Raw genomic sequence first — 72,089 nt, forward strand, 5'->3', positions numbered from 1 at the left:
AGATGTGGAAAGAACCTGAGCCTTCGCTGACATCATTGAGTTGCTGGTTGTAGTGGGCTCTAGAATCCCCCATACCTTGAATTCTGGATATGTGAGATGAACTTTCTCCAGTATTTTAAGCCATTTTGTTGAATTTTCTATCACTTGCAGCAGAGATCATCTTGACTAATGTAAGAGGGACAGTGGTAGTTTAGTGGGCACTGGAGTGCCTTTGGCTTGTAGGAGGCTCTCCAGTCACAGAGACCACGGGCAGGCAGCATCATGTTTCTCAGTGACCGTGTAGGGCACTGGGGCTCCCAGGTTCCCTTCTGACCTGCTTGGGATGGAGCTGAGGCAGCAGGTGGGGGCCTCAGTTGGGAAAAGGCAGAAAGTGACACAAACATTAAATAGTGAATCCTTCTTTTAAGCTTTCAATCTGCATTAAAATGGGAAGGTAATTACTACTGATTTTTTAAAAAATCAGCTTAAATTTTACTCTTGCTCTTCTTAGATAATATATTTTGAGGAATTTTTTCCTCCCACACAAATACTGTACTGCATGCAGTAACAGTAATAGAAATCAACATATAGGAAAGGGGGGAAAAATCTCCTGTTACCTTACAACTAACACAATCATATTATTTTCTTTGCCCATGCTTCCTTTAAATTCTTGTTCATATTCATTCAAAAGTGTACAGAATGATAATCATAGCCCAGGAATCATTATTATTATTATTATTTTTACTAGTGTATGACATTCCATGCTGGGAAATACCCAAATCTATACAGCTTGATGATTTTTCACTTGCTCACTCTTGTAACCACCCTGTAGTTCAAGATATAAAACATTTGCCTGGGTATCATTTTGGTAGTTTGCTTTTTAAATGTAATGTCGTCTTAGCAGCATGTTACCCTGCTGTGTATCCTAAGAATTTTTTAGTGTGCTACATGATATTCATACTGCTCACTATTAAAGCCTTTAAAAATTTAATCAGATGGCTGCAGCACAGATATCAGTGCCAACCCACATCACTGGACATTAAGGTTGGTTAAAATTCTTCCAAATCATAAATAATGCTTCAATGATCTGTACAGTAGAGGTCAACAGTTGGCAGCCTGTAGGCTGGATTCTGCCCACACACCCCTTTAGCTAAGCTTGCATGGTGTTGGCACTCAGTATTTTAAAGAATATTTGAGTTTTGTTGCAGATTTTAAAACTTACATGAAAATCTGTCTGGATTTCTTGCTTCCTTGATAAAACAGAAGATCTGGCCACATGGGCCACATTCCCAGCAGTGGCAGTCATGTGGGGCTGAGTAGGGGCTGACCTACTTGAAAGGGGCTTATGCCCTTCAGTTTCCCACAGTTGCTATGACTCCTAATTTTCTTCTGTCAGGACTATACATTAATTTACAGAATCTGCCTGGGCCCAGTAGGCACTTGAGTTTGCCATTCCTGGGATATAGCTGCTTTTTTCCTGATGTCTATAGAGAAATCATTTATGCATGAGGTTGCTGATAACCCCTAGGAAATAATAAATACAAGCACATTCAGAAAAGCATAGTGAAAAGGAGCACAACTATGTGTCCAGTGTACCCCAGTGGCAATCACTGCTCATAACTTTAGCCCAGCCATGTCTTCTGTGAGCCTTGATTTTCCCAGGCTTCGAGTGAGAACAGCAACACCCACTTCACGGTGTAATTGTAAAGATTTAATAGTGTTTGGCACACATTAGGTAATCAACAAATTATAGCTAAGTAAAAAAAAAATTGAAAATTGTTCTTTATGGTCAATTTATCCAATTATAGTTCTTGGACAGCAAAATTTATTTTCATGAAAGTAAGATTTAATTTCCTCTAAATTTGCCGTTCATTCAAATACTCTCCAGAGACACCTATAAAGTTTTAATAAGAGCAACAATAATAATCATAAGTGGATAGGATTTAATAATGTTGTGCCTGAGTGTCTAAAGAGTGACCTTAAGATTATGATTTGAGAGGATAAATTAAAATGTGCTGCATTGTGCAACCATATGAAGAACATTAAGATGGCAGAGAGTTGGTCCTTAACATTGTTGTTTGAACGGATATTTGGCCTTTTTCAGTTGTTAACAGATCCAGAGATTCTTTGGAGAGCATCTCTAGTAGTACGTAGATGAAAACCTACAGGAAATTCTCTCCCATGTCTATTCCTTCAGTAAGTCTGTAATAATTCTGTGAGTAAGGAAGTCTGTAAATAATTCTTCTTCCTAAATGTCTCTCAAGTCAAGGTACTTCTCTCTATCTAGACTGACACCTTCCATGCCTGAGCCTCAATGCATTCTCCACACAGCAGCCAGGGTGGTCTTCCAAAAACTCAACTTATATCATACAATTCTGCCTCTTAAAATTCTTCCACGACTCTCATTTCACTTCAAATACAACCCAAACTTCTTGTGATAGTACACAAGGCTCTGCATGATCTGTCCCTACCTCCTCTTCAACTTCATCTCACACAACACTCCCTCTTGCACATTGTACTCCAGAAACACTGATTATCTTCATGCCGAATTGTTTCCCAACCCATAGGCCCTGCATATGCCTCACCTCTGCCTGAATCTCTGCCTCGACCCCACCGTCCGTCTCTCTTTGTAAGGTTGGCTTCTTCGGGTCTGAGGTTAAATGTCATGTTTCCACCCTGTCTAAGGAGGTCCTCTATCCTTTCTCACAGCGTCATATGCCTTCACACCCTCCTCCACACACCCTGTAGGATCAGGCTTCACTCACATGGTAATTAGGCTTCACTCACGGTAACCAGGCTTCGTTCACATGGAATCACGTTTCACCCACATGGGATCAGGCTTCACTCTGCAGTGATTTTGTTTCTTTCCTTGTTGGTAGTTTGTCTCCCTACTCTAGCTAAGTTTGATAAGACCTGAGGCCACACTTCCCTCATTTGCCAGTTACCTCCCCAACTGCTAGCACATTGCTGGGCATATAGTAGGCAATAAGTATTTATTGATTAAAAGAATGAATAGATGGATGTAACTGCTGTGGGAAAATTCGGGGTAGTTTTAGGAAGGTTTCCTCATACTCTGACAGCTAGAAAGAGCTTTAACCTAACCAGCTATATTGGCATGTAGTATGTTGTTGGTATTTACTCACAAAGAGAAGTGTTTCAAAGGGCCTAGAGAAATTGAGAGCCAAAGATATGGTTAGTTTGTCTCTAGCACTGCCCAGGGGAGGACCTGGGTTCCAGACAAGTTAACACTTACATTTTTCTCTGGATATTAAAGGCTCAGCATTTGATGTATCAATCAGTGTCTTCTGAGTTTGGTTAGCATGAATTAAAGTCCTTGAACCCAATCAGTTTTGAGAAAGCTGACAAATGGAATCAGCTGAGGGTCAGAGGTACCATTGTCTCCCACTGGTGCTCAGCCTGGTAGTTGACCAACTGTTTGCCTCTGACAGAGCTCTCATTGTCCTCTTCTTTAAGATACTCAGCTCTGTCTTGTCTACCCTCCTAACTACCTTCTGACCTTGGCTCTTTTTCCCCTCAGCTTTACTTCTACCATCTCCTTTCTCCCTATGGAATACCCTGAGATAGTAAACTAAGGGCATAGATTTCAAACTTAAGAACCAGTAAGCTAGGGCGCATCTTTATATTAATAAACAGACATTAACTTATGTTTAGGTTTGGCATGATTATGGACTGATTGGTAGCTCCTACTGCTGAAGTGTGATATTCTAACCGAGCTCTACTGGGTGCTATAAGTGTCCATGAAATAAAAAAGGAGGGAAGCAAATTCTGGCCCCTGTGACTTGGGACTTAGGACTGCCCAGATGTGGAAGAACATTAATCTCTTGAAGAGAAGGACAAGATGTAGTTAATACAATGAGAAATCTGCAAAAGTGAAGTAAACTTCTAAAGGTGGGGAGTTTTCCTCTCAGGGTCAGGAACAGCTAGTTTCTTTCCATTACTCTGGGAAAATATGGAGAAAGCTACTCTTTCTGGTCTCCATTTTAAGCTCCCTGGTCTGGGTTCAGTCATTATTCCAACACCACAGGAACCTTCTACTGGGAGAGTTTGCTGAGATCTGATAACTTGTGGCTCATGAGAGTAAGAGTGCTCAGAATCATGGATCACATGAGTCTGTGGCTCGGATTGTTGCTGGCCACCCCCTAATCTCTGCAGCATAAGCGTAATCTTAGGTAAAGTTATGAAGTTGAACATGTGTCTTATCTATGAACTTATTCTATCTTGTCTGCAATGTACACAACTCTCAGAACCTCCACCAATTCCTCTTCCCTTAGGCCCACTACTCTCATATTTATAAAAAGAACAAAATAGAAATAAGCGGTAGTAACAATGATAATGGTGGTATCCATCAGGATTCACCCAGAAAAAAAGAAATCACAATGACCTGCATTCAGATCCCAGCTTTCCCACTTATTACTTGTGTGTCTCCCTGAGGTTTATTTTTTCTTAGCAATAAAATTGCAAGGTCATTGTGAGGATTCAATAAATGTATGCAGAGTATCTTTTGAACTCAATAAACATTCTTTTTTTCCCCTTCTCAAGCATATTAACATGTTTTAAAATCATCTGGAGGGGTGAGGATTAAAACCAAGAAATGCTGCTTTAATGGTGTAATTTCAGGCAGTGGGCGGCATAGATATTTTTGGATTTTGGCTCCTCCATGTGCTCCTGACATAATAATATGGAGGTGACTTTCTATTCTGCCTACATATAATGGGAGCTGGGCTTTGCCACTATGATTTCTGTGATGAGCATTCCTGGTCCTTGGCTCTGTTCGGAACTGATAATTGATCCAGTTCAAAGGTTTGATAGGAAAGACATTCTCTGATTAAGTTCTGTTCAGTTCTATTAAATATTTCCTGAATGTCTTCCTTTCTTTCCAGCCCTGTCACCACTGTCATGGTTCAGGGGCTCATCATCCCCTGCAGGCATCACTGCGTTGGCCCCCTAACGGGTCTGCCCACTGCTGAGCTCTTCCTCTCTGCTCCATCCTTCACACAGCATGCAGAGTGATCTTTCAGAAACATGCATATGATCCTGTCAAGCCTTCGCTGAAAAGCCTTCAGTGTCAATATGCTTTCTAACCGCAGTGGTTCTCTGCCTCTGGTGTCATGACACACTTGTTTGTCATATCGATTCTAAGGCAGATTCATCCATCCACCCATTCAACAAATATTTATTGAACACCTACTCTGTGTCAGTTATTGTTGTAGGTGTTTGGGGGTACACCAGTAAACAAACAAACAAAAATCTCTGCGTATTGCCAGAAACTTGTTACTAGCAAGAGTTAAAGCCCTAAAGATTGTGAATAATTTGACTATTATGGTGGATGCATTTTATTTCTATAATAAAATTATCCTAAATCACTTGTATGGTGAGCTGCTTCTTGATGGGGGATAGAAGAGGGGATTTATAGCTAGCGGTAGGGGAATTTTGTGTCAATCTCTGTATTCCTTTGGCAGTGTGCATATGAACAATATGATCATTTGTCTGAAGAAAAAATGTTAAATATTGCCACTTGTCTGTGAGATATGATACCAACCCTTTAGCTGTCATTGTCTGGCATCTGCTTATCCCATCAGCCTCATTCTCTGCCACCCCTGGCCTTGTACCTTATACTCTCTGATCCTTCCTCTCAATTTCATAGTGGTTTAACTTCTCACAGATGAGGGTTTGATGAAAGGTAACTGAAATGTATAAATCATTTCTTCCAAGGTCAGAGGTCCTATCCTCGTGGGAAAAGACACTAAATTCATCTTGTAAACTGAAAATAAGTAATGAAAGGGAAATATGATGGGACCGTCAGAATACCGCTAATAAGTTGCATTTGTAGTGTTTTAGGAAAATAGATTTCTTGGCATTTGATGAAAATAGACACAGTCATATGATAAATAATGAAAACATGTATTGGTATTAGTAGATTGTGATTCATTCAAAAGTACATGACAAACACTTTGGAGGATGGAATAGCTTTGGAAGATAAAAAAGAAGTAAAACTTTATATAGGTGTTAGTCTCATTTTGTCCCTGTGTAAGAAAGAAATGGACAAAAATGAACTGGAGGAAAAGACCTTTACTATCTATACGATGTGAGAAAACCCTTAAGAAATGCCGGCAGAATCTAGGTCTGATGGATTCCTACAATCAGAATTGCTTTTACGCCACAAAGTGGACCTCCAGTTGACTCAGTGTTTATAGCCTTAATTGAGATGCGTGCCCAAGTCATCTCATGCTCAGAGTACATATTTTCTCCCAGTTCTTTCAACTTCTGATGTTGGGACTTGTTTTCCCATTTATGATATCAAAGTGATGCCTGGCACAACTGTGGCATGTTGAAGAGGCAGAAAGTAAAGTATCACAAAAGCTGCTTTTGCCTAGGTTTTTATAGAAAAGTGTGAAAACAGAAAACTTTAAGTTAGCACAGACATGGCTTGTTGAAAATGGTCTAGCCTGGAGTCAACAGATTGTGTTTGGATGGAGCCTCTTCCTCTTCCCCTACACTGTGTTTTTCCAGGACATTAAGTATGGCTGGTTGGTGGTTCATCAGGGCACGATCCTCTCAGAGGTGTGGGGGAACTGAATAATATCTAAGACACCCTTAGGATGTATTGAAGTATCTTAAAGCAAGAAACAGAAGTAGTGACTCAAAGCCGTGAGTCACTCAGGAGGCTCTAAGGAGGAAGGGTACAGCAAGCAGGAAAGCCTGCGATTCTTCTGGGGGTAACTTTGGGGAATTGTTTTACAAGGTCCGCAGGGACAGGACGTGTTAGAGAGCTCTGCCCCCAACCCTGCTGAGAATTGTGGCGCTCAGCAGTTCTCTCGCCAAAAGGGCCACTGCAAACTATTTTGAACCTTACAGCCAAGGCTTTGGCGCCTGGCTTCTCTCCAACAGTGGATGAAATGCGGTGAGGGGTTGTTCCTAGGGTGACCCTCACTTTGTAATTAACCCTCCTCATTAGCAGCTCATTTGCTTCTGATGGGCAGTGAACACATGTTTGTGGTTATGTAACTGCCGAACAGGACTGGGCCAGCCATTTGTTGGCATCCTAATTGTCTCCAATCACAGGGAAATGAATTGCAGTGAGAAAAGTAATGAGAAGTGGAGTACCCTGGCAGCCGGCCAAGGCCTCGAAACTGTCAGCTGCAAAGCCTAGGAATCTGCCATCAAAGCAAGACACTGGAGGTGGACTTGGGCTAGGGAATCCAGAAGACACATGCCAAGCTGTTCAGGGAAGGTGGCACGGGTTCGGGGAGGGAGTTGGGAACAGGGAAAGAGAGCACTTGAGTGAAGGAGAGAAGAGGAGAGATTCAGGTACTTTTCCTTCTTTGTGATCTCTCTTTTCTCCCTCTTCTCATCCTCTACTTTCTTCTGATCCTCAACAGCCTCCAATACCACCCTAGCAGATGTATTAGTCAGGGTTCTCCAGAGAAACAGAACCAATAGGAGAATCTGTCTGTATTACACACACACACACACACACACACACACACACACACATATCAGAGAGAGAATGAAAGATTTGGGATGGAAAGTCCCACAATCTCCCATCTGCAAACTGGAGACCCAGAAAAGCTGGTGGTGTCATTTGAAGGCCTGAGAAGAACCAGGAGTACTGCGGGCAGGAGAAGATGGTTGTCCCAGCTCAAGCAGTGAGGCAGAGAGCAAACTCAGGCTTCCTCTGTGCTTTCATTCTACCCAGGCCCTCAGTGGACTTGATAATGCCCGCTCACATTGGGAGGGCCATCTGCTTTACTTAGTCCACCAATTCAAATGTTAATCTCTTTCAGAAAGACTTTCATAGAAACAGACAGAGTTAATGTTTCACTAGCTATCTGGGCATCCCATGGTCCAGTTAAGTTGACACGAAAAGTTACCCATCATAGCAGTGATCTTGAGAGCACAGGAAAGTGAAGAGAGGGTAGAAAAGAGGACACAGAGGAAGGGAGTCAATAAGAGGAGTCTGCACAGGTTTAAATAATGAAGAGAAAACAAAGATTGCAATGAACTTTTCTTCTCCATTCCACTGTGAGTCTGCTGCTGCTACTGCTGATGTGAGCATAGGGCTATTATGGGTTCTAGGTCCACTGTGGTGGGTGCAGTTGCTGCTGCTGCTGTAGTTATTTCAAAGATCGGGATTTCAAATGATGAGTGACAACAGATATTGAAACTCTACAGCTTTAAGTCTAGATTACCTTCTACAAGTGAAATTAGAAAGAATAAAAATGTCATTAAATGAGATCAGCTCTCTATAGAAATGTCCCAAGAGTTAATAAAAAGGGCAGTTAGTAAAAGGCAGTCAGTAAAAAGGAATTTAGGAGTTCCAAGTCTATCAAGCCTCAGTCAAGCTGGAGAATCTCACATCTTTATGTGCATTTACTTGGCTGTAGCTGAAAGCTAACCATGGTCTATGCCTGAGGGAGATTTGCTAGTAGACAGAGCTGGCCTGCAATGAGCTTGCAAGCTGGATCCTGATGGCCAGATTCGTCAGTGAGTACCCAGCATTGTCCAGGGAAGAGGGCCTGAAAATTAGGCAGAGTATTTTTGACATACAGAAATCCTCCTGTTGTAGGCAAGGATGTTTCACAGGGGCTCACAACAGTTGGATGAAATGTTCTTCAGGAGTATACAACTTCCTTTGATGTATTGACTCATTAATTCATTCCATAAATATTTATTGTACACCAACTGTATGACAGACACTTTGCTAGTCACTGGGAATAGAGCAATGAACAAAATACAGCCCCGTCCTCATTAAGCCTTTAGTTGAGCAGAAAATAGAGTTATACAAGAAAGTCACTAGGAGAGACAGCATGGTATGTTACAGGAATTGAGGGAGGGAGAGTGATAGGAGATGAAACTAATTAAGAAGGTGGGTCCTAGGGCCTTTATGGTATGCTAAGGGGTTTGGAACCTATGCTGAAGACAACTGTGTTCACCAGAATGTTTTTGGTTGCAAGTGAAAGAAATTCAGCTTGAGTAACTTAAGGTCAAAAGGGAAATTTATTTGTCTGGAATCCAAGGAAGGGATGAACACCACACCCTGATAGGAAGCCAGAGATGAGGTTGGGCTCAGGACACTAGGGAATTAGCAGCTTGGACATGGTTTAGGACTTTCCCTGCCTCTCCCCACATCTAGCTTCTGTGTCTCTTCCTACATACTTTCTCAAATAGTAGAGAAAACGGACACCTATAGCTTCTGAGTTACCTCCACCACTGGAGGATTCACTGTCCTTTCTCCTGTCCCAGGTCAATCATCTTGGGGAGGAGGCTTATTGGCCCATTTGGGTTAAGTGTCCCCATAGAACCAATCGGTTGTGTCTAGAAGGTGGAGCAAATGAAAGAACTCAGCAACTCCCTAAGGAGCTGTATAAATTGCACAGGATGAGGTGGGGGTACTAGATTAGATATTCCATGGATAGCCAGTACAGCAGTGCCCACTGAGCAACCACTGGACTTCTAAATCAGGTTTACAAAGTAATCCAATTCCAGAACATATTCAAATACTAGTCACAGGAACATGCTATCACACTTGAGAATATTTAGGAATTCTGATTTGGCAAGAGTCAGTCCCAAGAAATTAATTAATGGGGATAATATATATAAAGAGCTTAGAGCAGTGCTTGGCACATAGTAAGACTAAGTGTTAGAAATATGACTATTATAATGATAGTGATGATGATGATTCAACTCCTTTGGGTATATGGGCTTAATCAGTTCCGGACCTACACAGCTAACAGCCAGGGTTAAGTTGACCCACCAAAGTAAGAACAGTCTGAGCCACCAGCCAATACTATCCACATCTCCATCTCATTTCCTTATAGCTTCACCTGCAGTGATAGCAATTTTGATGGATGCCAGGGCTTCCATACTAGGAAGTAATGGCAAGTCTCCTGCAGGAACCTCCAGAAGCACATTTTCCTTCTGCCATTCACTGAAAACACATGGCGCATGCTCAATAAACACCCAATACAGATAAGTGATAAATTAAAATGGACTAGGGAATTCTTCTCATTGTCTGCGTGCCTCTATTTGAACAAAGTAGGGTTTTCCAGCAAACTTTTTGTTGTGAGCAGAATCTCAATGGATCCTTAATAACAACCCTGACAGGCAAAGCTCCAAACAAGCATTAATTAAGTCTCTTAACATCCTTGTAAATCAGTGAGCCATATGGCAATTATTTTTAAAAAGAATAATTTTAAGGAGTAAGAAATTTAAAAATGATTGTTTACTTTACCGTAACAGAGAGATCATTTACATACACTCAGAAATGAATATTTAGAACCATAGGTAAGATAGACATGCTTGGCTAATATCTGATGAGCCATAATCAACTGTCCTTCAAAGGGACATTTGATCCACGGAATACTGGGGACAAGATTTCTTGGAACGCTAGGTCAGCCTTCCCAAGGGCAAAGGTATATGCATTCTTTATTTTGCATCCCCAATTCAGATGCCTTTTCCTTGACCAACACTGTCTAATAGAACTTTCTGTGAAGAGGGGCATATTCTCTATCAGCACTATCCAATACAGAAGCCACTAATGGCTCATATGACTAAGGAAATAAAATTTTAATTTATTTGATTTTTATGAACTTAAATAGCACAAGTGGCTAGTGGTCATCATATTGGACATTGCAATCTTAGACTATGGTTCATCAATTTGAAAACTTATTGTAAATTGGAAGAGGATATACAAGAGCTGTTAATATATTGTTAATCAGTGTGCAGGAATTGTCATAATGAGAATATTATTCATTATCTCAATTATCACCAGTCTTTCATTCATTCATTCATTCAAACAACATATTGAGCATCCACTAAATGGCTCTGTACCAAGCCAAGAGATACAAATGAAGACTAGTCATTGTCCTGATTTAGAGAAGAGTGGAGGAAAGGAGCAGATTAATAGGTAGATGTAAAAGTTTGTGACAAGTGTTGTTTATATAGGGGTAAGTATATGAATAGTGGCAATACGGACATGGGGCAACTTATTCAACCTTGGGGTGTATGCAGTCAGGTGGGTAGGTCACACAGACACTTCCCAGGCAAGGTGGCTCTGGAATTCATTCTTAAATGACCAGCAAAGATTCTCCCAGGTGATGAAGATGGGCATTGCTGCACATAGAGGGACTGGCACAGGTGAGGGCATGATGGTCCTAGATAGCGTGGGCCTTTGGGCGAACTTCCAGATGCGTGAGGTGTGTATTCCAGAGTACATGTAGAAAGGCATACTCTCCACATGTACCCTGTACTACTTTTCCATGAGCCCTCTTCCTGGGCTCAGCCACAGCCCCAGGAAGAGGGCAGGGATGGTAGAAAGGATCTTGTTCAAGGAGTTTGCATTTTACCCTGAAGGTAGTGAACAGTTATGCAAAGGCTTTAAGTAGGGGAATAACAGGATCAGATTTGTGTTCTAGAAAGGCCCCTTTAATGACAATGTGAAGAATGATTTAGGGAGAATAAGAATGGAGATGGAGAGTCCCTCAATAAGACAAACTGTTTTTTTGGTAAGGGTGAGAAATCCTGAAGTCCCATATCAAGTAGTAAAGGTGCTGCTGGCCAGAGGTAAATGGAGCTGCTCCTTTCTGAGAAGTGGTTGAATGTTGGGGTACAGGGTGCTAGAAGTTCTGAAGTTTGTCTCAGGGAGACGAAAGAGTCTGGCATGGTACCAGCCAAGGTGCAACCATCTTTTGGAGAGAGAGATGTATTTATTGAAGTGGCCTTTGCTGCTTTCCTTCATGTGCAAGAACTTCTTTCCGGGTTGCCTGCCTTGGGCAAATGGCTAGGTTTGAGGCTTGGTACAAGCATTTGGACTTCTTAAAGGTATATGCAGAGTTTGCCTCCGCTTAGTGTTCTGGGAGCTTTCATAAAACCTAGACAGGGGCAGAAGCCTTCTAATTCCAGATATTAATACATAGTTAATACCCTAATTCCTGCAGAGTTGGAGCAGGGTCCCAGACCCAGACCCAACCTCCTAGACTAGGCCTGGAAGAGATTTATTCTTTCCTCGTGAGTTTGCCTTTCTCATCACACATTTCTCATACAGAAAGCAAGAGGTCTGTCTATATTCTATGAACATGCACATCTGATTGGCCAAGAAGATATGAACCCAAAAGAGACTGAGTAGTTGGGAGACATCAGCCTGGGATGTGAGTTGCTTGCACCTACCTGTCATTCTGAAAGTGGTGGCCCCCAAAGGTAGAACCAGGGCCAAGAAAGGAAGAAAGATTGGGAATTACTATTAGGATACACTTTTAATTATTCAGCAAGACGGTAATCTTGAAAGGTAGTAGGTTCTTTATTGTCTAAGGTACGAAGATAGAGGCTGGGTCACAATTTGGTGAGAATGATGTAGGGGGACAACAGCACTGAATGAGGGATTGGACTGTGACAACAACAGATAGAATAGACCATGGGCCAGGGCATTTAAATCTAACTTCCCTGCCTCACTATCTAAGTAAACAGATAATTACAATACAATGCTCAGTGGGGGACATCCAGGGTTCATGGGGAGCACACCAGAGGACATGGACCCCAGACTTCAGGACAGCTGGGAAAACCACATAGAAAAAATGATGATTCAAGAAAACCTGAAGGATGACTGGGATTTAGCCAGGGGAATGGGGTTGGGACTGAGGCATGCAGACCACTCTGCTTTGTGATTCTTACAAAGAATTATTTGGCCCCAAACGTTAATAGTGCTGATGTTAGGTCAGAAACCTTGACCTAGAGTCAATTTGGATTTCCTGTCTTGTGAGAGATGGCACGTCTCTTGATATTTTAAGCTATTTGACTGAAGTTTTTTGCTTCCTCATTTTAAATGTGATCTAGATCTATCAAATGTTACCATTTTTGACAGGGCTGAAGACATAGTAGTGTAGAAAAGGGAACAGGGCCCTTGTTTGTGATATAATTCTTTGTAATACTGTAAGTCCTGGAGAGGCAGCCAGGGAAGTGTGGGTGATGCGATGAAACATATCCATGAACAATAAACCGCAGAAACCCTGCCTCTCCCACCTCCTGGTACCTGCTGGGGATGAAGCTGCCTGGTCATGAGTCAAGACAAAGCTCCAGTTCACCTGGACACCTTGTGATCCCCCCCAGTTCCTCCAGGCTGTCAGGACTCTGAAAGGCATAGTCTGAGCCTGTGCAGTTTAAATGGGAAGAGGGTGGAGAATGAGAAACATTTATGGGAGGCATTAAACACCTCTGGGCATTCTGGGGGAAAAAATGGAATCTTAACCTGGTTTCCACAGCCAAATTCCAAGAATATGCTTACAAGTTTGGTCTCTCTGGGGTAATATACCTATTTTTGTGTTGTTGTTCAGTTAAATGTTCAGAGAACTGAAGCTCAGTTTTATGATTAACCAAGCCTTACTTTATTTATCATAATCTTTGTATATTCAGATTTTATGGTCACATCCAAAACCCTCTTCTTTGCAGTTGTTTAAAATGTATCTGGCTTCAATGTGCTGGGAAAATAGCATGATACAAAAAAATGAGTATGGAATTTAAAGACAGATCATGAATCCCAATGCCCATTTAATTAGCTGTGTGACGGAGGTCACTTACAGAATATATCTGAGTGTGTTTCCTCATTTGAAATTTAAGGCAACATCTGTCTCATAGAAAATGGCGGGTACAATGCCTAACACATAATAGGTGCTCAATGGATGTTTATTTCCATCTTTAAATTTTATTGTATATATTTAAGGCATACAACAGGATGTTTAGATAAATAGATAGACAGATAGAGATGGAGAATAGACTAGAGATAGTTACTATAATCAAGCAAAATGATGTATCCCACATAATTACCCATTTTTTTTGTGATAAATCACCTAAAATCTAATCTTTTAGAAAAATCCTAAATACAATACAACATTAACTATCATTCTCATGTTGTACATTAGATCTCATGACTCGTTGTCTACATAACTGCCACTGTGCACCTTTGCCCTACGTCTCCTTATTTTCTCCTATTCCCTGCTCCCATTTCCCTTTTCCTAATGCATAGCTCTCCTTTTTTCTATGCTGTGATGTCTTAGGCCTCATGGACATCTATTACATTTGACGAATCTAAATCATATTTAAAATGAGGAAGAAAAACCCTTAGTCATGTAGCTTATAGTATCAGGAGGTATGCTGTATCGCATGAGACAGGAATTCTAAATTGACTCCAGATAGAAGGTACTTTTTGTCAGTTTTCAACACCCATTTCATTTTAAAGATTTGTGTAGGAATGTAGGAACGGGAGACATCTTTAAACAGTTGCATTACTGACCAACCCTGAAAATGTTCAGTTACGCAAACTTCTCCTTTTGAATAATTTTGATTAAAAAAAAATAATGGTATAGATACCATTTTTCCATACACAGTTCAGAACCACCTCAATAAAGTGTTGTAGGCTCTTTAAACTAGAATAACCTTTTTTTTTTTTTTAAGTTGGGTTCTACCTCTGATACCCAGGCTGAGTATAGCGGCAAGGTCATGGATCACTGCAACCTCAAACTCCTGGGCTCAAATGATCCTCCTGGCTTAGCCTCCCAAGCAGCTGGGGCCACAGGCATGCACCACCACACCAGCTATAGAAAAGAATCATCTGTAATAAATATTTGTGACAGTGTCATGGGCCTTGATCAGGGATGGTAGTTGTCCCCATAAACTAGTCTGGATAAAGGAACTCATTGAGCAGAAGTGGCTTGCTTAAGGTGTGGCAACAGAGTTAGTGACAGGGACATTGTATTGGTCTGCTCAAGGCTCCCCTCCACATGGCACTTGGGGGTCACCTGCCTCTCTCTTGACCAACTGGTAGCAGCAGGGTATACAAGGAATTTGGCTTCTTTTTCCACTGTGCTCTCTGGTGGTGACCTAGATTCACCTGCCCCAGTGCAGCTAGAGTGATAGATTGAGTTGACCATATCTACCAACTGACCATATCTATCTCTTTAGTGGAAAAGGGTCTGGCAGAGATGGAAAGTGTGAGCAGAGGACTATCTTGGTGGGGCTCACACATGACAGGGACTGGGTCAGATGAGGCAACATAGCAAGGGAGGGAAGTATAGATGGTGTCTTGAAACAGGCTCAGCTGGAAGGTAATTGAAGGTCTGTACAGTATAGCAGCCACTGAGACTTGTCACTCAAAGCACTGCGGTTACCTTGACAAAGCATGGCTGATTAGAAATTAAAATGCATGGAATCGTGTAGGGAGTGTTTTCAAGAAGAAACAGAATCAACTTAGTGGCACCATTGAGGATCTTACAGCTGAGCACCAGATGCAAGGATTTTTTTTTTAAAGAAAATCGCAAGCCTCTCTTCTTTCTTGAAGCAGGAGTTTAGTGCTTAGTTGGTTAGAATACAGCTATTTCAGGAGACATTGCCAAAGCCTGAGCAAGGAGGTGTCAGAGAGCCATGTTATAATTGATACAAACCTAGCCCTGAGGCTAGTTTGGACAAACAGCCGATTGGTTCTCTCTGGATCTGTCTTTCTGACCCAGTGGAGTATGGGGAGGGGGCTCTTTAAGTCATCCTGCAGTTCTAAATCAAGTATCTGCTGTGCTGTGCTGGGGGGGCCCATGGGACCTGCCGGTCCACAGAGCCACTGCTTGTTTTCTAACCCTGCTGTACCAGGCTAGATCAGTAATTCCCAACCATATGGACAGACATGAGACCTGAACTTCCTGTTCCCTGGACCCCTTATCTTCCAGGCAAGAGGCTCAGTCAATTCCTTTTTCTTAAGCTCAGATTCCTGCCATTTAAAAAAGTGTATGTAGGCTGAGTGGGTGGCTCATGCCCATAATGCCAGCATATTGGGAGGCTGGAGGGGGTGGGGGAAGCACTTGAGCCCAGGAGTTTGACACCAGCCGGGGCAAAATGGTGAGCCCCTATCTCTACAAAAAGTACAAAAATTAGCTGGGTACAGTGGCACATGCCTGTAGTCCCAGCTATTTGGAAGGCTGAGGTGGGAGGTTGAGACCAAGAGATCAAGGCTACAGTGAAATGTGATTTAGCCACTGCACTCCAGGCTAGGTGACACAGTAAGACCCTGTCTCAAAAAATATATATATGTATGAAAATATAGTTTAATCTAATGCACTATTGATCAGTATGCATTTTGTATGTGTATCATGATTAATATATCTGCTATGGCTTGAATGTCCCCTTCAAAACTTATGTTGAAATTTAATTGCCATTGTGACAGTATTAAAAGGTGGGACCTTTCAAAGGTGATTAGGTCATGAGGGCTCTGCCCTCATAAATGGATTAATGCTGCTATCACAGGAGTGTGTTACTTGTCTCATAAGTGTGCCCCTGATCAAAGGATGAGTTTGACCCAATTTCTTCTCTCTGTCTCATGTGCACATTTTCTTGCCATGTGATGACCTTCCACCATGTTATGAGGCAGCAAGAAGTTCCTCACCAGATGGCTGAGCAGATGCTGTTGCTATGCCTTTGAACTTCTCAGCCTCCAGAACCATGAACCAAATAAATTACCTTTCTTTATAAATTCCCTAATCTGTGATATTCTGTCAAAGCAGCAGAAAATGGAAGAGGACAATATCTAACTTCCTCCATTAGATGTTTAAGGTAGGCCAGGCATGGTGGCTCATGGCTGTAATCCCCACACTCTGGGAGGCTGAGGCAGGTGGATCACCTGAGGTCAGTAGTTCAAGACCAGCCTGGCTAACATGGTGAAACCCCACCTCTACTAAAAATACAAAAATTAGCTGGGCATGGTGGCAGTCACCTGTAGTCCCAGCTACTCAGGAGGCTGAGACAGGAGAATCACTTGAACCCGGGAGGTGGAGGTTGCAGTCAGCTAAGAATGCACCACTGTACCCCAACCTGGGCAACAGAGTAAGACTCTGTCTCAAAAAAAAAATATTTTAAGTATGTGTATATATGTGTGTGTATGTATATACATATATACATACATACACACACATGAATGCATAGTAAACAGAACAACGGCCCCCAAAGATGTGCGTATCCTAATTCCTGGAACCTGTGACTATGTCACCCTACACAGAAAAAGGAAATTTGCAGATATGATTAATTTAAGGATCCTGAGATAGAGAGATTATCCTGGAGTATCTGGGTAGGCCCAACGTAATACAAGTCCCTTACAGGAGAGAAATGGGAGCAGAATGAATCAGATAAAGAAAAAATAGTCACTGAACTAGATGTTGGAAACTGTGCTTTGAAGATAGAGGAAGGGACCAGGAGCCAAGGAATGTAAGCAGCTTCTAGAAGCTGGAAAGAGCAAGGAAATGAATGCTCTCTTTTTTTTTTAAATTTTTTAATATTTTATTTTTTATTTTTGAGATGGAGTCTCGCTCTGTCGCCCAGGCTGGAGTGCAGTGGCCGGATCTCAGCTCACTGCAAGCTCCGCCTCCCGGGTTCACGACATTCTCCGGCCTCAGCCTCCCGAGTAGCTGGGACTACAGGCGCCCGCCACCTCGCCCGGCTAGTTTTTTGTATTTCTTAATAGAGACGGGGTTTCACCGTGTTAGCCAGGATGGTCTCGATCTCCTGACCTCGTGATCCGCCCATCTCGGCCTCCCAAAGTGCTGGGATTACAGGCTTGAGCCACCGTGCCCGGCCATGAATGCTCTCTTAAAGCCTCCAGAAGGGATGCAGCCCTGACAACATTTTGGCTTTAGACTTCTTTAGAGCTCCATAACTGTGGAAAATAAAGTTTTATTGTTTCAAGCACTAAATTTGTGGCAATTTATTATAGCAGCTATAGAAAACTAATGCTACATATACATACACGCATATGTAATATGTATTCTAAGTTATAAAATTCAAAGATTTTGAAAGTACATACATTTGAACATATTACATTAAGTGAAATAGCAAGAACTTACACTTAGAGTAGTGGTAGTGACGTAAGACTGTGGTTTCTGGAGCCAGCTCTGCCCCTTTCAGGTATGGTGACCTTGGCAAGTCACTTAATCTCTCTGTATCTCAGTTTCCTCATTTCTAAAATAGGGATATGATCTTACCTCATAGGGCTGAAGTGAGGATGAAATGAGGTAATATATCTAAAATACTTACAAGAGTGTCTGGCACTTAGTAAGTACCATATTATATATCCCAATTTTTCAGAGGAGAAAACGGAGGTTGACTTTTCCATGGCTATGCAGCTCTGAAGTGACACAAGGGGCATTGGAACCTAGCTGATTCAGCTCCAGCATGGCTCCCGTACCATACTTCCTCATCATACAAAGGCAAAGTATCCTTTCCTAGCCCTCAATTCCAATCCATGACCAAGCAATCCTATTAACTTTTTGGTATTTACCCTTCCAGACACATGTATACATGTGCATGTGCTCACACATACATGTGCACGTAAAAAATATAATTTTAAAAATAAAGTAATATATAATTATGCCATTTTGCAGCTTACATATCAGGAACACCTTTTTTGTTAAATTTACTTTAATTATAGAGTAATACATAGATGAATTTTTTTTTTTAAAGTTAGAATATTGCAGGTAAAGCTAAAGTTCCTTTTGACCACCATGTCTAATCCTGGTCTTCTTCCCTATGCTTTGAGATAACTACTCTTTGAATGTAGTGCATATCCTTCCAGACCGACCTTACTTTGCACACATGTACCCATAATAAATGGATAGCATTGTTTATTTTTTATGTCTATGTTCTTACATACATTGTATCATACTATAAGGATTGTTCTAAAACTTGGCATTGTATTTCTGAGATCTAACTACACTTACGAACATAGATTTGGTTTAGTCCTCTTAATCACTGAATTGCATTCTGCCACATTATATTTTTCCATTCCATTATTGATGGGCCTTTTGGTCATTTTCAATTTCTCGCTACTTGAATGCTTTAGATAGCTTTCTTATCCAGTCTTCTTGGATGCATATGAAAGTGGTTCCCTGGATATGGATCTATACGAGGAAATGCTGGGTCACAGGATAAGCACATTTGCAGGTTTAATAGACTCTGCCAAAGAACCTTCTGACGTGATTGTCTTCATTTGTATTTCTTCCAACAGTGTATAAGCGTATTCTTTCCTCTACAGTATCCTCAACACTTGATTCTGTTAGTGTTTTAGGTTTTGCAGATATGATGAATGAAAATAGGATCTTTTTGTTTTAATTCGCATTTGGAAAGTTTATCAATTAGACAGATGAGCAACTTTTCAAACTGCTTATTTGAATTTCCTCTTTCATGAGTGGCTTGTTCATATTCCTTCCCCAATTTTTACTGCATTGTTTGTCTTTTTCTTATGATTTGTAGGAGTGCTTTGTGGATATCTTTCTATCTAGATACTATAGGTATACTTGATTTTTAAAAAATGGTTGCATAGTATTCAGCCATATATGTCAAACCCTGAGGCCAGATCTGGTCCTCCATCTGTTTCTGTAAAAAAAAATTTTTTTGAGATGCAGGCATGTGCAGTTTTTTGTATGTTGTATATGGCTGATTTAGTGCTACAACAGCATAGCTGAGTAGCTGTGACATAGACCATATGGCCCACAAAGCCTTAAAATATTTACTCTCTGGCTCTTTAGAGAAAAAGTTTGCCCTGATATAGATAAATCATAATTTCTCTAGCCATTCCTCTTTTGATGAATATGTAAGTTGTTTTCCATTCTCCAATATTATGAACAATTCTGTAATTAATATTGTTGTACACACTCATAACTTTGTAGAAGTGAGTGTTTCTGTGGGCTGGATTCCTGAAAGTGGACTTGCTGGCTTATCAGATTTCTGTGTTTAGTGGAACTTGCTCGTCAGTAATATTTCAATTGGAGGATATTTTAAAGAAGTGTGGTTATTTCCTAGGAATAGTGATAGCTTCCTATTATTTAGCACCTGCTAGGTACCAGACACTGTACTTGGTGTCTTACATATATTCTCTCATTTAATTTTCCCAATAAGCTAGAAATTGGTGTTAATAACAGCTTTTTATATGATGAATTTGAGGTTCAGTGAAGTTAAATGGCTTGTCCAAAACAACAGAGCTGGTGCATGGGAGAGCCAAGATTTGAACCCATTTCTCTGACTTCAAAGCCCCTATATTTTCTACTACACAATGTTGTCTCTCAGTGAAACACTAGGTAATGCAAACAGTTGGCATTACATAGCTTTGCAAGTAGCAATTATGCATATTTGTCTCTGTTAAATGAACAGGTAACAACATTCGTAATTAATGCAGTAAGTTTCTGTAGACAGATGGGTTAGATTAAAGTAATTTTATAGACTCTTAAAAACTGCTGGCTTTCTTAAGCAAGCTAAACATTTCTTTTGCAATTTTATTTATGTTTCTATAAATAAATGCACAGCTGTGATGTAGTAGAAAGAATACTGGATTTAGAAATCCAAATTTGGGAAAAAAAAAAACAAAACCCAACATGGTTTCTGCCTTCTTCGAAGGTTGCTGTGTGACTGTGGGCAAGTTTCCTACCTTCTCTAAGCTCTAGTTTGTTCACAAGAGTTGTGAGAAATCAGTGTGAATGACCATGAGGTACTTGACCCAGTGCCTGGTATGTAGTAAAGGTATAATCCGTGATGGTCCTTGTCCCTGGGGATATTTCCAGAAAGAGTGTTCAATCTGATAAACACAGGGTACACTTCAGTAAGCTTGCTTCAAGGCTCAAGCTCTGTCTTGCTCTGAAGCCACACCTAATGCCACTCCCTTGGCCTGAGAGTAACCAAGAGATGCCAGAACCATCCACTGCCAAGAATGTACCTGATGCCTGTGGTATACAGAAGTGAGCCTGGCATTTAAATATTGCTGTACTGGGTCCATGTTCTTTTGCATGCTGAGAACCTTAATAATAACAGCTAACAGTTATTGAACACTTACTCCATACCAGAGATTGTGACAAATTATCTCATTTAATTCTCACCATAATGCTGCTTGACCAGTACTCCTTCTATTTCTATGCAGCATAGAATAGACGAAGAAATGAAAACCCTGGGAGGTTGAAAAGAAGCATGTAGTCAGTAGGTAGAAAACCTAGGATTTGAGTCCATACCTTTTTAAACACTTAAGCCTGAACATTAAGTGGTTACTGTGTTATGCTTTCTCCTTCTGCTGGGAAGCTTTCAATAGGAGGATTCCTTGCTAAGACTAGTTATGTGCTTATTTCCAGCTTCAAGTTTCAGGGTGGGAGGATCTGCCCCCTTGGGCACACAGTGCATTAGGCTTGGGCTGCGGTACATGCTAAATGGTCATCTCTTAACACTTAGAGGGGAGCCTTGCCTTTCTTGGCCATCTGGCGCCATGATTCAGCACGTCTGCCTTAGACATACTGATTTTGCCTGAGATCTCAGGGAAACCTCCCAAACATTAGAAAGCAAGAGCTGATGGCTGACCATTTTGCTTTTATCACTGCCTTTCTCCTGTCAACAAAGACGCCCATTTCACCCTGAATTGCTGCCTTGCATCCATGTCAGAACCAGATCAATTTGTCTGTGCCACTCTGGTTTTTTTGTTTGTTTGTTTTTTGGTTTTAGCTGCCTATATTATCTTGTTCGCAATATAAACTCTAAATGGCCTGGAACTCGTCTTTTATGGCCTCTACCAGATTAAACATTTAGAACATAATACACCCAGCTTCAAAAACAATTGTGCAGTCTTCCAGCCATGCGGCATATTGATTTTAATTTGGGCAATTGCACAGGTTTGCAGGTCTTCGGAGGCACTTTAGGGCTTCAGACTGCCAGTGGCTCATGATCCTTCTCCTCCTCAGTCCCAGCTCTCTACTTGGGATTGGAGAAGCCTAGAGATCATGGGTGATAAGCACGGGCCTCCTTCAACACACCGTATTTTCTCTTTTGGAATTGAGAACATCAGTGTCAGTTCTAAAACTGCTGTGAAATATAAAGGCAGCAAGATAATGTATGAATAGTGTGGGCTGAACTGTGTTTGGATCCCTGCCTTACTGCTGAATGACACATGACCTTGGGCAAATCATTTCACTCTTTGGACCTCAGGCTTCTCACTAGTAAATGGAGCAGTGAGGAAATTTAACTCAGAAGGCAGATAGATGTTAAGATTATTCAAGTGCTAGAAGATCCTCAATAAAAATTTAGTGCAAAAAGTGGACAAGTCTGCCAAGATATATAATGTATTTTTTGGTGAATGACTAACCATGGCAGAATATTTTAATGCCCAAGAAGGGTTTCTTCCGAGCCCAAGGGGGCAACCACTCAACAGCCACTGCGTGGAGACAATGGGGCCTGCTGCGTTTTGAGTTTTGGTAGAAAGAGTGACTGATGGTGTATAGCTTATCTATTAGCCAGTTCCAGAGACTCAGACATTAGCACCAGATCCCAGTGCAGCTTCTGCTTGCTCATTGAACAAACATTTGCAGAGTTCTCACCCACAGCAAACTCTGTGCTAGGTGCTACTACATCTGTCAATGAGTCAATTTGCCTTCAAGGAACTCACCGTTCAGGGTAGAAGACACACACACATAAACGTTAATTTTAATGCAGTCCTCTGGTGACTGTTCCCAAAGAAATATCTTCCAAGGCTGTTCTAGGTCTCTTATTTTCCACTGTCCCAGGGAGGAATCACAGTGGCATAGCTATTAGGAACTGAAACTTAAATACAGTGGTTAAACACATTATCAAATGCACGCCTGTAATCCCTGGAGGCTGAGGCAGGAGAATTGCTTGAACCCAGGAGGCAGAGGTTGCAGTGAACCAAGACTGTGCTCACTGCACTCCAGCCTAAGCAACACAGCAAGACTCTGTCTCAAAAAAAAAAAAAAAGAAAGAAAGAAAGAAAAAAAGAAAGAAAGAAAGAAGCCTAGAGGTCAGCAATATAAGGCTGAGAAGCTCCAGCTGTCACATCAATATGCCAGCAGGAATGAAAGGTGTTCACTCTCAGCTGAATCAGACCTCTTGAAAGTATTTTCCTAGACTCCCTGACCACTTACCTCTTGTGGAGATCCCTCATGTCTGTTAGCTGGGCACTTTGCTGCCTCTTACACAATAGGAAGGAAGGATGGTTATTGGATAGACAACTAGGGGTCATTGCAACATCCACTCAATAGAACTTAAGCTTTTTCTACCACCTTGAGATTGCTGACATCTCTTTAAAAATAAATGGATGAGGGAGATATTAGGCTGAGTGAATAATGAAGTTTTGTGGTCCAAGGTGGGATACCATGCACATTCAATGGCATGCTTAATGTTGATTTGTGTTCCTGATGGGACGAGCAGGGACTAAACGGGTGAAGGATGAAGATGAAGTAGAATAGCGGCACTGACTTGGAGGCTGACGTAGAAGGGAGTGGCTTCCTTAGGACAGGGTTTGGGCAGGGAGTCAGTGGACCCCTGCATTTCCTACATTCAGAAAAGCTGGTTTTCCTATCTTTAACTGAGGTGGGGAAGGCTATAAAGAACACCAGGAAGTAGTTGGTATTCTGGGGCTGTTATTTTGGCTAAGATGTCCTGACCTGAATCTATAGCAGCAGTAAAAGGAGTTTTGCTTCTTCAGCAACCTGCCTGCAGGGCTCTATCTGCTAGAATGAGTTGTACTCTCAAAAGCAAGCCTGGAAGTCATGCTTTTGGCCTCTTGCATTCATAAGTTGACCTGTCATGATGGTATGAAGCAGTTGTGTCTTTCAGATCAAAATAACTTTACATCTTAAAAAAGCTTCTAACCCTGGTTGCAGAGGAATTAAATTAGAATAACAAATAGAGTTTGATAAGTGGAAATTTAACTCTGTCTATCTGTAGAGAAATAGCTGAATGCCAGCTGAAAATGAATGTTGCAGTACCTTGGAGAGTTTGATAAACGGTAGATACTGACAACCCATTTTGTGGAGAGGTGCTTGGGAGTGTGGGGAAAGATAGGCAGTGGGGCCTATTGCAGCACTCATTCTTCCCCTTCTACTCCATAAGGCTCACACAAAACTGTTGACCACACTGCCATCGTGGAAGCCCACCTGCCCAATAGCCTGTCCTGCATCCCTACCTGGGGCCTCACAGACACTCCAAACTCAGCATGTTCAAAACTCACTTTATCATTCCTCCTCCCAGGTTGTTTTCCATCCAGATTAGACTCTGGGTGGCATTTTTGACCTCGTGATCCCAATTCTAACTAAGCACCAAGTCCCACTAATTCAAATGCCAGAATTTTTCTCAAGTCCGTTTTTTCCTTTCCACCTTCACTCCACTGACCCTGGTTCAGATTTTTCTTTCTCTTCTTCTACTACTGGTCTTCCAGTGGATATTCCTGGCCCCTCAAATCTTTCACCTCAATTCCTTCTTTATATGCATGTGATGGAACAATCTCTGATATAAGATTCTTCAGTGGTTCCCTGATAACATCCAATCTTTTCAAATATGACTTCCTCCTGTAATCCATCATAAAAAGTAGTGGAACATGGTGATTAAAACTGTACGCTCAACCGGGCGTGGTGGCTACCTGTAATCCCAGCACTTTGAGAGGCTGAGGTGCGTGGATCACCTGAGGTCAGGAGTTGAAGACCCACCTGGCCAACAACATGAGGAAACCCCATCTCTACTAAAAATACAAAAATTAGCTGGGCATGGTGGTGCATGCCTATAATCCCAGCTACTCAGGAAGCTGAGGCAGGAGAATCATTTGAACCAGGGAGGCAGAGGTTGCAGTGAGCTGAGATTGCGCCACTGCACTCCAGCCTGGGTAAGAGTGAGACTCCGTCTCAAAAAAAAAAAAAAAAAAAAAAAAAAAAAGTGTGTACTCTCTGGAGCCATCCTGCCTTGGTATGAATCCTGGCTTTGCCACTTGCTGTCTAATTTTGGCAGTCACTCTCCCTATAACTTGGCTGTCTCATCTGTAAAATGGGGCTGACCATCTGATCCCCTTAGGTTGCTATGAGAACTAAGTGAATGGATATATGTATAAATGAATGAATGAAGACACTTAGAACAATGCCAGCCACAGAGCAAACCCTGTATAAGCATTTGCTGTGCTGGCCCTTTCCCCTACACTAAGCTTCACGATGGCTTGTGTTTTTTCTCTCCATGCAGTTTCCTCCTGCAGTCAGGCCATCCCTCCTGTTTGTTAAACCAGCCTCTCTTCACATTGACCCCTGTGTCCCACAAGTCCTCCCTGTCTCCATTTCGCCAGCTCCCAGCTATCCTCTGATGCTGAGTCCAGAAATCTCCTTCCAGCCTCCCACGACACCTTGGGAACATCCTTGGCCTCACATTTTCACCTCTGTGGACAATGGTCTGTTGACTGGCCTATTTCCCTCACTAACTCATGGAGCGGAGAACTTGCATTTTATTCATTTAAAAAAATATCCTGCCCTGAGCTCAGTGACTGGTATTTAGAGGAAATGCAGTAAAAGTTTGTGGACTGGAAGATATTGTAGTACTAATAAAAGCCCCACTGTCAGAGCTATCTTTCTAAACGTGGATCTGATGACAACTTTTCCCTACTCAAAAAATGTTTATTCTGAAAGAATGAGGATTTTATTCAGAATAAACCACAAGACTTGCAGTTCATTTCTTACTTGTAGGACCAGGGAGAACCTGGGGAGAGCTGTCCCTTAGAAGGCTTTGACCTAGGTGGCCTAAGGTAGTGTCGCCAGAGGGAAAACAAAAACTAAGAGGAAGGGGAAGCAAAGACCCAGCTAGGTGGCCATCCTGCTTTGATCAATCACTTCCTGATGGAATGACTGCCTTTGCTCCTCTCTGAGACGAATCAGCTTTGCCTACTCAATCCCATGTGCTTGTGGGAAGCCTCTTGGAGGTGCCTCAGAACTTATTATGTCTCAGGTGTTACCTGATCTTAGTAGCTCAGGCACTGGTGCTCAGGTGGGCAGAGAAGCTGTGGGCTTCTTTTCCCTGTCAGGTGACAATGATCTCAGGTGACAGAGTTGGCAGTCACATCCCCATTAAAAACCTGGATGAGCAAGTCCCACAGTAGGGCAGTCACTCCCAGTCCCAGCTGTCCATTAGAATCCCCTAGGGAGCCCCCGAACGTGACCATGGCAGGCAATACCTCTGACTAATTGAATCCGAAGGCCTGGTGGTGGGACTCCAGGGTCAGGAATTTTTAAAACTGTCTGGGTAATTCCAGTGTGCAGCAAGGTGGACAGCCATTGCTTGCAGGGCTAGGCATGGTGCTGGGCTGCATGGGGAGAACAAAGTAAACCTGTATTTCTTCTAGGTCTGGCGTGCTTCTTTTAAATGAAGGGTTGCAGATTAAGCTATTTTCCCGTTCCTATATCCCGCTCTCCAGGTAGGCAGACACGCAGAAAGTTTATCCTTCCTTCTTTTCTTCCTTCCTTCCTTCCTCCCTCCATTCCTCCCTCCCTCCCTCTCTCCCTTCTTTCCATACTTACTAAGTCTACAGGTAATTTAACCTTTTTTCAAGATCATTTCATAAGCAGGGGATCACATGATAGGGTCTGCTGGGTAGAGGTCTCCAAACCAGTTCATGGTGCTCATTTTCCAGTGAGAAAAATTAGGATTGGAAGAGCTTTGTACCGTTATTCTAAGATTCCTCAAGGAGGGCAACAGAAACAACGGTGAATCTCCAACCCAGGTGTAGCAGGGGTAGGTCCACGCAACCCAGCTCCCTGCTGTCCCTGGGTTTGAGCACAAGCTGTTGCGTGTTTGTTGTTAGGGGAGCCTGGGAACAGCTGATACATCTAAAGAAAACTAGCTCCAGCAGGAGGCTCGGCTAATTGCTGATTCTTTCCTCCATCCTTCTCATTCTCTCTTCTCTTTCTCCTTCCTTCCTCCCTCTCTCCCTCCCTCCCTCCCCCCCTCCCTTCTTTCCATACTTTCTAAGCATGCAATATGTGCTAGGTGCTGTTCAAGGCACTGAGTAGGCCATACCGTGTGAACAAAATAGACACAATTCCATGTATCATGGTGTTGACAGTCGAGTAGGAGAGATAGACCATAAATATGATATTATAAATTTTGAAAAGTTCTGTGAAGAAAAAGAACAGAGTGCCGTATGAAAAAATAACATGTTTTATGTTGGGTTTATGTGGAGGTAAAAGCTGACACCTATGGAATAGCAAGAAGCCAGTCATTTGGAATGATGGGAAGAACATTCCTAGGCTGAGGGAACAGCATGTGCTAAGGCTCCATGACAGGAAAATGCTTGATGTTTCCACCCCAGTTCAACATCTTCCATACACATTCTCTGACTGCCTACTCTGTGGCAGGCTGTGTGCTAGGGGATAAGAAGAGAGACGAACAAGGCATGGTCTCGACATTTAAGGGACTTATAGCTCAGTGGAAAGATAGTGTATAAAGAAATAGATTGCAACAAAGTTTAGCAGGACCACCGGGGGTGGGGGGGCCAAATTTAATTTTGCCCAATGTATAAAAGGGTGTATATGTATGGGGTGATCAGAGGGCTCTCCAGAGAGATTCTGAATTTCAATGATGACGGATACTGTCTTTGACATCTGGAAGTAGACAGTGGAGAAAGTGCCACAGTTGCCAGGAACTACATGTGTAAAGGTGTGGAGGCATCAGAGTGCTTGGCTTGCTTGGGGAATAAAGAGTTCCATGTGTCTGGGGCCTCAGATGGGGGCATGCACTGTGATGGGGCTGTAGCTGGAGATAATGTGGAACTGACAAATGAATGACACTAGGGGCTCTCTCTGGGTTGCCTGGCAATGGAGCAGCTCAGATGGATGATTCTCTGCTCCCCAAAGAGGCTGCAATCCCCGTGGGACCTAGATAGGCTCCAATCCTTCCTCAGTCAGAGTTAACTGTGCCTGAATTTAATTTTCCAAGGAGTGGCAGCTCCCAGGGTCTCTAGGTGCTAGGCAGCTGGCATTTATCAGCAATCCCCTATACACCCGGCACTTTAGCCTAGAGCTCTTGGTGCCTGAGTTCTAAATGTTTGTTATTGCCCCATTTTCTGGGGCAACACCACTTTCACATTTGTTCCATATAAATAAAGAGCAAAATGACATATATACATAGATGACATATATACATAGACACAGCTGTGCTGCAGCTCAAACATCCCTCTCTGCAGGTGCCAAGAGAACCAGAGGCCAGGTACACCTGTTGATTCTTTTTCCTGTGAGTTCCAGATGCACCAAGTGATGCTTGCTTTGTCTTTCTCTTCTCATCCCAAATGGGACAGCAGGACAGGGGAGAAGGTGAAGATGAGTCTCTATGTGTTGGTGAGGGTAGGTTTAGAAGGGTCTTGTGGACCATGCTTAGGAACTTGAACTTCATCCTTGGAAGATGAGGAGCCAGAGGAGGACTTCTGATATGGGCGGGCCATGATCAGATCTGCGTTTTTGAAAGATTTTATTGTTGGCTAACACGGAGGATGGATTATAAAAAAGAGACATTAAATGCTGGAGTTTACAGGAACATTGGTGTCCTGAGGGCCAGGGGATTTGTCTCTTTTGTTCACTACTTTATTCCCAGGGTGTAGAACAGTGCTTTCATGGTTAGTACTCAATACATATTTGACAAATAGATAAGACAAGTCAGGACGCTCTTGCCCCAGAACCGGTGAGAGATGATGTTTTGAGTTGGTCAGTGGCCTAGGGATGGAGATGAGTTAGCAATATTGAGACAATTTGGAGGAAAGGCTTGGGATGGAGGAGCACAGCTGGAATATCAGCTAAAATTGGTTTACTCCTTCAGCCCAGTACCAAGGACAGAGAATTCAGCAGCTAGGCACAGAGGTCAGGACTGTTGGGTGACTTCAGATTCTTTATTTTCCTTGCTGGAGTTCAGGCTCCTAGTCCAGGAAGTTGTCAGCTCCATCATGAGCATCTTTTCCAGGAATTCTGGCTTGAGTACCACCCTGCCCTTGGTGAACTCTGTTGCATTGTGGCTCCCTGGTGCAACCACCTCATGAAATTGTTAAGTTTGCTGTAGTGCAGGCTAGAAGGGCTACATTCAGAATTTCTCTCTCTGACATATTTATTTTTTTATTATTATTATTTTTTGAGACAGGGTCTCGCTCTCTCAGTTAGGCTGGAGTGCAGCTCACTGCAACCTCAACCTTCTGGGCTCAAGTGATCCTCCTACCTCAGCTTCTTGAGTGACTGGGACTACAGGCATATGCCATCAGCCTGGCTAATTTTTGTATTTTTTGTAGAAATAGGATTTTGCTATGTTGCCCAGGCTGGTCTCAAACTCCTTAGCTCAAGTGATCCACCTGCCTTGGCCTCCCAAAGTGCTGGGATTACAGACATGAGCCACTGCACCTGGCTTATATGTTTCCATTTAAAATTGAAAGCCATATTGTTAAAATATTCTTCCTGGATGCTTCTAAAGCCCAACCTCTCATCCTGCAAAGGTACCTTTTTAATCCATGCGAAAGAATCTCCAAATCTAGCCTCTGTGTAGGCAGACTGATATTCTAGGTTTTACTTATCTGTTTGGTTTTTATGTTCTTCAGGGTGATTTGGGCTGGTCACTACCATCATGGCCTAGAGCATAGTGTCCATCTTAGATAGGGTTTCAGTCAGGTTCTTAGTTGCAAGCAACAGAAATAAATTTTGGTTAATATAAACAGAAAAGGGATTTTAAAATATTGTTTATTGTGGTAAAATACACATAACATAAAATTTGCAATTTAACCATTTTTAAATGTACACTTCATTGGCATTAATTATATTCACAACGTTGTACAACCATCAACACTATTTTCAAAAAGTGTTTTATTACTCCAACAGAAACTGTACCAGTTAAAAAGTAATTTCCCGTGTCCACATACCCTCATCCCCTGGTAACCTATATTCTACTTTTTCTATGAATTTGCTTATTTTAAGTATTTTATATAAGTGGAATTATATAACATTTGTTCTTTTTTATCTGGCTTACTTCACTTAGCATAATGTCTTGAAGGTTTATCTACGTTATAGCATGTATCAAAACTTCATTTCTTTCAATGACTGAATAATATTCCATTGTATGTGTATACCACATTTCTTTTTCATCTCAGAAAGGGAATTTTTAAAGGCTATTTAGTAGGTTCTGGAGAAGGAAGCCTGGAGCCTATATAGCCAGTGTGGGACTGTGAGTGCTATGGGGGCTGCACCCCCTACTGTGCGATCTTGGGTAAATTACTCTCTCAGTCTCTCATCTGTAAAATAGGGATAAAGAATGTTGTGCAGATTATTTATTTATTTGAGATAATTTATGGAAATCACTTAGCATAAATTATGGCACCTAAACTAAAAAAGTGCTTATAATCATTACCTATTATATGGCTTGTAAAAGGCATTGTTTATGCTTCTACTTTCTAATACAAAATCAGACAAGCAGAACTTTTTCAAAAATGTCTCCTGAGGAAAAAAATAAAACTAAAGTTTCTTTTTTGAATGTGTTTTCAATAGATCTTTTTTTTCTTGGAGTTGGAACTTCTGAGGAAAGAAAAAATGTTCTTCACCTGACAAGAGAGTGAAACTACCCAGGCTGGTCAATTTTAAATGCCCTTTTTAGACTAGGAGCAGCCTTAGGGCTTCCCTTTCCAAGTACAAGCCCACATTCTGGAAACACAGAAAGGCCAGGTGGCTGAAGGCAAGGATTGATTAAAGAGAATAAGATATAGTTCCTTTTGCACACAAAGTCCTGTTGACTCTAACTGTATCCCCAAGGGTCTGGGCCCTTGTAGTGGGAGCCAATTATAGACTGGGAAGATGTTATGATCTTTTGGAAGTAGATGGATCTGGATTCCAGTCCTGGCTCTACCATTTACAGGTCAAGGTTCCCATTTTATAGGACTGAGAAAGGTGAGCCATGGGAGCTGCAGAGGAGTGGGTAGCACAGAGGAGAGCCACTGTCTGGGGGCACTAGGGCCTATGCGAAGCCTGGAGCAAAACTGGCACACCAGGCTGCAGTACTATTTCTGGATAGTTTGTTCCTCCCTCTGGCTCTGCTTGAATCAGCTCATGCATCCTTTGGTGTGGTCTTTTAGCATCATCCTCAGCCAGGAAGGAACAGGACAAGTTTTCATTCATTACAGGGTGAGATCCAGTAACTCTGGGTAGAGTCTCAGGCTCAGTAGAGCAACCTTGAAATGTAGTTCTGCCTTCCAATTCTCAAAAATGTTTTATTTATTTGTGAAATTGATTTTTTTTTTGGTGTAAACCTTGTTATAACAAAACTATCTTCACCCACAATTCAGATGCCCAACAAATCACACCTGTATGCTGCATTTTGACTTTGTGTTACCACTGACCAGCAAGGCTGTGGGGGTGCTGGCGGTACAGTTATAAGGCATTTTCTGAGGCATTTTCTGAGGTACTCCTAATGGTTCTTACAGGATTAATTGTAATAGGACTTATAGGGCTGAGCTGTAATAATGACTATAAGAATGATGTTCTCTCATGCAATACAGATCACTTGACTCCATTACTTAATTTATTGTTTTGGAAAACATTTCGTGTCTGTCATGTGAAAGATTAGCCCCTATTTTACAAATGTGGACACTGGAACCCAGACATTGATTGGCTAACAGATTGCCCATTTTGGGTCAGAATCCACATCTTCTGCCTTCTGATCAAGTGGTCTATTTATTTCTCCACTGTGAGCTGGGCAATGTGGCAATTCCAGAGTGTTTTGATTTGGTAGTTTGTGATATGGTTCCAGAGAGGCCACTTGACCTCCCTCCACCAGGAAAGGAGCAAATCTGTTATCAATCTCTTGCTCTCTCCAAATTTCCAAAGAAGTAACTCAGCCAGAGTAGGAGCTTGAGTCTGGTTTGTCGGCAGTGGGGTGTACTGGTGGCTCCTTGCCTTGTGCCCCAGGGCAGCAGTAAATTAATATTTGCTGGTCTCCAAGCCTCTAGCAGAGATGGAAGAGGAAGGTTGGGAAAGTGACATTTTCTGTAAATAACCACACCTGGTTCTAAGAGCAGAAGGATTGGCATGTCCCTGTAGTTTCATCAATTACCATCAAACTTTTGCAAAGGGAGCCCCAGGGGAGAGAATCTCTTCACACTCTTATGATTATTTATAGACACCTCACTCTGTCCACACTCTGCGGGGGAGTATGGTTTGCTTGGCAGCGGCCTCCTTCCAGATGTGTTTATATTCTTCCAGGCCCAGTGGAATGCATCCTTCTGCCCCTGCATTACGTGGAACAGAGGTGATGGCAGACACTGGGACATAGTGAAGATTTGGAAGGGAAGGCATGAGGCAGGATACCTGAATTTCTCAGTTATGTGCATATTATCTCCCAGCAAACACTGATTGAATAACCACTTTGCTGCTAAAGAAGGCAATTCAGTGTAGCAGTTAAGTAAACATGCTTTGCAAGCAGATGGACCTGGATTCAAATCCCAGCTTTTCCATTTATGAGCTGTGTGGCTTCAGTTAAATTTGCCTCAGTTTCCTTATCTGTAAAATGGGATAATAATACAGCCTCTTAGGGTTATTGTGAGGTTTGAATGCAAAGGCCTTAGCAGTGCCTGACACACAGTGGATTATTAGTATTATAAGATGGCTATTCTTGTAAGATACCACTAGGTGCTCTGTGGGGTGTGTGTGTGTGTGTGTGTGTGTGTGTGTGTGTGTGTGTGTGATTTTGATAAAAACAGGCCTGGAGAATAGAGATGATTCAGGCAATGCAGGCGGGGAATTTTCAGTGAAAAAGTAACTGTTAAAACCTAGAGAAGGAGAGTCTCCATGGACTAGATAGGCCAGGTCAGTAGGGGTAGGTAAGAGGCAGGAAAGGCGACTGAGCTGCCTTAGTGTTTGAGGGATGCTATTGAACACGTCGGCAAGGTGCTCACTACCTTCAACCCAGCCATCATGACTGGGAGTTAGAAGAATGCTTTAGGAAAAGCCATTTTAGCTTGGGCTATCAGTGTTCAGTAGAAAGGTGTAGCATCCTCTTCAGAAGGAGAGTTTGTTGATGTGCCACACTCTAAGGGGGGCATATGTTTAACAGCTAATCTGGCCAGCAAAAGTGAGGCTGCCCAAAGTGACTAAAGAAAAAGATACATTTTGGGATGAGTGATCGGTGCTTAGTGGATTTTCCTGCTCATTTATTTGCTTTCAAAGGTCTACCATTATTTATACCTGAAGCATCATGATCACTTACTCTATGAATCTCTTGCTTTAGACATTTTAAAGATAAATTTTAAAATTCACAAAATTTTAAGAATATAGTATAATGAACCCCCACGTGCCCATACCCAGCCAAAACAATAAACTCACAGCTACTTTTGTTTTATCTACACTCCCCACCAGATTAATTGAAACACCTCCACAATGTCGTATCATTTCACTTGTGAATATTTATATGTGCATTTCTAAAAGAAACGGACGTTATCACAATGAAAAAATGGACAATCATGTCTTAATATCATTAAATGTCCAGTGTTCAAATTTCCACAATATCTCATTTTTTTTTTCAGTTGGCTTCTTTGAATCAGGGTTTACATAAGATTTACACACTGTAACTGGTTGCTATTTCTTAGTCTCTTCAATGTATAGGTTCCTCAGCCCTGTTTTTGTCCTCTTGTAATTCATTTGTTGAAGAGAGCAGGTCATTTTTTATTTTCTAGATAGGATTGCCTCTCTATTGTGGCCTTTACCATGCTCCTTTATCCTCTATATTTCCTATATAATGGTAGTTAGATCTGGTGACTTGTTCTGATTCAGTTGTATTTATTTAAAGTCTGCATTACAGGTATTGTCATGTGCTTCCATCCACCAGCCTATAATGACTGGTTGACTCTTTCTGTGATAGAACAGCCATAGATGATCATTGCCAAGAGCCATCAATTCCATCATCCCTTCTTCATTTATTATACAGAATAGTTCTACAGAAATAATTTTTTTCACCAACCATCTGCTACTTTATGATATAATTTAATCAGGAAACACAGGTTAAATGTTTGATTCTTTCCCTGTATTTACTAGTATTTGGATCAGTGGGTTGGTTCCCTTCTATCCTCCAGAAGTGATAATTGAGATTTTTCTGTTTTATGGTATCATTAGGAACTCATGAATGTGAATGTATTTGATATATTTCCGTTGCAGTTACTATCCTTTCTGATGCTCAGATTTTCCCATGTCTGGACAGTGGGAGCCTCTTTCCTGAGTTGCTTCCTGAGTCCTGACTGACCCTGGTAGTCATTGATCGGTTTCCTGCTTTCTGGAAAGAAAAGGTGCCTAGGCTTGGATATAGAAATACTTTTAAAAGAGAAAATATATTATGAATTTATACTAATATTTTAAATTCAAATTTAGGATTACAAGACTTTGCTTAACTTTGATTTGATTTGGAATTTTTTCCTCTTATGCAGAGAATCTTGGTTCTTAATGACAAGAACGTAATTGCTTATTTGCTTTATTCCATTATGTAGGTATGTTTTTTAGAAACAATAACAATACTATGGTCACTAAAAATAGTTACTATTTTTATTATTTGCAGTTCTTAGATATATCTCACTAGAGATGTACAACAGAGTTACTGTATTTTCCAGGCATTTGAAAGAATACACTTCTGCATCATTAAATAATCAACTCAATGCACAGTTAGATTAATTTATTTTATTTTGCCTTGATTGTAGAAATTACCTTTTTCATTCTGACTTAAGATTATTTATAATCACCTAAAACACTTCCATGATTTCAAAGTCAAATCTGAAAAAACAAGGTATTAGTCAGGAAAGTCCAGCTTCTATCACAAACTCACTTCCCTCTTTTCCCCTTTTCCATTAGCCAACAATTTAATCTATTTTGTGGCTTATTCTTCCATTGCAAAACTATACATGAATACATCCATATATATACAACATAAATATATACAAATATATAAATATACAACACATACATGCACACATACTCTTAGATAAATTATAGCTTATTGTACACAATTTGCTCCATCTTGTTTTTTCACTTAAGATTGTATTCTAGAGAGCATGCCACAAGAATTTACAAAGATACTCCATATACTTTCCTATACAGTATTTGCATATTATTTTATTATTTGAAAGTACCATAGTTTATTCAACTAGTTCCCTGTTGATGGACATTTAGGCTTTTGCTATTACTATTAGTAGTGTGTTCATGTTTTTGTATGTCTTTTTTGTTGATGATATGTATTTTATAATGTTTTCAATAAAAATATTCAGCAAGACTTTAAAAATTGCTGCAAGATGATTATGTAATTTTTATTACAGTATATTGTTATCATTTTCTTTTATTATTAGTTATTAATCTCATACTGTGACTAATTTATAAATTAAACTTTATCATACATATGCAGGTACAGGAAGAAACATGGTCTATATCTATCACTGATGGACATCAGGTTGGTTCCAAGTCTTTGCTATTGTGAATAGTGCTGCAATAAACACATGTATGCATGTGTCTTTATAGTAGCATGATTTATAATCCTTTGGGTATATACCCAGTAATGAGATGGCTGGGTCGAATGGTATTTCTAGTTCTAGATCCTTGAGAGATCACCACACTGTTTTCCACAGTGGTTGAACTAATTTACACTCCCACCAACAGTATAAAAGCATTCCTATTTCTCCACATCCTCTCCAGCATCTTATGTTTCCTGACTTTTTAATGATTGCTATTCTAACTGGCATGAGATGGCATCTCATTGAGGTTTGATTTGCATTTCTCTGATAGCGAGTGATGATGAGCATTTTTTCATGTGTCTGTTGGCTGCATAGATGTCTTCTTTTGAGAAGTGTCTATTCATATCCTTTGCCCACTTTTTGAAGGGGTTGTTTTTTTCTTGTAAATTTTTTTAAGATCTTTGTAGATTCTGGATATTAGTCTTTTGTCAAATGGGTAGACTGCAAAAATTTTCTCCCATTCTGTAGCCTGCCTGTTCACTCTGATGATAGTTTCTTTTGCTGGGCAGAAGCTCTTTAGTTTAATTAGATTCCATTTGTCTATTTTGGCTTTTGTTGCCATTGCTTTTGGTGTTTTAGACATGAAGGCCTTGCTGATGCCTATGTCCTGAATGGTATTGCCTAGGTTTTCTTCTAGGGTTTTTATGGTTTTAGGTCTAACATTTAAGTCTTTAATCCATCTTTTTTTTTTTTTTTTTTTTTTTTTTTGAGACGGAGTCTCACTCTGTTGCCCAGTCTGGAGTGCAGTGGCACGATCTTGGCTCACTGCAACCTCCACCTCCCAGCTTCACGCCATTCTCCTGCCTCAGCCTCCTGAGTAACTGGGACTACAGGGGCCTGCCACCACACCCAGCTAATTTTTTTGTATTTTTAGTAGAGATGGGGTTTCACTGTGTTAGCCAGGATGGTCTCGATCTCCTGTCCTCGTGATCCGCCCGCCTCAGCCTCACAAAGTGCTGGGATTATAGGCATGAGCCACCATGCCTGGCATAATCCATCTTGAATTAACTTTTGTACAAGGTGTAAGAAAAGGACCTAGTTTTGCCTTTCTACATATGGCTAGCCAGTTTTCCCAGCACCGTTTATTAAATAGGGAATCCTTTCCCAATTTTTTGTTTATGTCAGGTTTGTCAAAGATCAGATGGTTGTAGATGTGTGGTGTTATTTCCCAGGCCTCTGTTCTGTTCCATTGGTCTATCTCTCTGTTTTAGTACCAGTACCATGCTGTTTTGGTTACTGTAGCCTTGTTGTATAGTTTGAAGTCAGGTAGCGTGATGCCTCCAACTTTGTTCTTTTTGCTTAGGATTGTCTTGGTAATGGGGGCTCTTTTTTGGTTCAATGTAAACTTTAAAGTAGTTTTTTCAATTCTGTGAAGAAAGTCATTGGTAGCTTGATGGGGATGGCATTGAATCTATAAATTACCTTGGGCAGTATGGGCATTTTCACGGTATTGATTCTTCCTATCCATGAGCATGGAATGTTCTTCCATTTGTTTGTGTCCTCTTTTATTTCATTGAGTAGTGGTTTGTAGTTCTCCTTGAAGACGTCCTTCACATCCCTTGTAAGTTGGATTCCTAGGTATTTTATTTTATTTGAAGCAATTGTGAATGGGAGTTCACTCATGATTTGGCTCTCCGTTTGTCTGTTATTGGTGTATAGGAATGCTTGTGATTTTTGCACATTGATTTTGTATGCTGAGACTTTGCTGAAGTTGCTTATCACCTTAAGGAGATTTTGGGCTGAAACGATGGGGTTTTCTAAATATACAATCATGTCAACTGCAAACGGGGACAATTTGACTTCCTTTTTTCCTAACTGAATTCCGTTTATTTCTTTCTTTTGCCTGATTGCCCTAGCCAGAACTTCCAACACTATGTTGAATAGGAGTGGTGAAAGAGGGCATCCCTGTCTTGTGCCAGTTTTCAAAGGGAATGCTTCCAGTTTTTGCCCATTCAGTGTGATACTGGCTGTGGGTTTGTCATAAATAGCTCTTACTATTTTGAGATATATTCCGTCAATGCCTAGTTTATTGAGAGTTTTTAGCATGAAGGACTGTTGAATTTTGTCAAAGACTTTATCTACATCTATTGAGATAATCATGTAGTTTTTGTCTTTGACTCTGTTTATATTATGGATTATGTTTATTGATTTATGTATGTTGAACCATCCTTGCATTCCAGGGATGAAGCCGACCTGATTGTGGTGGATAAGCTTTTTGATGTGCTGCTGGATTTGATTTGCCAGTATTTTATTGAAGATTTTCACATCGATCTTCATCAGGAATATTGGTCTAAAATTCCCTTTTTTCATTGTGTCTCTGCCAGGCCTTGGCATCAGGATGATGCTGGCCTCATGAAATGAGTTAGGGAGGATTCCCTCTTTTTCTGTTGGTTGGAATAGTTTCAGAAGGAATGGTACCAGCTCCTCTTTGTACCTCTGGTAGAATCTGGCTGTGAATCCATCTGGTCCTGGACTTTTTTTGGTTGGTAGGCTATTGATTATTGCCTCAATTTCAAAGCCTGTTATTGGTCTATTTAGGAATTCAGCTTCTTCCTGGTTTAGTCTTGGGAGGGTGTATGTGTCCAGGAATTTATCAATGTCTTCTAGATTTTCTCATTTATTTGCATAGAGGTGTTTATAGTATTCTCTGATGGTAGTTTGTATTTCTGTGGGATTTGGGGTGATATCCCCTTTATCATTTTTTCTTGCATCTATTTGATTCTCCTCTTTTTTCTTCTTTATTAGTCTTGCTAGTGGTCTATCAATTTTGTGTTTCTTTTAAAAAAACGAGCTCCTGGATTCATTGATATTTTGAAGGTTTTTTTTGTGTCTGTATCTCTTCCAATTCTGCTCTGATCTTAGTTATTTATTGCCTTCTGCTAGCTTTTGAATTTGTTTGTTCTTGCTTCTCTAATTTTTTGTTTGTTTGTTTTTGACAGAGTCTTGCTCTGTCGCCCAGGCTGGAGTGCAGTGGTATGATCTCAGCTCACTGCCAACTCTGCCTCCCGGGTTCCCGCCATTCTCCTGCCTCAGCCTCCTGAATATCTGGGACTGCATGTGCCTGCCATCATGCCCAGCTAATTTTTTGTATTTTTAGTAGAGACAGGGTTTCTCCATGTTAGCCAGGATGGTATTGATCTCCTGCCCTCGTGATCTGCCTGCCTCAGCTTCCCAAAGTGCTAGGATTACAGGTGTGAGCCACTGTGCCTGGCCCTCTCTAGTTCTTTTAATTGTGATGTTAGGGTGTCGATTTTAGATCTTTCCTACTTTCTCTTGTGGGCATTTAGTGCTATAAATTTCCCTCTACACACTGCTTTAAATGTGTCCCAGAGATTCTGGTATGTTGTGTCTTTGTTCTCACTGGTTTCAAAGAACATCTTCATTTCTGCCTTCATTTCATTATTTACCCAGTAGTCATTCAGGAGCAAGTTGTTCAGTTTCTATGTGGTTGTGTGGTTTTGAGTGAGTTTCTTAATCCTGAGTTCTAATTTGATTGCACTGTGGTCTGAGAGTCAGTTTGTTGTGATTTCTATTCTTTTACATTTGCTGAGGAGTGCTTTACTTGCAATTATGTGGTCAATTTTGGAATAAGTGTGATGTGGTGCTGAGAAGAATATATATTCTGTTGATTTGGGGTAGAGAGTTCTGTAGATGTCTATTAGGTCTGCTTAGTGCAGAGCTGAGTTCAAGTCCTGGATATCCTTGTTAACCTTCTGTCTCGTTGATCTGTTTAATATTGACAGTGGGGTGTTAAAATCTCCCATTATTATTGTGTGGGAGTCTAAGTCTCTTTGTAGGTCTCTAAGGATTTGCTCTATGAATTTGGGTGCTCCTGTATTGGGTGCATATATATTTAGGATAGTTAGCTCTTCTTGTTGAATTGATCCCTTTGCCATTATGTAATAACCTTCTTTGTCTCTTTTGATCTTTGTTGGTTTAAAGTCTGTTTTATCAGAGACTAGTATTGCAACCCCTGCTTTTTTTTTTCTTTCCATTTGCTTCGTAGATCTTCCTCCATCCCTTTATTTTGAGCCTATGTGTGTCTCTGAACGTGAGATGGGTCTCCTGAATACAGCACAGTGATGGATCTTGACTCCTTATTCAATTTGCCAGTCTGTGTCTTTTAATTGGGGCATTTAGTCCATTTACATTTAAGGTTAATATGGTTATGTGTGGTTTTGATCCATTCATTATGATGTTAGCTGGTTATTTTGCTCAGTAGTTGATGCAGTTTCTTCCTAGCATTGATGGTCTTTACAATTTGGCATGTTTTTGCAGTGGCTGGTCCTGGTTGTTCCTTTCCATGTTTAGTGTTTCCTTCAGGAACTCTTGTAAGGCAGGCCTGGTGGTGATAAAATCTCTCAGCATTTGCTTGTCTGTAAAGGATTTTATTTCTCCTTCACTTATGAAGCTTAGTTTGTCTGGATATGAAATTCTGGGTTGAAAATTCTTTTCTTTAAGAATGTTGACTATGGCCTGCAGTCTCTTCTGCCTTGTAGGGTTTCTGCCGAGATCTGCTGTCAGCCTGATGGGCTTCCCTTTGTTGGTAACTCGACCTTTCTCTCTGGCTGCCGTTAACATTTTTTCCTTCATTTCATCTTTGGTGAATCTGACAATTATGTATCTTTGGGTTGCTCTTCTTGAGGAGTATCTTTGTGGCGTTCTCTGTATTTCCTGAATTTGAATGTTGACCTGTCTTGCTAGGTTGGGGAAGTCGTCCTGGATAATATCCTGAAGAGTGTTTTCTAATATGGTTCCATTCTCCCTGTCACTTTCAGGTACACCAGTCAAACGTAGATTTGGTCTTTTCACCTAGTCCCATATTTCTTGGAGGCTTTGTTTGTTTCTTTTTACTGTTTTTTCTCTAACTTTGCCTTCTAGCTTTATTTCATTAATTTGATCTTCAATCACTGATACCCTTTCTTCCATTTGATTGAATTGTCTATTGAAGCTTGTGCATGCATCATGTAGTTCTCGTGCCATGGTTTTCTGCTCCATCAAGTCATTTAAGGTCTGCTCTATGCTGTTTATTGTAGTTAGCCATTCTTCTAACCTTTTTCAAGGTTTTTAGCTTCTTTGCAAGGGATTTGAACATGCTTCTTTAGCTCAGAGAAGTTTGTTATTATTGGTCTTCTGAAGCCTACTTCTGTCAGCTCATCAAAGTCATTCTTTGTCCACCTTTGTTCCATTGCTGGTGAGGAGCTGTGATCCTTTGGAGGAGAAGAGGCACTCTGATTTTTAGAATTTTCAGCTTTTCCACTGTGGTTTCTCCCTGTCTCTGTGGTTTTATCTCCCTTTGGTCTTTGATGTTGGTGACCTAGAGATGCGGTTTTGGTGTAGATGTCCTTTTTGTTGATGTTGATGCTATTCCTTTCTGTTTGTTAGTTTTCCTTCCAACAGTCAGGTCCCTCAGCTGCAGGTCTGTTGGAGTTTGCTGGAGGTCCCTTCCAGACCCCGTTTGCCTGGATTTCACCAGCGGAGGCTGCAGAACAGCAAATATTGCAGAATAGCAACTGCCTGATCCTTCCTCTGGAAACTTCATCCCGGCGGGGCACCTGCCTATATGAGGTGTCAGTTGGCCCCTACTGGGAGGTGTCTCCCAGTTAGGCTACATGGGGGTCAGGGACCCACTTGAGGAGGCAGTCTGCCCATTGTCAGAACTCAAATGCTGTGTTGGGAGGACCACTGCTCTCTTCAGAGCTGTAAGACAGGGACGTTTAATTCTGCAGAAGTTGTCTGCTGTGTTTTGTTCAGCTAAGCCCTGCCCACAGAGATGGAGTCTAGAGGCAGAAGGCCTTGTTGAGCTGTGGTGGGCTCCACCCAGTTTGATCTTCCTGGCCTCTTTGTTGACCTACTCAAGCCTCAGCAATGGCAGACACCCCTCCTCCAGCCAGACTGCTGTCTCACAGTTCGATCTCAGACTGCTGCGCAGTGAGCAAGGCTCCGTGGTGTAGGACCTGCAGTGCTAGGAATGGTAGAGAATCTCCTTTTCTACTGGTTACTAAGACCTTGGGAAAAGCACAGTATTTGGGTGGGAGTATCCCACTTTTTCCAGGTACAATCTGTCATGGCTTTCTTTGGCTAGGAAAGGGAGATCCCCCCGACCCCTTGCACTTCCCAGGTGAGACAATGCCCTACCCAGCTCACCTTCTGTGGGCTGCACCCACTGTCGAAGCAGTCCCAATGAGATGAACCAGGTACCTCATTTGGAAATGCAGAAATCACCCGTCTTCTGCGTCAATCATGCTGGGAGGTGCAGACTACAGCTGTTCCTATTTGTCCATCTTGGAATGGATTGCTGTCTTTTCTATTAGCGTTTCTTTAGGACAGATTCCTGGAAGTGGACTTCCTGGATCAAAAGGTCAGAGTGCACATGTTATTTTGCTACATATTGCCAAATTCTCCTTTATAGGACGTGTACCTTTCTTGTTCTTTCCAGCAATGACAGGAGTGCCTGCTTTCTCAAAGCCTTGTCAAAACAGTGTATTGCCAACCTTTTAGATTTTAATCATCGATTGGCAAAAAATTGTAAATCACTATATTTTTAATTTGCCTTTTTCTTGTTATATGCAGATTTGAGATCTTTTTATATAAATGAGGGGCATTTATATTTCATTTTCAGTGAATTGTCTGTGCATACCTGTAGTCTTTTTTTCCCCCTACTTCTATAATGATCTTTATCTTTTAAAAAATCTTTATATATTGGAAATATTAACTCTTTGTCTATGGCAAAAGATGCAAAATTTCCCCCATTTTGACATTTGTCCTTTTACTTATGACGCTTTTGTAGGTAAAAGTTTATTTTTCATTTTCTTATTTTCATTAAGCAAATTCATCCATCTTCCTCCTGTGGCTTGTGGATATTGAGTCAGACAGAGGTAGGAAAATTTTCCTCACTCTCAAATTACAGAATAATTCAGACTTGAAAACATCTCTGTCTGACAGCTTTCAAGAGAGTAGTGGTTCTCCTAGCGTGGAGTTTGAGATCTGAGAATGGACAGACTGCCTCCTCAAGTGGGTCGCTGACCCCCATGTAGCCTAATTAGAAGACACCTCCTAGTAGGGGCTGACTGACACCTCATATAGCTGAGTGCCCCTCTGAGACAGAGCATCCAGAGGATGGATCAGGCAGCAATATTTGCTATTCTGCAATATTTGCTGTTCTGCAGTCTCCGCTGGTGATATCCAGGCAAACAGGGTCTAGAAGGGATCTCCAGCGAACTCCAACAGACCTGCAGCTGAGGGACCTGTTAGAAGGAAAACTAACAAACAGAAAGGAATAGCATCAACATCAACAAAAAGGACATTACCCCAAAACCCCATCTGTAGGTCACCATCATCAAAACCAAAGGTAGATAAAACCACAAAGATGGGGAGAAACCAGAGTAGAAAAGCTGAAAATTCTAAAGATCAGGGTGCCTCTTCCCCTCCAAAGGATCACAGCTCCTCACCAGCAATGGAACAAAACTGGACAAAGAATGACTTTGACGAGTTGACAGAAGTAAGCTTCAGAAGATCGGTAATAACAAAGTTCTCCAAGCTAAAGGAGGATGTTCAAACCATCGCAAAGAAGATGAAAACCTTGAAAAAAGATTAGAAATATGGCTAACTAGAATAAACAGCATAGAGCAGACCTTAAATGACCTGATGGAGCTGAAAACCATGGCACAAGAATTACATGATGCATGCACAAGCTTCAGTAGCTGAGTTGATCAAGTGGAATAAAGGGTATCAGTGATTGAAAATAAAATGAATGAAATGAAGTGAGAAGAGAAGTTTAGAGAAAAAAGAGTAAAAAGAAACGAATAAAGCCTCCAAAAAATATGGGACTATGTGAAAAGACCAAATCTACGTCTGATTGGTGTACATGAAAGTGACAGAGAGAATGGAACCAAGTTGGAAAACACTCTTCAGGATATTATCTAGGAGAACTTCCCCAACCTAGCAAGGCAGGCCAACATTCAAATGCAGGAAATAAAGAGAATGCGACAAAGATGCTCCTTGAGAAGAGCAACCCAAAGACACATAATTGTCAGATTCACCAAGGTTGAAATGAAGGAAAAAATGTTAACGGCAGCCAGAGAGAAAGGTCGAGTTACCAACAAAGGGAAGCTCATCAGACTAACAGCAGATCTCTCAGCACAAACTGAAGAGAGTGGGGACCAATATTCAACATTCTGAAAGAATTTTCAACCCAGAATTTCATATCCAGTGAAACTAAGCTTTACAAGTGAAGGAGAAATAAAATCCTTTACAGACAAGCAAATGCTGAGAGATTTTATCACCACCAGGCCTGTCTTACAAGAGCTCCTGAAGGAAACACTAAACATGGAAAGGAACAACCAGGACCAGCCACTGCAAAAACATGCCAAATTGTAAAGACCATCAATGCTAGGAAGAAACTGCATCAACTACTGAGCAAAATAACCAGCTAACATCATAATGAATGGATCAAAACCACACATAACCATATTAACCTTAAATGTAAATGGACTAAATGCCCCAATTAAAAGACACAGACTGGCAAATTGAATAAGGAGTCAAGATCCATCACTGTGCTGTATTCAGGAGACCCATCTCACGTTCAGAGGCACACATAGGCTCAAAATAAAGGGATGGAGGAAGATCTACGAAGCAAATGGAAAGAAAAAAAAAAAGCAGGGGTTGCAATCCTAGTCTCTGATAAAACAGATTTTAAACCAACAAAGATCAAAAGAGACAAAGAAGGCCATTACATAATGGCAAAGGGATCAATGCAACAAGAAGAGCTAACTATCCTAAATATATATGCACCCAATACAGGAGCACCCAAATTCATAGAGCAAATCCTTAGAGACCTACAAAGAGACTTAGACTCCCACACAATAATAATGGGAGAACTTATCACCCCACTGTCAACATTAGATAGATCAACGAGACAGAAGGTTAACAAGGATATCCAGGACTTGAACTCAGCTCTGCACTAAGCAGACCTAATAGACGTCTACAGAACTCTCTACCCCAAATCAACAAAATATACCACATCACAAAAGCGCCACATCACACTTATTCCAAAATTCACCACGTAGTTGGAAGTAAAGCACTCCTTATCAAATGTAAAAGAACAGAAATTATAACAAACAGTCTCTCAGACCACAGTGCAATCAAATTAGAACTCAGGATTAAGAAACTCACTCAAAATCGCTCAACTACATAGATACTCAACAACTTGCTCCTGAATGACTACTGGGTAAATAACGAAATGAAGGCAGAAAGAAAGATGTTCTTTGAAACCAATGAGAACAAAGACACAACATACCAGAATCTCTGGGACACATTTAAAGCAGTGTGTAGAGGGAAATTTATAGCACTAAATGCCCACAAGAGAAAGTAGGAAAGATCTAATATCGGCACCCTAGCATCACAGTTAAAAGAACTAGAGAATCAAGAGCAAACACATTCAAAAGCTAGCAGAAGACAAGAAATAACTAAGATCTGAGCAGAACTGAAAGAGATACAGACACAAAAAACCCTTCAAAATATCAATGAATCCAGGAGCTGGTTTTTTGAAAAGATCAACAAAATTGATAGACCACTAGCAAGACTAATAAAGATGAAAAGAGAGAAGAATCAAATAGATGCAATAAAAAATGATACAGGGGATATCACCCCCAATTCCACAGAAATACAAACTACCATCAGAGAATACTATAAACACCTCTACTAAAATAAACTAGATAATCAAGAAGACATGGGTAAATTCCTGGACACGTACACCCTCCCAAGACTAAACCAGAAAGAAGTTGAATTTGTGAATAGACCAATAACAGCCTCTGATATTGAGGCAATAGTTAATAGCCAACCAACCAAAAAAAGTCCAGGACTAGACAGATTCACAGCCAGATTCTACCAGAGGTACAAAGAGGAGCTGGTACCATTCCTTCTGAAACTATTCCAATCAATAGCAAAAGAGGGAATCCTCCCTAACTCATTTTATGAGGCTAGCATCATCCTGATGCCAAAGCCTGGCAGAGACACAACAAAAAAAGAGAATTTTAGACCAATATCCCTGATGAAGATCGATGCGGAAATCCTCAATAAAATACTGGCAAACCAAATCCAGCAGAACATCAATATGCTTATCCATAGGGTGGCGCCCAGGATGGCAGAATAGGAACAGCTCCAGCCTCCAGCTCCCAGTGTGAGTGACACAGAAGACCGGTGATTTCTGCATTTTCAACTGAGGTACCGGGTTCATCTCACTGGGGCATGTCGGACAGTTGATGTTGGTCCGCGGGTGCAGCCCGACCAGTGAGAGCTGAAGCAGGGTGAGGCTTTGCCTCACCTGGGAAGTGCAAGGGGAAGGGAATTCCTTTTCCTAGCCAAGGGAAATTGAGACACACAACACCTGGAAAATCGGGTAACTCCCACCCTAATACTGTGCTTTACCAAGGGTCTTAGCCAATGGCACACCAGGAGATTATCTCCCACACCTGGCCCAGAGGGTCCCATGCCCACAGAGCCTCCCTTATTGCTAGCACAGCAGTCGGAGATCTAACTGCAAGGAGGCAGCGAGGCTGGGGGAAGGGTGCCCACCACTGCTGAGGCTTAAGTAGATAAACAAAGCCGCCAAGAAGGTTGAATTGGGTACAGCCCACCGCATCCCAAGGAGGCCTGCCTGCCTCTGTAGACTCCACCTCTGGGGACAGGCCATATAGCTAAACAAAAAGCAGCAGAAACCTCTGCAGATGTAAAAGTCCCTGTCGGACAGTTTTGAAGAGAACAGTGGTTCTCCCAGCACGGAGGTTGAGATCCGAGAATGGACAGACTGCCTGCTCAACTGGGTCCCTCACCCCTGAGTAGCCTAACTGGGAGACATCCCCCACTAGGTGCAGACCAACACATCACACCTCACACGGCTGGGCACACCCTGAGACAAGGCTTCCAGAGCAAGAATCAGACAGCAACACTTGCTGTTCAGCAATATTCTATCTTCTGCAGCCTCCGCTGCTGATACCCAGGCAAACTGGATCTGGAGTGGACCTCAAGCAAACTCCAACAGACCTGCAGCTGAGGGTCCTGACTGTTGGAAGGAAAACTAACAAACAGAAAGGACACCCACACCAACACCCCATCAGTACCTCACCATCATCAAAGACCAAAGGCAGATAAAACCACAAAGATAGGGAAGAAGCAGTGCAGAAAAGCTGGAAATTCAAAAAATCAGAGCGCATCTCCCCCTCCAAAGGAATGCAGCTCATCGCCAGGAATGGAACAAAGCTGAACAGAGAATAACTTTGACGAGTTGAGAGAAAAAGGCTTCAGTTGATCAAACTTCTCAGAGCTAAAGGAGGAACTACATAACCAGTGCAAAGAAACTAAAAACCTTGAAAAAAGAATGGATGAATGGATAACTAGAATAATCAATGCAGAGAAGACCTTAAAAGAACTGATAGAGATGAAAACGATGACACGAGAACTACGTGACAAATGCACAAGCTTGAGTAACTGACTCGATCAACTGGAAGAAAGATTATCAGTGATTGAAGATCAAATGAATGAAATGAAGCTAAAAGAGAAATGTAGAGAAAAAAGAGTAAAAAGAAATGAACAAAACCTCCAAGAAATATGTGATTATGGGAAAAGACCAAATCTACGTCTGATTGGTGTGCCTGAAAGTGACGGGGAAAATGGAACCAAGTTGGAAAACACTCTGCAGGATATCATCCAGGAGAACTTCCCCAACCTAGTAAGGCAGGCCAACATTCAAATTCAGGAAATACAGAGAACGCCACAAAGATACTCAACTAGAAGAGCAACTCCAAGACACATAATTGTCAGATTCACCAAAGTTAAAATGAAGGAAAAATCTTAAGGGCAGCCAGAGAGAAAGGTCAGGTTACCCACAAAGGGAAGCCCATCAGGCTAACAGCAGATCTCTTGGCAGAAACTCTCCAAGCCAGAAGAGAGTGGGGGCCAATATTCAACATTCTTAAAGAAAATAATTTTCAAACCAGAATTTCATATCCAGCCAAACTAAGTTTCATAAGTGAAGGAGAAATAAAATCCTTTACAGACAAGCAAATGCTTAGAGATTTTGTCACCACCAGGCCTGCCCTACAAGAGATCCTGAAGAAAGCACTAAACATGGAAAGGAAGAACTGGTACCAGCCACTGCAAAAACATGCCAAAATGTAAAGAACATCGATGCTAGGAAGAAACTGCATCAACTAACGAGCAAAATAACCAGCTAATATCATAATGACAGGATCAAGTTCACACATAACAATATTAACCTTAAATGTAAATGGACTAAATGGTCCAATTAAAAGACACAGACTGGCAAATTGGATAGAGTCAAGACCCATCAGTTTGCTGTATTCAGGAGACCCATCTCACATGCAGAGACACACATAGGCTCAAAATAAAGGGATGGAGGAAGATCTACCAAGCAAATGGAAAACAAAAAAAAAAAGCAGGGGTTGCAATCCTAGTCTCTGATAAAACAGACTTTAAACCGTCAAAGATCAAAAGAGACAAAGAAGGCCATTACGCAATGGTAAAGGGATGAGTTCATCAGGAAGAGCTAACTATCCTAAATATATATGCACCCAATACAGGAGCACCCAGATTCATAAAGCAAGTCCTTAGAGACTTACAAAGAGACTTACACTCCTATACAATAATGGGAGACTTCAACACCCCACTGTCAACATTAGACAGATCAACGACACAGAAAGTTAACAAGGATATCCACGAATTGAACTCATCTCTGCAGCAAGCAGACCTAATAGACATCTACAGAACTCTCCACCCCAAATCAACAGAATATACATTCTTCTCAGCATCACATGACACTTATTCCAAAATTGACCACATAATTGGAAGTAAAGCACTCCTCAGCAAATGTAAAAGAACAGAAATTATAGCAAACTGTCTCTCAGACCACAGTGCAATCAAACTAGAACTCAGGATTAAGAAACTCAATCAAAACTGCTCAACTACATGGAAACTGAACAACCTGCTCCTGAATGACTACTGGGTACATAATGAAATGAAGGCAGAAAATAAGATGTTCTTTAGAACAAAGATACAACACACCAGAATCTCTGGGACACATTTAAAGCAGTGTGTAGAGGGAAATTTATAGCACTAAATGCCCACAGGAGAAAGCAGGAAAGATATAAAATTGACACCCTAACATCACAATTAAAAGAACTAGAAAAGCAAGGGCAAACACATTCAAAAGCTAGCAGAAGGCAAGAAATAACTAACATCAGAGCAGAACTGAAGGAGATAGAGATACAAAAAACCCTCCAAAAAAATCAATGAATCCAGGAGCTGGTTTTTTGAAAAGATCAACAAAATTGATAGACTGCTAGCGAGACTAATAAAGAAGAAAAGAGAGAAGAATCAAATAGACGCAATAAAAAACGATAAAGGGGATATTACCACCGACCCCACAGAAATAAAAACTACCATCAGAGAATACTATAAACACCTCTATGCAAATAAACTAGAAAACCTAGAAGAAATGGATAATTTCCTGGACACTTACACTCTCCCAAACTAAACCAGGAAGAAGTTGAATTTGTGAACAGACCAATAGCAGGCTCTGAAATTGAGGCAATAATTAATAGCCTACCAACCAAAAAAAGTCCAGGACCAGATGGATTCACAGCCGAATTCTACCAGAGATACAAGGAGGAGCTGGTACCATTCCTTCTGAAACTATTCCATTCAATAGCAAAAGAGGGAGTCCTCCCTAACTCATTTCAGACTGGATTAAGAAAACATAGCACATATACACCATGGAATACTATGCACCCCTAAAAAAGGATGAGTTCATGTCCTTTGTAGGGACATGGATGCAGCTGGAAACCATCATTCTCAGCAAACTATCGCAAGAACAGAAAACCAAACACCGCATGTTCTCACTCATAGGTGGAAATTGAACAATGAGATCACCTGGACACAGGAAGGGGAACATCACACACTGGGGCCTACTGTGGAGAGGGGGGCGGGGGGAGGGATAGCATTAGGAGATATACCTAATGTAAATGATGAGTTAATGGGTGCAGCACACCAACATGGCCCATGTATACATGTGTAACAAATCTGCACGTTGTGCACATGTACCCTAGAACTTAAGTATATACAAAGAAAAAAAATGAAATGGTGCTATTAAAAAAAAAAAAAAGCTTATCCACCACATTCAGGTCGGCTTCATCCCTGGGATGCAAGGCTGGTTCAACATATGCAAATCAATAAACGTAATCCAACATATAAGCAGAACCAAAGAGAAAAACCACATGATTATCTCAATAGATGCAGAAAAGGCCTTTGACAAAATTCAACAGCCCTTCATGCTAAAAACTCTCAATAAGTTCGGTATTGATGGAATGTATCTCAAAATAATGAGAGGTATTTATGAGAAACCCACAGCCAGTATCGTACTGAATGGGAAAAAACTGGAAGCATTCCCTTTGAAAACTGGCACAAGACAGGGATGCCCTCTCTCACCACTCCTATTCAACATAGTGTTGGAAGTTCTGGCCAGGGCAATCAGTCATAAGAAGGAAATAAAGGGTGTTCAATTAGGAAAAGAGGAAGTCAAATTGTCCCTCTTTGCAGATGACATGGTCGTATATTTAGAGAACCCCATTATTTCAGCCCAAAATCTCCTTAAGCTGGCAAGCAACTTCAGCAAAGTCTCAGCATACAAAATCAATGTGCAAAAATCACAAGCATTCCTATACACCAATAACAGACAGATGGAGAGCCAAATCATGAGTGAACTCCCATTCACAATTACTTCAAAGGGAATAAAATAGCTAGGAATCCAACTTACAAGGGATGTGAAGGACCTCTTTAAGGAGAACTACAAGCCACTGCTCAACAAAATAAGAGAGGACACAAGCAAATTGAAGAACATTCTATGCTCATGGATAGAAAGAATCAATATTGTGAAAATGGCCATACTACCCAAGGTAATTTATAGATTCAATGCCATCCCCATCAAGCTACCAATGACTTTCCTTAAAGAATTGGAAAAAACTACTTTAAAGTTCATATGGAACCGAAAAAGAGCCAGCATTGCCAAGACAATCCTAAGCCAAAAGAACAAAGCTGAAAGCATCATGCTACCTGACTTCAAACTATGCTACAAGGCTACAGTAACCAAAACAGCATGGTACTGGTACCAAAACAGAGGGATAGACCAATGGAACAGAACAGAGGTCTCAGAAATAACACCACACATCTACAACCATCTGATCTTTGACAAACCTGACAAAAACAAAAAATGAAGAAAGGATTCCCTATTTAATAAATGGTGCTGGGAAAACTGGCTAGCCATATGTAGAAAGCTGAAACTGGATCTCTTCCTTACACCTTATACAAAAATTAGTTCAAGATGGATTAAAGACTTAAATGTTAGACCTAAAACCATAAAAACCCTAGAAGAAAACCTAGGCAATACCATTAAGAGCATAGGCACGGGCAAGGACTTCATGTCTAAAACACCAAAAGCAATGGCAACAAAAGCCAAAATAGACAAATGAGATCTAATTAAACTAAAGAGCTTCTGCCCAGCAAAAGAAACTGCCATCAGAGTGAACAGGCAACCTACAGAATGGGAGAAAATTTTTGCAATCTACCCATCTGACAAAGAGCTAATATCCAGAATCTACAAAGAACTCAAACAAATTTACAAGAAAAAAACAACCCCATCAAAAAGTGGGCAAAGATATGAACAGACACTTCTTAAAAGAAGACATATATGCAGCCAACAGACATATGAAAAAATGCTCGTCATCACTCACTATCAGAGAAATGCAAATCAAAACTTCAGTGAGATACCATCTCACACCAGTTAGAATGGCAGTCATTAAAAAGTCAGGAAACAACAGGTGCTGGAGAGGATGTGGAGAAATAGGAACACTTTTACATTGTTGGTGGGAGTGTAAACTAGTTCAACCAGTTTACTAGTGGCGATTCCTCAAGAATCTAGAACTAGAAATACCATTTGACCCTGTGATTCCATTACTGGGTATATACCCAAAGGATTATAAATCATGCTGCTATAAAGACACATGCACATGTATGTTCACTGTGGCACTATTCACAATAGCAAAGACCTGGAACCAACCCAAATGTCAATCAATGATAGACTGAATTAAGAAAATGTGGCACCTATACACCATGGAATACTATGCAGCCATAAAAAAGGATGAGTTCATGTCCTTTGTAGGGACATGGATGAAGCGGGACACCATCATTCTCAGCAAACTATTGCAAGGACAGAAAACCAAACACCGCATGTTCTCACTCATAGTTGGGAATTGAACAATGAGATCACTTGGACACAGGGTGGGGAACATCACACACCGGGCCTGTTGTGGGGTGGGGGGAGGGGGGAGGAATTGCTTTAGGAGAAATACCTGATGTAAATGATGAGTTGATGGGTGCAGCACACCACCATGGCATATGTAACAAACCTGCACATTGTGCACATGTGCCTAGAACTTAAAGTACAATAAAAAAAAAAGAATAATTCAGACTTGATTTTTTTCTATGTTTATATGGACTCATTTAATACGTGTAATTTTCTCGTTCACTTGGAATCTATCTTGATGTGTGGTGTGGGGAATGAATATAATTTTATCTTTTCACATCTGGCTATTCAGTTATCCCCATGTCTTTGATTATAAAGACCACCATTTACTCCACTAATTAGTGATTCTACTTTTATAATATAGTTACTATATTAGTATATTAGTTTATTATAAAAGTTATAATATACCAAATAAGATATAAATATTATATTTATACTATAATATATATATATTTCTAAATTTAGTATAGGATAGCTTTTTATCTTTTATTTTGTTCCCATTGGTCTATATATGCTCCAACACTACGTTCTTATTTACAGAGTTATTATATGTTTTTGTAATTGACAGGGCTTTCCTTCTCTCGTTTTTTCCTTTCTTTTTTTTCCAGCTTTGACACATAATAGTTGTATCACTTTATGGGATACAATATGATGTTCTGAGTATATATACATTGTGGAATGGTTATGTCAAGCTAATTAACATATCTACAACTCCAAAATATTTTTTTAAGCTTCCCTGTCCCCACTGACTTTTCTTGCTTATCTCTTCTTCCACACACATTTTATAATAAACTTACTTAGCTCTAGAAAGAAACTTAGTTATATTTTATTGGATTATATTAAGTTTATGAATTATATAAAATTATATTAAATTAAACTTTATAAACTTCTGAATTAATTTAGGGAGACCTGAAATCTTTGATATTAGTCTTTCTATCCAAAAATATGATATATTTTTCCACATGTATGTTTTAAAATTGTTTTATGGCTTTTCTTCATATAAGTTTCGGACATGTCTTGTTGAATTTATGCCTAGATATTTCATTTTATTTGGCTTTTACAAAGGGGTTCTTCTCTTCCAACATAAGCAAATTTTTGTTTGTATATATGAAGACTTCTGATTTTTGTGTATTTATTTTGTAACCTACTTTACTAAATTCTTTTGTTTGTTTGTAGTAGTTTTCCATTGAACCTTTTGGAGCTTCTAGTTACATACTTATATTAATTATTTGCTCTATTACTATAATGAATAATAATAGTGGATTTTAGTGTATTGAATTATAATTCCTTTATTTGGAATAAACACTACTTGCTCATGATGAATTTTCTAAAGTGCTATTGGATTCTGATTGATAATAATTAGTATTTTTATTATGATATTTATTTATAAGTGATATTAATCTGTAGTTTCATTTGTTGATACAATATTTTCATTTTGAGATTGATGTTACAGTTATTTTATGTTTTTAATAGTCTTTTTTTTTTTTTGAGATAGGGTTTTACTCTGTTACCTAGGTTGCAGCACAGTGGCACATTCATTGCTCACTGCAGGCTTGACTTCTAAGGTTCAAGTGATCTTCCCACCTCAGCCTCCCGAGTAGCTGGGACTACAAGTGTGTGCCACCCCACCTGACTAATTTTTGTTTTTTTTGTAGAGATGGTTTTATTATGTTGCTCAGGCTTGTCTCGAACTCTTGGGGTCAAGTGATCCACCCGCCTCAGCATCCCAAAGCACTGGGAATACAGGTGTGATCTACTGTGCCTGGCCACACTCATTTTATGATTTTTAGAAATAAAATTGTTCCAAGAAACAATCTGAGCCTTGTGCATTTTCGTGGGAAGATTCTATACTACTTCCTCTATTTTTTCTGTGACATTTTACATGTTAGACTCTGTTTCTACTGGGGTTGAATTTGATAAGTTATGTTTTTCTAGAAAATTATTAACTTCACCTATTTTTTCAAATTTATTTGCAAAGAATTTTACAAAGTAGACTCTTATGATTTAAAAAAAAATTGCTAAGCTTTGATGATTATTTCCTTCTTGTCATTTCTAAGTTTATGTGCATGGTTTCTCCCATTTCTCCTCAATTATTAATATGTTAGCTAGTACCCCGTTTGTTATGTCCATTTTTCATTTTAATTTTTAGATTTATTAATTTTATTTTTTGTTTCTAATGCAGTATCTTTCTTGAGGCATAATTTACTTACTCTAAAATATATTATGAATACAGTTGGAAGATTTTGACAAATTCTTACTGTCAACAAAATACTAATCAAGATTAGAAAACACTTCTATCACTCTAGAAATTTATTTTATCCTCCTTTCCAGACAAACCCCTACTCTACCCCAGAGGTAAACAGCGTCCTAATATCTATCACCATAGCTTAGTTTTGCCGGTTTCAAACATTGTGTAAATGGATGTATTAGTCCATTTTTACACTGCCAATAGAGAAGTACCTGAGATTGGGATGAAAACAGGTTTAATTTACAGTTCCACATGGCTGGAGAGGCCTCAGAATCATGGTGGGAGGCAAAAGGTACTTCTTAGAGGTGAAAGGTGGCAAGAGAAAATGAGGAAGATGCAAAAGCGGAAACCCCGATAAACCCATCAGATCTCATGAGACTTTCTACCACCAGAACAGGATGGGGGAAAACTGCCCCCATGATTCAAATTATCTCCCACCAGGTCCCTTCCACAACACATGGGAATTATGGTAGTACAATTCAAGATGAGATTTGGGTGGGGACACAGAGCCGAACCACATCATTCATTCTACCCCTGGCCTCTCCAAATCTCATGTACTCATATTTCAAAACCAGTCGTGCCTCCCCAACAGTTCCCTAAAGTCTTAACCCATTTCAGCATTAACTCAAAAGTCCACAGTCCAAAGTCTTATCTGAGGCAAGGCAAGTCCCTTCCACCTATGAGCCTGTAAAATCAAAAGCAAGCTAGTAACTTCCTAGTTACAATGGGGGTACAGGTATTGGGTAAATACAGCTGTTCCAAATGGTAGAAACTGGCCAAAACAAAGGGGTTACAGGGCCCATGCAAGTCTGAAATCCAGCAGGGCAGTCCAGTTTTAAAGATCCAAAATGATTTTCTTTGACTCTAGGTCTCATATCCAGGTCATGCTGATGTAAGAGGTGGGTTCCCATGATCTTGGGCAGCTCTGCCTCTTGGCTTTGCAGGGTACAGCCTCTCTCCAAGCTGCTTTCATGGGCTGGCATTGAGTGTCCGTGGCTTTTCCAGGTGAACGGTGCAAACAGTAGGTGGATCTACCATTCTGGGGTCTGGAGGATAGTGGTTCTCTTCTCACAGCTCCACTAGGCAGTGTCCCAGTAGGGACTCTGTGTGGGGGCTCCAACCCCTCATTTCCCTTCCACACTGCCCCAGCAGAAGTTCTCCATGAGCACCCTGCCCCTGTAGCGAACTTCTACCTGAGCATCCAGGTGTTTCCATACATCTTCTGAAATCTACATGGAGGTTCCCAAACCTCAATTCTTGACTTCTATGAGCTTGCAGGCTCAACACCATGTGGAAGCTGCCAAGGCTTGGGGGCATGCACCCTCTGAAGCCACATCTTGAGCTCTATGTTGGGCCCCTTCAGCCACAGCTGGTGCAGCTGGGATGCAGGGCATCAAGTCACTAGACTGCACACAGCACTGGGACACTGGGCCCAGCCCATGAAACCATTTTCTCCCAGGCCTCCATGCCTGTGATGAGCGGGGCTGCCGTGAAGACCTCTGATGTGCCCTGGAGACATTTTCCCCACTGTCTTGGGGATTAACATTCGGGTCCTCGTTACTTATGCAAATTCCTGCAGCCGGCTTGAATTTATCCTCAGAAAATGGGTTTTTCTTTTCTATCGCATTGTCAGACTGCAAATTTTCTAAACTTTTATGCTCTGTTTCCCTTTTAAAAGTGAACGCTTTTAACAGCACCCAAGTCACCTCTTGAATGCTTTGCTGTTTAGAAACTTTTTCTGCCAGATACCCTAAATTATCTCTCTGAAGTTTGAAGTTGCACACATCTCTAGAGCAGGGGCAAAATGCTGCTGGCCTCTTTGCTAAAACATGACAAGAGTCACCTTTGCTTCAGTTTCCAAAGAGTTCCTCATCTCCATCTGAAACACCTCAGCCTGGACTTTATTGTTCATCTCACTATCAGCATTTGTGTCAAAGCCATTCAACAAGTCTCTAGGAAGTTCCAAACTTTCCTACATTTTCCTGTCTTCTTCTGAGCCCTCCAACCTGTTTCAACCTCTACCTGTTACCCAGTTGCAATGTCACCTCCACATTTTCAGGTTATCTTCTCAGCAACATCCCACTCCCAGTACCAATTTACTGTATTCATCCATTTTCATGCTGCTGATAAAGACATACCCGAGACTGGGAAGAAAAAGAAGTTTAATTGCACTTATAGTTCCACATGACTGGGGAGGCTTCAGAGTCATGGTGGGAGGCAAAAGGCACTTCTTACCTGGTGACAGCAAGAGAAAATGAGGAAGATGCAAAAGCAGAAACCCCTGATAAACCCATCAGATCTCATGAGACTTATTCACTACCACCAGAACGATATGGGGGAACCATCCCCATGATTCAAAGTATCTCCCATCGGTTCCCTCCTAGAACATATGGGAATTATGGGAGTGTAATTCAAAATGAGATTTGGGTGGGGACACAGAGCCATACCATATCATTGGGATCATATGGAATGTACTCTTTTGTATCTGACTTCTTGTAGTTGGCATACATTTTGAGATTCATAAATGTTCTTGAGTGCATAATTTCTTTTAATTTCTGAGTTGTATTCCATAATAGATATACCATAGCTTATTTATTCATCTGTTGATGGATTTGGATTATACCCCTAGTTTGGAGCTATAAATAGCAAATCTACTATTTATATTGTTTTACAATGTTTGTTGTTGCACAAAGCTGCTATAAACATTGTTGTACAATGGTTTCATTTTACTTGGGTGAATACCTAGAATTAGAATAGTTGGCTCACAATATAGTAAATCAGCAACTGTTTTTCCAAAGTGTTGTATGATTAAGAATCCACCAACAATATATTACTTGCTCCATAATTGTGTCCAGTTGCTCTGTATCCTCACTGGCAATTGCTATTATGTCTTTTTAATTTTAGTCATTCTAATGGATGTGGAGTGATATCTCATTATGGTTTTAATTTTAATTTATCTAATGATTAATGATGTCATGCATCTTTTCATATGCTTATTAGCCAATTATATATGTTCTTTTGTAATGTTTATTTTGAAGCGTTTTACTCTTTTTTTGTTATTGATTTGTAGAAGTTCTTTATGTAATTTGGATACCATTGCTTTGTCAAATAGGTTTTGCAAATATTTTCTCTCAGTCTGTGACTTGCCTTTTCTCTTTCTTTATTGTGTCTTTTGATGATGAGCAGGAGATATTAGTTTTGGCAAAGTCCAACTTGTCAATTTTTAAAAGTATATAGTGCAGGGTACACTGTAGAGAGAACATGTTCTCTCTAGGAAAAATTGGCCTGTCCCTAGGTTGTAAAGAGATTTTCTTAAGTTTTCTTCTAGTAGTTTTATCATTTTAGCTTTTACATTTAAGTCTAGTTTCTATCTTGAATTAATCATTGTATATGGTATAGTTTTTTTTAATGGTTATACAGTTGTTTCATTTATTGAAAAGTCTTTTCTTTCCTCATTGAACTGCCTTCAAACCTGTGTTGAAAATCAACTGACTATATATATGTCGGTCCTTCCTTCCTTCCTTCCTTCCTTCCTTCCTTCCTTCCTTCCTTCCTTCCTTCCTTCCTTCTTTCCACCTTTCTTTCTTTCTTTTCTTTCTTTCAGAGGATTTTGCTGTCACCCAGCTTGGAGTGCGCTGACGTGATCATGGCTCACTATAGCTTCGACCTCCAGGTCTCAAGCGATCCTCTAACCTCAGTCTCCCAAGTAGCTGGGACTACAAGCACGTGCCACCATGCCTGGCTAGTTTTTTTCTGTTTGTATTTTTTGTAGAGACAGGGTTTTGCCAAGTTGCCCAGGCTGGTCTTGAATTCCTGGACTCAAGCAATCCACCCACCTCAGCCTCCCAAAGTGCTGAGTTTATGGGCATGAGCCACCATGCCTAGTCCATGTAGGTCTATTTCTATCTCTTTTAGACAGTTCCATTGATCTGTTTGTCTATCCTTATATTGGTACCATACTGCCTTGATTACTGTAACTTTATAATAAGTCTTGAAATCAGATAATTTAAGCCCTATGATTTAAAATTTTATTTTTGAAAGACTTGTGGCTATTCTATGCCCTTTGCCTTTCTATTTTTATTTATTTAGTTGATGAACTAAAATTGTATATATTTATGGTATACAATATATTTTGATATATGTGTACATGTAGAATGGCTAAATCAAACTAATTAACATATGCATTGCCTTGTATATTTATCATTTTTGTGATGAGAACATTTAAAATCTACACTCTTAGCAATTTTTTAAATCAAATTTATTTTTATTAACCATAGTCACCACAATATACAGTAGATCTCTTGAATTTATTCCTCCTATCTAAATGAAATTTTGTATTCTTTGACCAATATCTCCCTAATCCTCCAGCCTCTTGTAACTATCATTCTACACTCTGCTTCTATGAGTTTGCCTTTTTAAGATTCCATTATAAATAAGATTATATGATATTTGTTTTTCTGTGCCTGGCTTATTTTACTTAATATAATGTCCTCCTGGCTGATGATTATTGTCACAATAACACAATTTCATTATTTTTTAATGACTGAATAGTTTTCCATTGTGTATATGTACCACATTTTCTGTATCCATTCATCCATTGATGGACACATAGGATGATTTCTTATCTCGGCTATTGTGAATAATGCTGCAGTGAACATGAGAGTGCAGATATCTCTTTGACATATTGATTTCATTTCCTTTGGATGTATACCCAGTAGTGGGATTGCTGGATCATATGGTAGTTCTGTATTTATTTTTTTGAGGAACTTCCACACTGTTTTCCATAATGGCTGCAACAGTTTATATACATACCAACAGTGTATGACTTCCCTTTTCTCCACATCCTCTTCAACACTTGTTATAGTTTGTCTTTTTTATAATAGCCATTCTAACAAGCGTAAGGTGACATCTCATTGCAGTCTTAATTTGTGTTTCTGTGGTGATAAATGATATTGAGCATTTCTTCATATGTCTGTTGGCCATTTGTGTGTCATTTTTGGAGAAATAACTATTTATGTCATTTTCCAATTTTTATTATTTATTTAAATCTTCAGCCTGAAACAAGTGTTCATTTATTGACTACTTACGATACAGTGATTTTGTATCTTAGTTGGTAATCAAAGATGATGGTGTATTAGTCCATTCTGGTGCCACTAATAAAGACATACCCAAGACTGGGTAATTTATAAAGAAAAGAGGTTTAAGGGACTCACAGTTCTACATGGCTGAGGAGGCGTCACAATCATGGCGGAAGGCAAAGGAGAAGCAAAGACACGTCTTACTTGGTGGCAGACAAAAGAAGGTGTGCAGGAGAACTGCCCTTTATAAAACCATCAGATTATGTGAGAACTTACTCAACTGTCACGAGAACAGCATGGAGATAACCACTCCTGTGATTCATTACCTCTCACTGGGTTCCTTCCACAACATGTGGGGATTATGGGAACTACAATTCAAGATGAGATTTGGGTGGAGACATAGCCAAACCATATCAGATGGTTATATGCTAAGTGAAAGATGACTTAATCTCCCTTCCAGAGATTATCTTTCAAAGGGAATATTTAATTTTAAGAACCAGAATTGCATCTCATGGTGATAGTCATCACTCTGAGAACAAGGACAACATTGTCCATTTTAAAATCAAGTTATTTGTTCTTTTTGCTGTTGAGTTCTCTACATATTTTGGATATGAACTCCTAAACAAATATATGATTTGCAAATATTTTCTCCCATTGTCTCTTTAGTCTATTAATTGTTCCCTTTGCTATGCAGAAGCTTTTCAGTTTGATGTAATCCCATTTTTCTATTTTTGCTGTTGTTGTTTGTGCTTTTGGAGCCATATTCAGAAACATCATTGCCCAGATCAATGTCTTGGAGCTCATCCTCTACATTTTCTTCTAGTAGTTTTACAGGTCCAGGTCTTAGGTTTAAGTCTTTAATCCACTTTGAGTTGATTTTTATGTATGGTGTGAGATAAAGTTCTGATTCTAATCTTCTGCATGTGGATATCTAGCTTTCCCAACCGCTTATTGAAGAGATTGTGCTTTCCCCATTGTGTGTTCTTGGCACCCTTGTGTATTCTATTTAAGTTTTAAAAACAGGTTGTCAACTCCTAAAAACATACCTTCTGCAATTTTGATTTGGATTTATATTAATTTGCTAGGGTGGCCATAACAAACTACCACAGACTGAGTGGTTTAAACAATGGAAATTTATAGTGTCACAGTTCTGTAGCTTAAAGTCCAAAATCAAGGTATTAGCAGGTAGTGTTTCTTCTGAGGCCTCGTTGTTTTGCAGATGACTGTCTTCTCACTGTGTTCTCCATGGTCTTTCCTCTGTAAATGTGTATCTCTAGTGTCTCTATGTTTAAATTTCTTCCTCTTGTAAGGACAACAGTCAGACTGCGTTAGGACCTCCCCTTTAGTTTAGGCTTCATTTGAGTTTAATCACCCCATCTCCAAAAATGGTCACTTTCTGAGGTACTGAGGGCTAGGGCTTCAATATGTAAAATTTAGTAGGACTCAATTCACACCATAACAGAATGGTATAGAATCTATGTCAAATCTGAGACAATTGATATCTTAACAATGTAAACCTTCCATTCCAAGAGCATGGTGTGTCTCTTCACATATCCAAGTCTTCTTTAAGTTTCCAGAGATATTTCAGAGTTTTCAGTGTAGAGGACTTGCATATACTTTAAGTGTATCCCTAGATGTTTCCTGTTTTGTGAGGCTGTTGTAAATGGTATTTTTTCCCTCATATTTTATGAACACCCTGTAACAGAACATGGTGACTATGCAAATGCACCTTGCAGATTTCCAACTCTGGGGACATAATGATGACAGCCCTAGCAGCTGCATTCTGAAATCCATCACTGCATTTGTGCTGCAGTCATGCATTCCAAAGACTTCTCCCAGCCGATGTCTAGGAAACTTGGGATCCCTCTGGTGGGTGACTTTGGCTTGAGGATGCCCTGATGGTCTTGCCTAATTCTCTGGGAGCTGCATTGGAGGTTCAGATGCTTCTGAACCAACTACCTTCTTCTCTCTCTTTCACCTGGACTCAGATCTGTATCATGATCTAACAACTCATCTTCCTTCAAGCCTTCTCTTCATTTTTTTCGTAGCATCTCCTTTAATAAATCTTCTGCAAGCCTAATCCTATCTTGGTGTCTACTTTTCAGAGGACACCTACTAACAAAGAGATTGAAGAATTTTGTTGTTGTTGTTGAGAAGTGTTTTTGTTTGTTTGTTTTTTGAGATGGAGTTTCACTCTTGTTGCCCAGGCTGGAGTGCAATGGCATGATCTCGGCTCACCGCAGCCTCTGCCTCATGGACTCCAGTGATTCTCCTGCCTCAGCCTCCCGAGTAGCTGGGATTACAGGCATGTGCCATCATGCCTGGTTAATTTTGTATTTTTAGTAGAGATGGGGCTTCTCCATGTTGGTCAGGTTGGTCTCGAACTCCTGACCTCAGGTGATCTGCCTGCCTTGGCCTCCCAAAGTGCTGGGGTTACAGGCGTGAGCCACCACATCCAGCCCCTTCCCCCCACTTTTTTTTTTTTTTAATGAACAGGTATTGCATTTTATGAGAGGATGTTTTTCTGCATTTACTGAAATGATCATATGTTTTTTCTGTTAGTACAGTTACATTGGTTGCTTTTCAAAAATTACATTATGCTGGGCACTGTGATTCATGCCTGTAATCTCAGCACTTTGGGGGGTTGAGGTGGGCAGGTTGCTTGAGCACAGGAGTTCCAGACCAGCCTAAGCAACACGGTGAAACCCCATCTCTACAAAAAATACAAAATCTAACCAGGAGTGGTGGCACACATCTGTGGTCCCAGCTACTGGGGAGGCTGAGGTGGGAGGATCACTTGAGTCCAGGAGGTTGCTATAGTGAGCCATGATCACACCACTGCACTCCAGCTTGGGTGACTGAGTGAGACCCTGTATCAAAAAAGAAAAAAAGATTATGATAACCTTGTCTTCCTCAGATAAGCCCTATTTGGTCATGATGTTTTTATCTTTTCAATATATTTTTGTATGTTATTTGCTAATATTTTAAAGAGCTTATATCTATAGTTACAGAAGATGTTAATCTGTAATGTCTAATGCTTTTGTAGAGTTTTGGTACCAAGGTTATTCTGGTCTTGTAAAATGAGTTTGAAAAAGTGTTCCCTATCTTCTATTTTCTAAAAGAGTTTTTCAAAGATTGACATCATTTATTTTAATTTTTTGGATAGAATTCACTCGGGGAAACCATTTGGGTCTGGAATTTTCTTTGTTTCTTTCTATGCATTTTTATTCTTTATGTCTGGCATAGTTTATCTGCTCATGATTCTCTCTTTTTCTTTTTTATTTTTTTAAATATTTTTTTGAGATGGAGTTTCACTTCTGTTGCCCAGGCTGGAGCGGAATGGCATGATTTTGGATCACTGAAACCTCCACCTCCTGGGTTCAAGTGATTCTCCTGTCTCAGCCTGCCAAGCGGCTGGGACCACAGGTGCATACCACCACACCTGGCTAATTTTTTGTATTTTAGTAGAGACGGGGTTTCACTGTGTTGCCTAGACTGATCTTGAACTCCTGAACTGAGACAATCACCCACCTTGGCCTCCCAAAGTGCTAGGATTACAGGTGTGAGCCACTGCACCCAGCTTTCTTTTTTTTCTTAAAGTACCTTAGTGTAGGATTCAATCACAATCCTTTTTTGTTGTTGCTTAAAGGGCATGAGTTCTCCTATTCCCTTTGAAGGAGAGAATAGGCCAGCGTTGTTTTCCTGGCTTCATAGCACTAGAATTCTGTTCTAGAACTATTCTGGAATTCTGTTATATAGAATCCTGTTCTAGAACTATCTAGTACCATTCATAGAGCTATTCTGTTGTTATTACAAAGTGTCCAAAAATATGTCTTATGTATTCTAAGATTTGCTGGCTGGGTTACCTTTCCTTATTTTTATCAGAAACTTTTCTTTCCCTTGCCCTTAATGTCCTGTCCTGCTTAAATTTTATTTTACTCCCATTAATTTCTATTCAGTGCATACCTTCATCCTGGAAAGGAGAGCTTCTTCGTTCTAAGGATTTATGGAACCTAGATTGCTATAGCACCCTCTGATCTTGTATTCACACACTGAAGTCTACAAGGCCCCTGCTAATTATGGCTGTTTTCCCCAGTATGTGTTCCTTTCCCTTGGGAGCATCCACTGGCAATTTTGCATTGGCTCTTAAGTTCAACATAAATCCTGTTGTCTCTTCTTTGTTCCCTCCTGCATACTTGCTGATACCGTGTGGTCTTCATGATATGGTGATATTTTTTCTCACTTGCTCATATTTGAGGGCTGATGGTAATTCCTTGTTTTGCCACAGATGTTGTCTGAGAGATTTTGGTTTTGCTGTCTTAATCTCTATTTTCTTGGATGATCCAAAAAGATTAAAAATTACGTCATTATTGCTACCACCTTTCTAGAACCACCAAACATCTTTGGAAATTTGATGTTGGAGGTGGAGCAAAAGATGTCAAATTCTATGCCTGCTGTAGTTGCTTAGGCACTCTATGCAGACCACCAAAAGCCCTCTTTGAAGTGAAAGTGTTAGGACTCCTGTGAGAAGCCATAAAGAACCTTTAATATTGATAGTGGTGGGCTCCAAACACTGAAATTAATACCTGTGAAATAAAGGTGGAAAGAAAAATTATCTCCTTCTTATTGAGTTCTTTCTGATACAAGGTACTGTGTGAAGTCTTTGACATGAACTTTTCTCAGTTAAGCCTTAAGCCCCTACATGGTGGCACTGTTATCACCTCTCCTTTACGATGTTGAAAAGGAGGGATGGTGATGCTTTGTCACTTTCCCCAGTCACTCTCAAGATCTCTCAAACTACAAAGCTGGTGGTCATAGCCATGCTGTGATACTGTCCCTGCCCTTGGTGGTGAACCCAGCCTTCTCTGCTGATACCAGGCAAAGGTGAATCCTAGCTGAGGGTTTGAGCTACGCCTTTGCTCCCAGCCTGCCTCCTCTGTGGTGAGCTGATAGCTGGCTTTTAGGTGGTAAGCTTCAGGAGGCAGACATCTGAGACAAAGCTGAGATTGTAGTTCTTAGGCTTCCCGGGTAACTGCCACTATGTGTTTTTATGCCCCAGGAGAAATGTGTGTAATGTGTTTGGTGCCCTCTTTGGGGTTTTAGGAGGAAATGGACCAGGGAAAAGTCACAGTGTCTCAAGAAAGACAATGCCACAATACCTCACCATGATGTCACATTGAAAGATTACAAAGCCAGAACACAGCAAAGCCACCATGGCCCTAAGCCACCATGGCAAGTGGGTGTCAGGATGCTGTGATGTAATTACCAGATCGACAAACCAGAGCTCTGTAACAGCACATGACCAGAGCCTTCACCACCACAAAATGGGACCTGACACCAACACAACTCCACACTGAGGTTACAACCTGGCTCTACAAAGGACAACACTGCATGACACCACCACACCATAACAGTAAGATTAGAATATGACAGTGCAGTGCGATATCCCTACTGTACCTTATCATGATGTCATCACTTGGGTATGACAATGTGGCAATGCCCTGAGAATAAACCAGCATATTACAAAGTCCTAACCCCATAGCCTCTGTTGTGATCAAATTCCTTTATTGAATCTCATTGGCTCCGAGTTCAGATGTTTCAGGGGCTTTAAGCTCAGCTCAGAAACTCTGCAGATATAAACATTGAAAGGAATTCCCTTTGCTAGCCTGTGCTGTTTGTAGGCATGCCCGTTCCTCCACTGGGGTGACAATAAGGAGCATTTCTTTCTCACCTTGTATCTCTCAGCACCTACAGCAGAGGCTGGCTCAGAGTGAGTATAAATAAGGAAAACTCTATTTAGTGGAGATGGAGTTGAGCCAAAGAAATCAGCTGACCTGAGGGATTGTTGTGTAAATCACACAATCATAGGCCTAAAAGGTACCTTTGACTCCATGGTTTCTGGAGTTTATTCGTTTCTGTATTCATTTTTGCCACATTCATGTATTACCTGTTATTAGCTCAATATATTTAAGTCAACTCATCTGTTAAAAAAAGTGGAGATATAATTCTGTATGTATGTATGTGTGTATGTACGTGAGATGGAGTCTTGGTCTTTCGCCCAGCTGGAATGCATCGGTGCGATCTCAGCTCACTATAACCTTCATCTCCTGGGTTCAAGCGATGGAGATATAATTCTTAAAAAGAAGAAAGGAAGCCAAAAGCATAGACAGGTATTGCCCCACCTGGCTCCAGTCTCCCTACAGGAGTCATCCAGACGTTGGCCTCCAGGCCCTGCTTGCTGTGCTGGGGCTGCATTCTAGATGCTGCAGACAGCCAGGTGGTGTCTGACATAATCCACGCCCCTGCAGAATGGAGGGCTCCATGCTTTGGTGGCATCAGCCTAAGCCAGGCGGGGGGCTTTGGGCTGTGCGTGACTCAAGCTAGGGAGTGTTTCCTTGGGGAAACAATGAGACTTAAATCTGTGTCCTTGGGTACTTCCTGAACAAACAGAAGGGATAGAGGACTGAGGCTTTTGCAATTTTGCTGGCAGTTGACTGCAGTCCTGGAACTATTTGTTGTTGATACCATCCTAGCCAACACTTACTGAGCATTTACACTGAAATGTCCTGCCTTCCTTTCTTAATTTTCACAGCAGTTATATGAGGTTGATACTTTTTGCTTTTCCCAGTTTAACATTTGAGAAATTGAGGCTGAGTGGTTAAGTGACATGTACAAAATCACACAGCTAGAAAGAAGTGGAGCCAGAGTTCAACACCAGGCCAGAAGCTCTCTGGTTCCAGAAGCTCGTCTGGCTCTGAACAATTATATTCAACTCTTTCTCTGACTTATTTTTCCTAATTTCTACTTGTCTGGCTAGTGTGACTGGAACACGGGTAGGGGTAGATCATTATATTTGGATGATGTCTTGCTCACTGCTTTTGCTATTCTTTGACAGTTTGGAGAAGCCGGTTCATGCGACTTAAAGCACCTGGGAGCCCATGGTCAGCTGAGCTGTGTGATGCTCCATCTCTGCAGATGTCTGGGGACCTGGCCAGAGCTGTACCCCATGAGGAGCTAGAGACACAAACGGAACTTACTCTAAGGCAACAATAATAAGTAGCATGAGAAAATATGATGCGGCTGTTTTTACTGCCATCATTTTGCTTAATTAAATAAAATCTGCAGGGATGTGTAGCAGGGGTTACTCCTCTGTCATGTGCCCTTTTTCTCCTGGTTATTTTGATCCTGGCACCCACCTATAACCCAAGCCCTGTCATGACTGGTTATTTTCAAATCTGCAATCATTTCTTCTTGTTGACTTGCTGAAACTTCACCCTATTTTGGAGCACAGAAAGTTGGCTCCTAAAAGTGGGGTCCACAGGTGGAGGCCTGGAGAGAGTGAGCGCAGATATTCAAATGCAAGCTCATTAATATTGTGTAGGAGTCAGACACATAGACACACGTCCACAATGGCGTTATTCACAATAGCAAAAAGGTGGAAACAACCCAAATGTTCATCAGTGAATGAATGGATAAATACACTGTGGTGTACACCTACAATAGAACATTATTCGATCACAGAGAGAAATGATGTACTGACATATGCCGCAATGTGGATGAACCCCGAAAATATGCTAAGAAGCTAGACTGAAAAGTCACATATTGTATTATTCCATTTATATCAAAGAGCTAGAATAGGTAAATCCACAGAGAGAATGCAGACTGGTAGTTGCCAGGGTCTTGGGGTAGAAAGGAATGGGAATAGCTGATTGCAGATTTGAAAATATTTTGGAACTAGATAAAGATTGTGGCTGCATGACATTGTAAATGTACTAAATGCCACTGAACCATTCATTTTAAAATGGTTAATTTCATATATGAATCTCAAGTGAGGCCAAATTTTAAAAAGTGCTACGAGGAGAGATTTGTTCAAAGCATTAAATAGTTGTAAAGCACTTAAGCCATGCCAGCAATGACTTTGCCCTTCAATGGAAGCAGGATATGTATTTTTCCATCCTTGCACATTCCAAGCGGACAGCAAATTTCCCTCGCTGGCAGGAGGGAAGGCAGCCTCTGGGAAGGCTGCCGGGAAAATGATGTGAATGAGAAGAGGTGCTGGGGAAGGGAGAAGAGCCCAGGCCGGAGAGTTAGACTCAACATCCAGATCTTCCACCTGAGCCATGGGAGCGGGAAGGAGATCTATTTTTTAATTCAGGTTTTCTGTGACCTACACCTCCCCCCCAAAAAAAAATCAATCAGAGGATACGTAATTAAATAGCAATATATTTTTGCAGAAATGGAAATGTTCTACTCATAACTTTTTTCTTTAAAGTTTATTGTTTTACTTAATTATAAGAGTAACACAATATTTATAGATTGGGAAGAAGAGAAAAGCATGAAGAAAAACCGGGAAAAAACACTTATTATCTTACCACATAGAAGTGGCTACTCTTACAGTGTCATTTTTTTTTCCAGCATTTTATCTTTGCCCTTTATTCACATAGTTAAAATCACACGACATACACAAATTTTTCACTGACTTATTTTCCCCGTAATATAGAATAAACATTCCTCTGCTGTGCTAAAACTGCCTTGTGTATATCATTGTGTTTGGTTGCACAATATTCCAGTGGAAAGAGGCGTAGTTTATTTAACCACTCCTGATCATTGGACATTCTGGTTGTTCTCTGGGAGCTAAATCTTAACCTCTGCACAACAGAAGTCATAGATGCAGAGACCCAAGGAATCCCGTGGGACTGTGACTGTGTGACTGGAAATACACAAACCTTCAGTCAAGGTGCCTGGTAACGCTGGTGTATCATTATAATTTAGTAGTAGGAAACTAACTCATAGCAGTATCTACACTGTTTAAAGAATCGATAGAAGCACACAGGCTGAAAAAGAAAGAACCTGAGTTGGCAGGTCCACCCCAGCACTGCCCGGGGAGAATGGAGCCCTGGCCCAGCAATTTCCATATTTTACATCTTAAGTAAACAGTTTCTGAGCACCCTCTGTATGGCAGGCAAAGGGGATGTGCCAGGAATAAGGCACCCTACATATCTCAAAGGAGTGCGATGTCTAGCAGGGCAGGTAGACTCATAAGTGTGACTGTGGACTGTCGGGGCAGTGCGGTCAGCGCTGTGTGGGATTGTGTGTTGGGGGCACAGAAGGGGTGTGCTGGGCATAGTCTTGGTAGCAGAGATGAGGGTGGGGACCCCAAGGATGCTTCCTGCAGGTGACTCTGGAGTCGGGACTCAATAAATGGACTGGAATTAGAGAGTCCTCTGGGCTCTAGTGTGGATTCTCCATTGACTGAACCCTTCTGATTCCATATTCAGCCGCAGCCGTTTTTGAACAACTTGGCTTCCAGCATCCAAACAGAGAGATATAGCACTGTTCAGGCCCATGTGATGGTGCGCTTCTCATTGCCATGGCCATAGAAGGATCTGGTCTTGAGCTTGGTTCACATAAGTCTATCCCTGAGAAATAGGTCTGCTCTTTGTTCTGACCTGCAGTTTTCTGAACCTGCAAGGCTAAGGATGCTGGGCCCTGAGGCATGGTACCTTTGCCCAGATGAGCCACTTCCCCCAGGAAGGCCTATCCAGAAACTTCAAAGCTCCGTGCATCCTGTTTCTTTCAAAAGCAGAAGCTCCCTCTTAAGGGTGTTGTGAAGATTAGAGATGATACGGCAACAGGCCTGGCTCAGAATTGGTGCTTGGAAGTCTAATCTTGTCTTCCTCCCTCACAGCGCTCTTGCCTCAGATCGGGGTAGCTGATAGGTGGAAAGGATGAGTCACAGAGTTCACTGACACCCTCAAGCTAGTTCTCCCAATTCATTAACCAAGCCGTCAGTCAATTCAGCTAATTGTTATTTTTTGAGATAAATGTTTAAAATATCATCTCCTATGACAAGGTTCTCTAAAAGCTCAAGGATGTGTTGGGGGTGGTAGGGGAAGATAACACGCATGCACAGAGCAATCAGAAAAGAAAACTGGAAATGATGTGACTGCCAAGGCTCCCCGCTCCAGGCACAGGCTGCTATGTGCCAGCACGGACGGCCTGGTTCTTATGGTCAGTGTCAATCTGACCGGCCAATGCCCGTGTGTAACCACTCTACTTCAAGGCTCAGTGTAAGGGCTGACTTCCCCTTTCTCTCTTTCTCCTCCACTTTGCACTTGCCAGCTAGGGCACCAGTCAACATCATATCTGTGTGGAGGACAGATCCTGTCCGTCCCTGGGTCTCCGTGACTCAGTGGTGTTCCTTGAGATGACCCTGTGGAAAAACCCATGGTGGGCTCCGCCTAGGAGCAACAAAAGGTCCTGCTGTCCTTCCTCTGGTGAGGTGAGAGCTAAGGGAGCTTGACTGAGCAAGGCGGAGGTACCTGGAGAGCAGAGAGATGGAGGGCTGGTGCTGTGCTTCTTAGGTGGTAGAAGTGAGGTCACCAAATAATGCAAGGCATGCAAAGCTATAGCCTTAGGCTATAGCTACCATAATTTCCATAGGCCTAACTGAGGCTTTCAGGAACTTCCACAGATGCCCAAGGTAGTCCTGGAATTGAACCTGAGTCCTTGAAAGTGGCCAAGGATCAACTCCTGGCCAAGGTAGCCAGGTTCTAGATGGACTGAGTCAAGACCACAGCCTTGGGGATGTCCGTCAGTATGGTCTGGGATCTCCCCCAGGAATGCCCCTACTCCACACACACCTAGAGTGAGTCATTCCCTTTGCTTGCCCCTACTACCTATGTTACCAAATCCTCTGAAAACATTTAATCCGTGTGAGACCTGGAGTTGCCATGCTACAACGGAGGGGAGGAGTTGCCACTGAGGCTCTTACCCTACTCAGGGCTTGAGGTTGGTCACCTTTGGCTGGATGACATGGCCTCTTGCCCCTATGGGACCACATAGACCCTCATATCACAGTTTATGAGTCTTCATACACCCCATTTGGAGCAAGGGACTTGTCCCCCCACTGCTGCTCCTGACCCTGGCCCTGTGGGATACTTGCTGGCCACATTGCTATGTGGCTGAAAACATGGCTCTGAGTGTCACACTTAGACTGGCATCCAGGGATAAATCCCCTTTTTGAAGGATGAAACTAGTAAGTGATAACCCACCAACCAACCAACAACCCCATACCATCACTCAAAAAAGAATAAGAAAGGGAAAAAGGCGGATTCCGGAGCCCAGTTCCAGAAGCAACACTCACACCCATCGTCTCTCATCCTCCCACCCAAGTGCTGCTTCAGTTTCCTTTAGAGGTTCTGAGGGCTTAGGCATACCCCTGTGCTTGTGCACGAAGGAGAGGTCTGAGTACAGCTCACAGGTCAGGAGAAGACATTCTGGGGCTGGGATGGTTATGTTTAAATCCTGGCTCAGCAGATTACTAGCAATTTGACCTTGGGCTCGTTATTACCCCCTCCGTGCCTCAGTTTCCCCATATATAGCATTGTAGCAGGACAAGCCACAGACAAAACCCCTCAGACACTGAGTTAAAGAAGGAAGGGCTTTATTCGGCTGGTAGCTTTGGCAAGATTCACCTCTCCAACAACCGAGCTCCCTGAGTGAGCAATTCCTGCCCCTTTTAAGGGCTCACAACTCTAAGGGGGTCCACGTGAGAGGGTCGTGATCGATTGAGCAAGCAGGGGTTAAGTGACTGGGGGCTGCATGCACCAGTAATTAGAATGGAACAGAACAGGACAGAGATTTTCCCGGTGCTGTTCTATACAATGTCTGTAATCTATAGATAACATAACCGATTAGGTCAGGGGTCGATCTTTAACTACCAGGCCCAGGGTGTGGCACCGGGCTGTCTGCCTTTGGATTTCATTTCTGTCTTTTAGTTTTTACTTCTTCTTTCTTTGGAGGCAGAAATTGGGCATAAGACAATATGAGGGGTGGTCTCTTCCCTTAGCATGGGAAGGATAACATTATTATACCAACCTCATAGAGTTGCGAGAATTCAATACATAAAGCACTTAAAATAGTACCAGAACATGGTAAGTGCTATGTAAGCATTTGCTGTTAGAAGGCTCCAGGTGGTCGCTGGCTTTCTAGCCCAGGCAGAAACACTGTGCGCTAAAGGGGTCTCTGCTTTGCACTTTGATTCTCACCTGTGCTTTGAGCAAGGGATCTGCCATTTTCAATAAAAGATGATGGTTATTGCAAGGGACTCAATTAGTAGGTTGTTGGTATTTACTCCCCGAAACAACTAAAAATATTTTAAAATAACATCTTACTCAAAGAAAGGGTCTTAGCAGAGCAGCGCAGCTGAAAGACACAGGAGCCATCTTGCAGCAGCAGCCAGTCTTTGAACGCACCCCCATGCACTCCTGACTCTCAACCTTGTCTTTCTGTCTCACAGTTGCTGGAGTGGAGGCACGTGTCAAGCACATATCGAGGGCGAGGGGCTCTCTCGGAAGCGCCAGGCAGTTTCCTGCGCTCTCTGTGTGCAGGCAGCAGCATTAAAGCCCACCTCTGGCCTTCAAAACTAGAAATGCTGCCACTGTAGAATGTGTTGGCTTCTCTGCCACATTAGAGCCGAAGCCTCTGATATTGTTCTTGATCTCCCTGGAGTTCTTAAAGTGTCCTGGACACTCAGGGATTTCTGGCCAGCATTTGTGGATTTAGAGAGAGAGAAACATACACTCTTTGGTAAAATTCTCAACTCCCAAAAAAGCTGTTCCTTGACAGTTTGTCAACATGTGTTTGGAAGAGGTCTCTAGATGACCTGAAGCTCAAAGCGGCCCACCTCCTTTTTCCCAGTGTGGATTTTTGTTTGATAAATTATGTCTTTGCCTGGCCTTTCAATGGCTGATAATAGCAATAATAATTATATGCATTTAGCACTTACTGAGAGCTTTCATGTCTTATATAACTTAATTCTTAAAATTAACCTTGGGGGTAGGTACTATTATTATTCTCATTTACAGATCCATGAACTGAAGTTCAGAGAGGCAAAGTGATTTGCTCAAGGTCACACAGCTAGCAAATGACAAAGCTGGTTCAAATCTAGATCTGTCTGACCCTCAGCGCCTGTGTGTTTGCCTGCTGTGTGTGGTACATCCATGTATCGTAGGTAGACAGAAAGGTCATGGACTTTGGTGTCAGATAAGCACGGGTTCGAAGCTTGGC

The sequence above is a fragment of the Macaca thibetana genome, chromosome 14 (assembly GCF_024542745.1).
Source record: "Macaca thibetana thibetana isolate TM-01 chromosome 14, ASM2454274v1, whole genome shotgun sequence".
Lineage (NCBI taxonomy): Eukaryota > Metazoa > Chordata > Mammalia > Primates > Cercopithecidae > Macaca > Macaca thibetana.